Here is a 64,846-nt window from a genome sequence, read left to right as displayed (position 1 = left end):
ACTTTTTTAATGCAAAAACAATAATTTTGAATATATATATATTTTTTTTTCTGAATAAACCTGCAGTAAGTAAGCTGGTCTCTGCGATCTATATAAGAGTTGTAATTTCATGTATGTTCTACATTTTTATCATACTGGTGCTGATTCCTGTCCCATTGGAAAAGATTGTTGGGGAAAAAAATCCTGCTGTTTTCCATGTCTCTCCTACTCCAATTATTCCTTAAGGATAATTTTTATATATTAATTTTCTTAGATCAATATTTAGAAAATGCATTTACTACACCAATATCTTATCTAGGGATGAATGACTAAACAAGCTGGAGAATAAGGCTATAGATTTCTAGGTTTCAGCTGAACTGTTAACCCAGACCCCATAAGGGGAGAATAATTACAAAGCACCAGTTGTGGTGAAAGGAGTGGGAAATTGAGGCAGTGGCCTGGTCTGATATTGGTTTGAATAAGACCCAGCTTTGTGTGTGTCTCAGTATATTTCTGATTCTGAGCAGAGTACTCCACACCTTGCAGGAATAAGTTGTTGGCCAGGGCACCAAGCTGCCTGAAAAGATGACTATATCTTTGAGCAAAACTTTTTGTCAAAAAGCCCATCCTTACTTTAATTGCTTTGCATAGTTCTAATCCAAACCTCCACAGCCTGCACAATTTGACTGGAAATCTCAGACAAAACCAGGTTCAAATCCGTTCAAATTAAAAGGAATGTCAGGATTTGTCAAAAATGTGTCTAAATGCTTCCACCCACCACCACCCTGCTATTTGCCCTCTTCTAATGGGAACTAATTTCTAATGCTGTCAGACAGATGAGATTTGTCACTCCCTTGAATAGTTGCCCTACTAAAATGTTGTTGTTTATACGGTCTGTCTTATAGTGCAAACGCTGGATGGGAAGCCTCAGCAGTTACGTTAAAAAAAGAAATTGGTTTTAAAAAATTGATGTAAAACAAATTTTTCAACTAAGAGAGAACATAAATCATATACATAAATCAAAAGAATGACAGTCTAGACAGCTGATACAAGGCTCAGGTATACTTGATTAGAGTGGCGAGAACCATCTCTTTCGAGTAATAGGGTAAATTAGCTTCATAAATTGTATTCCATATTTGCAAACTCGCAATTTGCACATATTTTTGTTGGGGTTTAAGACTGAGAGTCATTCTATCAGTCTCAATAAGCATTGGTAATAGAACTTTCTGGAACTGAGCTAAATCATCCAGTGTGTTTATGCCCTACATCACTCCTACTGAAATTAGTAGCATAACTGACAGCAGAGTTTGGCCCTTCATGTGTACTTTGTGTATGATCCAGCTTCCTAAAGGATAATGATGACCTGAATCAAAACCACTGAGAGACAGCCCTCAGCATAATAAGTGGCATCGTGGCTAACAATGGAATGCACTGGTGAACAGAGAGTAATTTTGTTCACAGTGAAAGTCCTGAATAGTTTCAGCACTACTACAATGTGCGGATAGTAATTCTGCTTACAGTGTGCATCTCTTAGGCAGTGGTTCTCAGCCAGGGATACATGTACCCCTGGGGGTACACAGAGGTCTTCTGGGGTACATGAACTCATCTAGATATTTGCCTAGTTTTACAACAGGCTACAGAAAAAGCACTAGCGAAGTCAGTACAGACTACAATTTCATACAGACCATGACTTGTTTATATTGATCTATATACTGTACACTGAAATGCAAGTACAATATGTATATTCCAATTGATTTTTTGGTTATAATATGGTAAAAATGAGACTAAGCAATTTCTCAGTAACGTGCTTTATTTTACTCCTATATTTTTGTGTCTGATTTTATAAGCAAGTAGTTTTTAAGTGAGGTGAAACTTGGGGGTACACAAGGACAAATCAGACTCCTGAAAGGGGTACAGTAGTCTGGAAAGGTTGAGAGCCTCTATCTTAGGGCACACAGCAGCCGAGAAGGTGCTTGCCCAGCACAAGTGGGCAGAAATGCACTAGGTCTGCACCACTTAAGTCCCCCTCCAAAGGCTTGATTCTGTTTTCACAGCAATTTTACTCCAGTGTAATGTCAGTAGCATTACTCCTGACTTACACCACCGTGTAAACAGAAACAGGCCCATAAGCAGGACTTGGGGCTCAGATGTGTTGAGTAGTCTCTGTGCATTCAGACTGTGGCCAGCTTGGATTCCACTTCTGCAGGGCCATGCAGAGTCCCCCTCAAAAATGTGGGTGTATTTCAACTATAGTTGTCCTTTCCCAGCGCTCCAGAACAGATTCACTTCAAGGGTCTGGCTTCACAGCAGCTGGAGGCACGTGGACAGACATGCACTAGCTCTGCTTCAGCTAGCATGCCAATGCTGTCCTGGCCACAGGTGGCTAGATCCAGCTGCAACCAGAGTGCAAATCCTGCCTGACCCCTGTGTATGTAGCTGGGTGACTAGCCTGATTGCTGCTCATGCTGCCACAGCCACACTGCTATTTTTAGCCCACTCACTCGAGCAAATGATGGCTTTTATTACAACTTGTATCACAGATTTCCTGTGGGGAAACCACTACTTTTTTCCGATTTCTGCACAACCTTATTCTCAAGGACACTGACACTAAACTGAACCTGCAGAAAAACCTCTTATCTTTGTGGCAATCAGGGTCAAAATTTCCACTGAGAGAGAACACACTTTAATCTTGCAATATTTTGGGACTACATGCATGAGAAAGCTGAGTGGGTTTTGGACCCAAGTGGAATAGGCAAAGCCCGTTGTCCAGAACCCATTGAAGTCAATAGTAGTCTTTCCATTAATTTCAATGGGCTTTAGTTCAGGCTCAGAAGAGCTGCTACAGGGGGAGGGGAAGAGAGAGAGAAGTCATCCCTCTCTGTCAGTGGCTCTTTTGATAGCCACTGTAAAGAGGGACTTTTCCATTGGAGGAATGTTTTTATATATTCTACTTACGAGTAGATTTTTGATAGTCATAATTTCCCTTGACACTGTTAACTAAGCAACGTGTGTTTTTTTTTTTTTAAATAAGTTTTCCCTTTGTAAGTAGAAGCCTGATCCTGCTGCAGCCTCTAGTAACATGAGTTGCCCCACAGAACTCAGGGCATCTGGTTCTCCTCTTTTTTTGCTGGCTTTACCCCCTCCCAGCTCTGTGAACGCCTATTCTCTGATTTGCACCAAAGTGTGAGGTGAATTCATAACACTGTGGGTAAAACTTTCAAACTGTGATTCACTCCCATTTTTAAAAGTGACTTAGGAACCCATTAGAGAGACAAGGTGGGTGAGGGAATATCTTTTATTGGATCAACTTCTGTTGGTGCGAGAGAGACAAGCTTTCAAGCTCTTCTTCAGGTCTCTGTGTAGCTTTAAAGCTTGTCTCTCTCTCACCAACAGAAGTTGATCCAATAAAAGACCTTCTCACCCACCTTGTCTTTAATATCCTGGGATCAACATGGCTACAACACTGCATACAATTAGGAGCCCATTGACTATAAGTGAGAGAGAAGCTGCCAAGCAGCTGTCACTTTTGAAAATGGGACTTAGGCACTTAAGAAAATTTTACCCATTTTGTGTCTGAGACTCATGTATACACATGGTGGTGGTACTGTGTTAACCCTTCATTCTAATCCCCATTGCACTTACACAGTGCTTTTCAACAGATCTCAAAGTAGTAGTGTCATTATTATGTTGTTCCCTGCTTAGATCTTTGAGTACCAGTCATAGGTGCTGAGTTTCTAATCTGCTGGGGATGCTCCCCCACTAGCTCTGCCCGGCCCTGCCCCCACTCCATCCCTTCCCTCAAAGCCCCGCAGATAAGCGCCTCTCCCTCCCTCCCTGTGCATCCTGATGCTGTGAAACAGCTGACCTGCAGCGAGCGATAGGCACTGGGAGGGAAGGGGGAGATGCTAATCTGCAGGGCCCGCCGGCGGGCAGGAGGTGCATGGGGTGGGGAGGAGGGAGAGGTTCTGGTAGGGGGCTACTGGTGGGTGCTCAGCACCCACCATTTTTTTTCCCCATGGGTGCCCCAGCCCCGGAGCACCCACCGAGTCAGCACCTATGGTACCAGTGCTTTAGAAAGTAAAAGAAGTGGTGTACTATATTGCAGTAGCTAATAGGCTGAATAACCAAGCTGCTTTTTAGCTCAGACATGTTTTGCGGCTGGCTATTTAAAGAAATATCTGATAGGTGAAAATAGTGATGTCTCACCACATTCTCCACTGTACCGCTTTAGCATTGTTCTTGTGTTATTTCCTTTTCAACAGAATATGTGGGTTAAGAAAAACGTGCACCAACTTCTTTGTAATACAACAGTCGGTACGTGCCTACACGTGCAGTAGGGAAGAGCTCTGTTGCTAGTCCAGAAGACATGTGCAAATTAGTGAGACCCCTCTTTGTGATTATCCATTTTTTTTAATGCCTTTTGTGGTGTTTCCTATCTCAAACAGATTCTCCTTGCCTTCTACTTCCTATTTTACACATTTTTATTTGGAGGTTATTGGCATATTTGGGTCTAAAGAATAGCACTGCCATTCCTGTTGTACGCTAAAATCCTGTCTTATAAAGAGGATGGTGATCCATTGTTCTCCACTGAAGATAAGATAAGTAATGGGCTTAATCTGCAGCAAGGGAGATTTAGGTTAAATATCAGGAAAAACTTTCCCATTATAAGAGCAGTCAAGCATTGGAATAAAGCTTCTGAAGGAGGCTCTGGAACCCCCATCATTGGAGGCTTTTAAAAACAGGTTAGATGAGCAGCTGTCAGGGTAGGTCTAGGTTTATTTGGTCCTGGCTGAGCACACGGGGCTGGACTAGATGACCTCTCGAGGTCCCTTCCAGCCCTACGTTTCTATGATTCTATGAAAAGGCAGAGATGACAAGGAAATATTTTTAAGTCACTTGTGTCTGTTTCTTTTCCCCACCATTGTTAGTGAATTTAGCACTCAAAAAAACTAAAGGCCATCACAGAGTCAGGCCATATCATTAGTAGATGATGTGTGATCTGCACTGGGCCACTTTCTGTGATTTATTGTATTTTCTATATTGATCAGAGGGGTTCAGTGGTGGATTTCTTGTTCTTTCATAAAGCTAAGCAAATCCAGATAATGGCCTTTAAAAATAAGAGGTATCACTGTTGACATTAGCTGGCGGCTGCTGGGAGACTTCAGTTCAGAGCCTGATTTGACTGACAACTTAATGCCTGAGTCTGTACACATCACTGAAGTGTAGTATGGCACACTGCTGTATGGCTGTCAATACAAGACCAGCCAAGCATGTAATAATACTAAATAGACAGGCGCCACTGAGAGAAATGGAATGTCTGACTTTCCCGATGAGTCATTCTTCACATTGTTTTAGGAAGGCTCCTGAAGAAGCCAACCATGAGGCTTACAAAATAACTTGAAGCGCACACTTTAAAATAATGAATTAAAAGGGAGGCTCTTTAGCTAGTAGTCAGAAGCTGCCAGTTCCTTAATGCAGGGTAGGCAGTGAGAGCCCTAAGTGAAATGTTTGCTTTCATGTTAATTCACTTTCTCCATCAGTGACAAAGTGGAATACTAGTATTAATAATATTACAGTAGATTTAGAAGACTGGACCCATGAGGTTACTCTCTATAGACACAACATAAAGGATGACCCCTGCTCTGAAGTGGTTACAATTTAAATGAAAAATAAGTGAATTTAACATGCAATGGTCCCACTATTGGAGTCTGATCCACATGTATGGAGCCCTTTGCTGACTTCAAGGTACAGTTTAAAACACTCAGCTTTTGCTTCCAGGTGAAACTATGATGGAAAATGCATTCATGTTCACTGTCACCAAAGTGACTTCTCCATACATGTAGTGAAATGTCCCTGTAAGAGTAGGGAAGAACCTGTGCTGTAGCTTTGTTTAAAAAATAAATGGAGAGCTTTTAACACTGTTTTGTATATAATCCTCAGAAGGTGAGTGCTCAGTACTCAAACAACACAGGTGTTACAGCCTTTGTAAAAAGCCATGTGGTCAAGGCTGACCACGTTGGTTTGTGGGTTTTTTCCCTTTTTTACAAGCCCTTTTGTTCTTCCTTTTTAAATGTCTGTTCTGTGACTTTTACAGATGTCCTGGCAGGCGTCACCAGCTCACTTTCTTAAGATGCTCACTGTAGAAAATGTAGCCAGACACTAATCATTTATAAGAAAATAAAGAATCAAAGACTTTGCGGTTTAATTCATAGTCAGGGACCAAGCAAAGCAAAGTTCGGTCATCGTTCTTGAGACTATGCAACTGATAACTTTTTTTTTCATCGTGTAATTCTGCATTTTTAATATTAGTAGACCCAGAAGCCCAAGTTCTGCCTTCCATTACATGAGTGAAACCTTCTTGGAGTCAAGTACTACAACGCACCAGAATTAATTAGGATTGAATGGCTGTAAATGAGAACTGAATTTGGGGGAGTTTTGGTTAATTCCCTGTATATAGGTGGTGATGGGGCTGATAAATGAATACACAACTGTGCAATACTTCATTTGTAAACACAAGCCCCAGAATCCCTTTCTCTCTCTCTCTCTCTGCAGTTAGAGTGAGTGTACTTTTTTAAAGTACATATTCTAGGAAATGATAGTATCTAGGAAAGGACCTACCACCTCTTCTCTTTCCCCCCCCCCCCCCGCCCTCTCTAAAGATCTTTCTTTAAAGCAGTTTCCTAATCTCTTATTTATGGTAAGAGAGAAGAAACATCTGAGGGATTTTTAGCACAACAGATTGTATGTTTAACAACATTTTCTCTGATGCTTGTGTCTGTCAAGTATGTATAATCAGATGCAAGATTCATATGTTAAAATAGTGAGTTGACAAGACAGGCACTATTTCCCTATGCTTTGGAATTCAGTATTTCAATATGCCATTTTCTATCAGCGTGGGTAAAACTAATCCCAAAATCTAATCCATACTGGCATGCAGGAATGAAAGTCTGATTTGAAGATTTGTTATAAAGGACTTGCATGGAGATCATGTTTTGCATGCTTGAAACATCTCAAATGTTTTACAAATTGAACTCAATAAATGATACATATTATTAACCAGGATCATTTCATTCAGCATTGAATTGCAGCCAGTTTTGATGTAAAACATAGCAACCATTCAGCAGTAACTCTACACAAGAGGTTTTTAAGGCAGGACTGGAAGAATGCTGCCTAATGAAAAATACAGGGAGAATTCTACCAAGCAGAATGTAATTAGGCAACTTGGAATTTGGCCAGGATGCTGGAGTTAATTTCTCTATTCTTCTAAAGGGTGGCATGGGATCTTTAATTACTGTTCCGAAAGTGCCCCGAATCATCTTTATATTCATCTGAAAGACCACACGGTCAGCAGCACAGTGCCACTAGCAACATACTTGGAATCTGGTTTACTACTAATTGAGGCCCTGATCATACAAACTCTTTTGCACATGCTTTATTTAAATATGAGTAGTCCAACTGTTATCAGTTGATCTGTTCACAAGGCTAAAGCTAAGAGCACAAATGTGGAGGAGTGGGGCCTACTGCAGCATTTTCTGTTTATCCACTTCCAGGGGTACAGATAGAATGAAAACTAAGGAGAACAGAAGCCTTTCTTTCCTTCTTCCTTCTTTTTCTTTTTCTGTTAGCCTCTAGCAGTTGGGTCACATTAGGAAGTCTGTCTCTATGACCCTGAGTATCACAGATGCAGTAATGTTTCCCTGAGTTTGCAGAGAGCCTGACACAATAGCTCTGAAGTATGTATTGTCCTATTCATTTCAGTGGTGCTAACTGTGATGCCAATGATGATTCTTTAAATGTCAGCTTCAACTATTTTACTGCTCTTCACAACATATTAAAAAAGAGAGGGAGGAGTAATGGCAAGATCCTCATAGTGTATGTGTGGTGTTTTCTACCACAAAAGATTAGGTGTGGTAGAAAACAGAGGCGGTATATACTGACGTATAGGCCTTTGATAACATGTTGCAGGATTTCTTTTTCCATGGGGCAGGGCTCAGCTTTTAAAAGTTGGGAAATCGCTGGCCTAACACAAGACTGCTGCCTACTCAGTCCCCATTTCGTGTTCAAATTGCAATCTGGCTCAGCTCGGCATAATTTGTGAAGTGTGATAGGATCCCAGGATAAGGTGGGAGGGGCACACACCAGACACATTCCCCACCAGCCATATTGCCCAGGCAGTTTCGTAATGGAGGCTGCCCTGCTGTAACTCTGATGTAAAAATGTTGATGCCATGGAACGGTTATACTTACCTAGGTCTGGTACAATGATCCACAGGTCACACAATTGCAAGGCTAGCTGTCCTTCTGTCCCCTTCCTGCTCTGAGCGTACCCCCTCAGGTCTGTGTCAAGCCTACTGCCTTTATCTCTCCTGGGCTGGAATTCCATGACTCTCCTACTCTGGGACTGGCCCCTGGCATCCAGCACCCTGCATTATCAACTGTGTTTACTCAGCAGGTTCGACTGGATTTGGCACCTGCAGCCCATACATTCAGGAGTTTGTGACCAATGCTGAATATAGTGACCAGACAGCCTTCTTACACCAGAATACTATTGAATTTTAACAAAGGATTTAGAGACAAAGGATTTTTAAAACTATCTGCCCTCATGTCTGACTTACTGGGAGGCTTACTGCCCTGTGGTGACAACTTAAACTGCCCTAACTTTTTGATAGATGCCCAGTGGGGCCTGTATCAGCTTGAACAGCTCTCCAACAGCTCCCTCCCTTCTGGGAAGGGAGAGGTCCTCTAACCCAGCCAGCGTCCCTTTTGTTCTTGTCCGTGCCTGAACTGCATAAAAACATTCTGGTGGGATCAGCAGAGGTCAAGTCTGAATACCTGGACAGTAAACTCTTTAGGGCAGGGACTGGGTGTTCTGTACATCACTGTGCCTAGCAAGACGTGGTCCTGGTCCATAATTGGGACTCCTAGGTGCTATGATTATACAAATTATGATGACTCTTTACTTCTCCCACCTTGATTCTCTTCACCTAACATTTTACCCCACTGATTGGTATTCACTTTCAGCATCCCTTCTCACAAGTATGCCTAGTGTGGAGAGCTGCATCTCCCAAGATTCAATCCTTTGCTTTATTTAATACAGAGGGATCCTAAACTTCAGTTGGAACTGGCCCATTTCATTCATCAGCCAATCATCAGATCAGAGCATCAAACTCATTCTGTAGAGAGGGAAAAATTCTATTTTCAAAAATGGCCCCTGGGCCAGGTTATAAAGACAGGATTCTCCATACTCCTCTTAATCCACACCAGATCTCCCATGATGTCAATGGGGCAGTGGCACAAAGAGCAAGGGTAGAATACCCTTCAGTTAGTTCATCTAGTAACTAAATCTTGGGTTATTTGTTCACTACATTTATCATCCTATTCAGCATCCTATTGTGAATTATACACTTTCCTACAGGAGCACAATATTTCTGCACTTCGATTTCTTTACCCATTTCCCTTTCTCAGTTTTCTCCCTCTTCTCAGCTTTGTGTGTCTCTTCCTCTCTTCCCTACTGCAACTCCCAGTTCCCAGTGTATATGGAATTAGTGGTGGGAAATCAGCCAGGGGCTCATGCTGCACTATTGGAAAGTGATCATGAACTCCTCTATGTGGGGAGGGAGGTGTTGACCTTTGACCCCCTAAGGTGATATTGGTGAGTCTGTGGTTTGGGGTAAGCTAGAATGCTAAGCATACATATAGAAATAATAATGGAAGTTACTGAAGCTGTAAAAGCAAATAGAAGAATCAAAATATATGTATTAAAAATAGACTTGGCTGTAGGGCTTCAGCATTAAGTGTGAAGGGCTTAGAGTAAGGCCTGATAAAAGCTGACCTTTGGTATAAACTAGCATGAGTATTAAGTGCTTGGCCAAAAGTTGTGAAGTGATACATACTTGACCTCAGGTTATAACATTTACCAATACATAACTTGTGATAGTTCAGTAACGCATCATGTGATAAATAGGTAAACCACAAACAAACATTATCAAATATGGTCCTGGGCATGTGCGGGTGGAATAGGAAAAGGTGTATAAAAGGTGTGGTTATCCATCCTATTGTTGGGACACTCAGGGAGGACCTGGGACATGTGGCTAGGAAGCCTGGCCCAGACCCATCTTTGTTTCTAATGGTCTCCATCACGTTGTAAGTATGAACAATGCAGGAAACCACTTTATTGTACCTATTTTTATATACTTATTTCAATTATATTTGTCTGTGACACATTCCCCTGGTGTTATCTGGAACAGTGATCTGCTAGGTCACTCCAATCCTCAACTCTGGGAGCCAGCCTTACCCTGCTCTGCTGTGAGAACCCCCACTCCCGGGCTGTTCACACACAGCCTCTGGCATGTAAGTCTGAGTCACCCTCCCATCTCTGGTACTATATAAATATCCCTGACTGCCTGGGGGGGGACAGGGGACTCCCACTGCTGTGGCGTGGGTGGGGGGAAGAGGGACATCACTGCTGCTGTGTCTCTTGGGTACAGGGTCCCCTGAGCAGTGGCTGGTGTGGCTGGCCCCCAGGGCCACCTCAGCTGCTCAGGCGTCCCTGGGGTCAGCCACACTGACCATTGCATAAGTCTGGGAAAGTCATGGAATTGGTGACCTCTGTGAAAGACTTGCAGCTTTACTCATCAGACTTGGAAAGAATGTCTCCATGATCAATGCCGTGCCAATCTAGTCTGCCACACCGCTTTTAGTTGTGACACTTTTGGGATGGCAACTGTCTGTCCATTTTTGCATTCCTCTGTAGCCTAATCAATTGTTTCATTCATAAAATTATTCCTTTGGCTGCAACCTGTCCCAAATAACAGGTTATTTTTCAGGCCACTACTTAGTTAATAATGAAGATAAATTTGGTAAGCACACACACAAACGTTGAGCTTTTTGTTTATTACAGACTGTGACACTCTGTATCTTGGGGGAACACCCTGTATTCCCATGTTCATCTTTATAACATGATTGTGTGGTATCCAATGCAAAATTTGTCATGTCAGGTGTCTTCAAAAGGCTCAGGATGCACTGAGCATTGTTATAGTAATGTTATAGGTTGTAATTTCATGTGTATATAGTATGAGGTTGAAAATGTATCCTCATGGCTTAAAACAAGCCCAGGAAAAACTCTCCAGGAACAGAGGGGAAGTTCACCCCTCATCACCAGCCCCGTCTCACAGGAACAAAAGATGCTGGCCTAGGCAGCAACAAAGGATCTGTTGGACTCTAAAATGGTTTTAATGTTGGACAGTGATAGGGTCATGTTAATGTTTTTGAGACTCTAGGCTAGGGTGACCAGATGTCCCAATTTTATAGGGACAGTCCCAATATTTGGGGATTTTTCTTATATAGGCGCCTATTATCCCCCACGCTCTATCCCGATTTTTCACACTTGCTGTCTGGTGACCCTACTCTAGGCTCATATATTTAATCTAAAATAATACACCACCCCTAAGGGTGGGTGAGTATTTCATTATTTGCATTCTTTCAGTGCTTTCCCAACTGGTAACAAGAATGCCAATAGCAGTGGTATGTTTTGTGAAGTGCACACTAAGGCCTTGGCTACACTTGAGAGCTACAGTACAATAAAGCTGCCCACAGCGCTGTAACTCACACCCCGTCCACGCTGGCAAGGCACATACAGCACTGTATCTCCGTGGCTACAGCGCTGCAGGTACTCCACCTCCCCAAGAGGATTAACAGCTGCTGCAGAGTGGCTGAGATGCTGGTGCTCCAGTGTAAATGGGGAGTAACCTTATTACGCAGTGATTGACCTCCGGAAACTCTCCATAATCCTTTTAAGTGAAGGTTCTGCTCTTTGTTTTGTTGTGAACTCCGGGCTCTGGGAGCTGCTTATCAAAAAAACAAACACAGCTCCTGTTTGCTGTGAATGAGTAGAGGCAGGCGGGGGGCTCCCTTTGGAATGCCCACATCTAATGTTTGCTTGAAGAGAGGTGCGCGGGGGGAGGGGAAGGGTCCAGCAGCGGCTGCTTATCTGGTCTGTGAGGGGGAATAAAACAGCTGCTGTTTGCTTTCAGTGAGTGAGAGAGGGGTGGGGGAGGGGGTCGGAACTTGCCAGGCAGGGAGCTGACACTGTGTTGGCTCCAAAAATCCACACTCTCTCTCTCTCCCCCACGCTCCCTGTCACATTCCACCCCCCCTTTTGAAAAGCACGTTGCAGCCACTTGAATGCTGGGATAGCTGCCCATAATGCATCACTCCCAGTGCTGCTGCAAATGTGGCCACGACAGTGCGCTGTTAGCTGTCAGTGTGGACAGACTGCAGCGCTTTCCCTACTCAGCTGTACGAAGACAGGTTTAACTCCCAGCGCTGTACAGCTGTGAGTGTAGCCATACCCTAAGTTATTGGAAACTGGACTAAGACTCATTTCACAGCAATTGCTGAACTTCAGGCACTATACATTTGGGATGATGCTGTCTTCGGGTCAGAATGCTTTCCCTTTTGCATACGGAGAAACATAACAGGTTTGAAAAGGTGACTTTGAAATGAATGGATCTTTATCTGTTTCCTGACTACCCTGTTCTGCCTCACCTCAGCCTGCCCCAAATGTAAACAAAACCTGCAAGAATTCTTAGCTTTGCAAGAAAATACCAGTTGAGAACAATGCTCCCTTGCATGTTTAAAGATGACATTTCAGATACAAGATTGAGACAGCACTAGCTATCGTTTTCTACAGGCAATTTATTTCCTCTCGTTTTGCAGGTGCTTGGCAGCTGCTGCTTTTGATCCAGTGACAAACTGATAATGCTTGTTTACTCATTTTAGCCAAAAAGAAAATCAAGTCCAGAGGACACAAATGCAAAGTACAGATAAAACTCTCCTGTGCTAAGTCGTGTGCTCGAGAAAGGCAAAGTGTAGTTTATATGGCAAACAAAAAAATGTTTGGACAGCCTATATGTAGTGTTGGTGTCTATCGTCAAAATCCTAATTGGTAGAGAACCTGTATGTGTCAGAGAAGAGTTGTTCTTCCGCACCACCCTGCAAATACTCCGAGCAACAAGAACAGGAGAGTTGATGGAGCCCAGTGAAAAATCTTGGGAGTCAGAGACGGGGCTTCTGGAGTAGAAGGGCTGTGGCTGTGAAGCTCCCTAGCACTGGAAATCAGGCTGGGTTTGTGTCTCACTTCCTTGACAGCACATTACAAGACACCTCTTAATGATTAACAAGTAGCCAAGAAGGAAAAAAGATGGTTCATCATTTGCCAGTGATAACTCTTTTTCTTGCTAATTCATTGCATTTGGTACCTTTCCACTGCAGTAATGGGCATATTAAAATTATGCAGGGAGGGGGAAGGGGGGAGAAAGGAATGGGAAGCCCACCTGCTTCATGACTTTGCAAGACAGCAAACTGTTTATCTCCAGAGTTGAGATTTACAAACCAGGGCCTTGATCCTGCAAACTTATGCATATGTTTAACTTTAAACACAGGAGTTGACCTGTGATTTCAGACTGCTCTCCAATGGTAGAGGGTTCCATAATCACAGACCTGGTACAGAATGAGCCCTGAGTTCAGTGGGATTTCCTGTGTAAAGTCAACAGTGCTCATAAATACTAGGATTGGGGCCTAAATATCTTACTGAAAAAATTCACACGCAAGTTCTTATAATTGAAACCTTTAAGGCCCCACCTCCTTTTGCTCCAAAGGAAATATAAGGATTTTCCAAGAAATACTCAAATACACTAATCTACTCTTACATTAAACATTCACTACAGAGCTACTTGTGACACTCCCATACTTCTTCAAACTGGTCTTTTATACTTTATCCTCAGGAGTAGGGGCGCTCAGGTGTGTTATGAGCGGAGATATGCCTGTAATGATGCATCAAATGCTGGGAAATCAACAGATGTTTTTCTCTAAAGATAGGGTTGCCTAGAGTTCTCTTTCAGGCTCCACCCACACAACACCAATGTAGTTTTCTCTCAGCCTGAGAAAGCGGTTGTGTTCTCATTTCAAGAAAGTAGAGGGCTTCTGGGTTGTGGTTTGCTGCTGACTTAAAAGCAGTATTCCTGCAATTTGACTGTATCCCCGTGCCAGTTAACCTGGTTATATTAGTTTTGTTTTCTAACATGGAAGAGCAATGATCTGTCAAGAGAAATCAACTGAAAAACTGCCCAAAATATCCTGTAGGTAAGAAAGGTTCAATGCTCTTTTAATGATTGCATCAAAACCTATTTCAGCTATAAAATGGTCTTTAGGTTCCTCAAAAACTCTTTCATTACTGATAGCGCGCGTTTACCTCTCTATCAATTTTCTGTTCAGGAATTTTTAACTCTGAGAGGAGTGACACACAATGAGGTTGCTCTCAAAAATTTTGTGTCATAATTTTTAAATATGTGGTGGGGATATGAAAGCATAACTATTTATCTTGCTGTTGACTAGGTTGCTCTCCTTTATACTCTGAGGTGGTCTTGCAGCCTCGATTCCACTTTCAATACAGGTAGTGCAGTAATGGTAGATCAGTGAGATTCTCTGTACTCTTGTGAGTGCTTTTTCTTTTCTTTTCTTTTCTTTGGGGGTGGGGATGGAACTATTGAGTGGTGAACGGTTGAACTATAGATGATGGCTAGCATTTCATGAAAGCGGGACCCCAAACACTTTTTATGCAACTGATGACTCATGATTGTGGTGACTGGCTGTATCTGAGCGTCTGATTTTTACGTTTCTGTTTTAAATTTGGGAACTTTGTTATTTCATTATGACTCAGTTGTACTTGAAATGAATCATTTTTGTGAGCTCATGGAGGAGACATGGGGAACATGCCTTTGTGGGAACTCTTGGATGTTACACTAATGGTGAGGCAATGCGTGCTTTCTTGGTTGTGGTGATTTAGTTTTTCCTGATTTTTTTTTTCCACCCCACCCCCAATCTCCCCTACCTTTTTGAACAGCTGTGAATGAGGAAGAACTTGCCTTCAGAGTAAAGCATGCCTCCATAACACCATACATAAATAAATAAATAAAGACCGAGTTGGTGCTGTAATCACTAACCTGCTGCTGTCTCCTCTAAAGTTTTGCTGGAGACTGGTTCCTTGCAGGCAGACCCTTGCACCAATTGATCTAAGTGGGACACTCAGAGAATTCATGGGAGCCAATAGCCAAATTAGCATTTGGCAGTCTTCTCCTTGCTCAAACTGCGGGTGGGGGTGGGGGTGGGGGTGGGGGTGAACTCTGGTGTCTGCGCTATGGTGTTCCCAAGTGCTGGTCTTCTACATGGCTCAAACCTCCACTCGGCAAGTCAACCTCATCTCAACCACCCAATCAGAAGCAATCTGCTCTGTAGCTTTATGCATTACAGTCTGCTTCCTGCTGTTGCTGCAGAGGACAAATTTGCACTCTGAATGGAATGAGTGGTTTGTATAATGCTATTCCATTTCTTTTGCTGATCCCCTACAGCCTGTGCAGTAGCAGCGTGTTGCCTCTCCATCATTGAGATGGAAACCTCCTGCTTCCTGTATCTGATTTAAAATTTTTAAAAAAGGGAAAGATCATTTGTAACTGCACATATTCTAATTCTGCTGAAGTACATTACATTGTTACTATCAGTAATGTTTCCATGTATAATCTTCCAAGCTGACTTTCTTGTGCTTATTTAAGAATCAGGAAGACAAGAGTAACACAAATAGGTGCAAAAAAAATTGATTATTTCTGTTTTTAAATAAACAACTATGTAAAAACCAATTTTCTTACACTGGTAGCAGCTGCTCTGCTTGTGTTCATAGCACAACCCTGGCTTAGTTTGTACTGAGATGTGCAGCGGACACAAGGTGAAACAACCAGAAACTCCATTAAGGTTGAGAGCAGATCATCTGCGGTGCTAATGTTGCTGTGGGCTAACCTCTTAATATTTTTGGAAGGATCATTTGAGGAAGGATGATCTTGTGGTTAAGACCCCAGAATGGGACTGAGATTAATGATCAATTCTGGGCTCTGCCACACGCTTCCCATGTGACCGTAGGCAAGTCACTTAGGCCCACAGGCTCAGAAATACTTACGCAACCATTTCCAATTAGGTGCCTAAATTCCTTTGAGGATCTGGGCCTTTAGTCCATGTACCTGCAGAATGGGGAAATATCCTTTTTTCTCTTTTGAAGAGCTTACAATGGGATTCTTGTGTCAGTTGGGACCTCTAGGTGGTACTGTAACAAAAATATGCTTTTTTGCAAGACCACCTGGAGAGAAGAAAAATAAAATCCCTTCCCTCCTTTTTTATAGCTATAAGCTTATTTTCTGGAGAATGAGTATGTAAAAGGGTGGAGGGATACAAGATAAAAGACTGAAGAGTAAGGGTAAGATGGCAAGGAAAACAGTAAGTGAAGATAATGGAAAATTGGAAAGAGATGGAGGAGGGGACAGTAATAGAGGGAGTAAAAGGAAATGCAATTGAATGGTCAAAACTGTAAGGACCGAGGAATTAAAAGATGAGATGCAGATAAAAGAGGACCTGAAGTGAACAAGGAGGTTGGGAGAAACAAGCAACTATGAAAGTTGGTTCTTAAAATAATAAACACTCTTGTTCCATGCCATGATCTCTAAGCATTGTACACAAGTAAAAGTTCACAACACTCCAGTAGCTACAATGGCATAAATATCATTGTTGTTGTTTTCCAGATATGTTAAGTGACTCCACCAGGATCATGCAGGGAATCAGTGGCAGAGCCAGCAATGAAATTCAGGGGTCCTGACTCTGCTAGCCAAGTTGCCTTCCTTGAAGTTTGCTAGATGGTAAACTCTCCATCCAGCATGAAGTGTTTCTGTTGATGAAGAATGTGATTGGAACAGCTAATTGGCTGATGAGGAAAGCCATGGGTGTTGGAGAATGAAGCACTGTTACCGCTGAGTACAACAGACAACTGCTTTAGAGGTTTTCATTTGGTGAAAATAATATTCCAAAAACTGAGTGAGGATTTGTAATGCTGGGTTTTGAGGCAACCTAGAGGATTAACATAATCATTAAGAAGATAAATGCAAAAGATATTAGCAAAGGTTATTCACCTTCATTGATATTAGTCCCTTATTAGCAACATCACAGAATGGTAGATCACCTAATTCTTAACCTCATGTGCCTGACCTGCTGCTAAGCCAATTTAAAGCTTTATTATTCTCTTAGTTGATGAGATTTACAGTAACCTCTACAAATCTGTTGCTCTTTAATCTTAATTTGACCTCCCATTTTTATAATGTATTTTGGAGCCATTAGCAATAAGTGAGACTGATGATTCTGTTTAACATTTTTCTGTACAAATTAGTTGTCCACCTAACTCTCTTCCATGTAACATGGCTGAACCATCCTTTAGATACTAAAAGCAGCATGTGGCTGGGGATATACTGTCCTGGGAATTTTGTATCCTCCCTGAGCATCTTGATATCTGTCTCCATGGGAACAGAATCCCAATTAATACTTGTGCATAAGCTTACTGGGTCCTTTTAAATCTTACTCTTGCTTCTTTTCAGAAAAGGGAGTAGTGAGAGAATAGCACAAGTGAATTAACCCGAGAGAGAAGTCTTCTTCCTGCCTCTCCTAGCTTGACCAATAACTGCGATAATGCTGAGAAAATTAAGTGATTCTCATGCTAGTTACATGGAGCTAGAATAACAGATTTAAGGAACTGCCTGACTGCATGTAGGCGAAGTATTAGAGAAGGAACTGGTGGCGTCTATCCAGAGAGGTTATTGGCTTGTGGTAACCAGATTAAAAGAAACATTGTAGAGGGCTTGGATGGCTCAGGGGAATTGGTAATGGGATACAAATAGTCTTTCACCTCACTGGTTTGAATGTGGCTTAGGCTGAGAGTAAATGAACACTGTCCTCTTTTTGAGGGCTGTTAGGTGCCTATGAAAAATGGAATTCAACTGAGATCGTCTACTGGATCAGGTATCCCTCCTCCCACACAAACAAACCCAACCACTAATGGCATTCTCATTTGCAGTTAACACAGACAACCTAAGCACTAAATGCTCTTAAAAACACTTCAGTAATTGCCCTACCAGGCAGTATCGTTGTTCTTAGCAGTAGCAATAGGATCATGACCAAAGTATTGTTCTATAAGAGTGGGCATGAAGAACCAAGTGCTGCTTACCCTTAAGTGATCCTGACAGGCAGCAATGAGTGACATCTGCAGGGCCCTGAGCAGAACCTTGTATTGCTGCTCTTTTTGTTAGCCTAGTGAAAGGCTATCAGTCTGAAACCTTTAACATGCACTTCAGATTTGGAGAAATAAATAGTGTCATTTAAAGAAAATTATGTCTATAACGAAGACAGGCCTGGGTAAACCCTGGACTAAAGTGCGGATGATCTATCCAACTACTGGCAGTGCCCTTTCTGGCAAGTGCTTGGATGTTCTCTGTGTGATTAAGGATGAAAGGAACGGTTGATTCACCTGATTCTCATTCCTTACTCTTTTGCAGGGGGAAAACTGCTCTATAGTTAGTTTGTTTAATTAATTAATTAATTAAGCAGGACAGTCCCCTTCATTTTTCTAATGATTCTCTTGGAAGAGAAATTTTGCTCCTGATGTCTGTTCTGTATGTGTCCTCTAGTAGGTTTGAATCATGGCCTTTTCTGCCTCATTAGATAGTCTGAACTGGAGCTGATTGGGAGTTTTCAGACTAAATGTCTTTTTGTCTGAAAATGCTGATTTGTCAAAATAAAGAGTGTTCACTAGAAAGGGTCTGTTTTGATGAATCTTCTGATATTTAAAAAAAATAGTTTCAAAATTAAGTGTCTTATTCTGACACTTTTTTGAAATGAAAAGTTTGAGTTTTGTGCAAAAATTCTTGGTTTCAAATTTTAGTGGGTTTTTTCCCTACAAAAAAAATGAATAGAAATTACTGATATGTTTTTGATGACTTTTGATTATTCATTCATGAAAACTTTTGAGAGTTTGTTTTTTACTTTGGTCCTGATTTGGGATGGAGTGTTTTGGGTGGTGTTTTTTGTTTTGTTTTGTTTTTTTTTAACCTTAAATTCTCCTGGAATGGGAAAACCACTTCTCACTTGGCTCCACTTCAGCCAGCTGTGTGAACCCTTTAAATGTGTGTGTTTAAAGGATTCATGTGGTTCAAGTCTCATCTCACTTTTCTTATTTCAAGACAACTTCGTTACTTGAAGCCTTTCCAGAGAGGGACAGGTAGCTAAGTACCACAAAGTAGGAGAAGAGATGAACTGTCCTCTTGTAGAGCTCTTCCCACCTCATCTCTCAACCAGATGTACCATATTTCATATGGCTCCAACATATGGCTCCTCTTGATACCTTCTCTTCTTCAGATGCTGGCTCTTTTTTTTTTTTTTAAGTTTGTGCATGTTTTTCTGCTGACACTGTTTTAAAAATACAAATTGTATTCAGAAGGGGAAGATAACTAAAACTTTATACAGACGATTAGTGTGTGAATGGAATATGAAATAGAATGGATGTAGTCAGTGGCGCTGGAACAATGTTAGTACTGGGAGTGCTGAAAGCCAGCTCCTTACCCTTGTCCACACCGCCCGCCCTGCCCCTCCCCCCCCGAGCTGATGCTGGAAGTGGGGGACCCGAACAGGGGTAAGGGAGGCCAAGGCTGTGGCCACAGCTGGGGGCGGGCATAGGGCCAAGAGCGGAGCCCTGGGCAGGGGCCGGCAGCTGGGACCCCACATGCAGGGCCAGGAACAGAGCCCTGTGACCAGGAGTGGATCTAGCAGCAGGGATAGCAGCTGGGGTCTCAGGAGCGGAGTCCTGGGTGCAGGAGCGGCGCCAGGGTTTTTGGTGCCCTAGGCTGGGGTCCTTCCACGCTCCCGGTCTTTGGGGCACTTCAGCGGTGGGTCCCGGAGCGAGTGAAGGACCCACCGCAGAATTGCCGCCAAAGACCCGGAGCGTGGAAGGACCCCCCGCCGCCGAATTGCTGCCAAGGGTGGCAAAATGCTGCCCCCCCCAAATCCTGGCACCCTAGGCAACCGCCTAGGTCGCCTAAATGGAAGCGCCGGACCTGCCTGGGTGTGGGGCTGTGTTTGAGGTCCTGGCCACGGGCACAGGGCCAGTGGCCAGGGAATGGGGCCAGCAGCCAGAACCCAAGCCCCAGGTGCAGGGTTGGGGATTGGAGCGCAGGGCGTGGGGCCAGCGGCTGGGTAGTAGGGCTGCTGGCCAGGACTCGAGGGCCAGGGAGGCGGAGGGCTGGAAGCAGGGCCCTTGGTGCAGAGCCAGACCCCCAGAACCCAAGCCGGGGAATGGAGCCAGGGGCCAGCAGCTCCGCATAAAACCTGGGGGTGCTGCAGCACCCCCCACACCCCTACTTCCCATGCCTATGGATTTAGTTCATCCAAACTTTCTACTTCCTGGTTACATTTGCATCTCTGGTTAATCTGACAGTAATAGGGATGTACTGTAGGAACTGGCTTTCATTTCTAATGCTCAGAGATTCTATGTGTTCTCCTAATGTGAAGGGGAAAAAATAGGATTTCATGGTTTTCTAATGACCCTTACATTTAAGAGTAGAAACTTTCCTAACTGAATTATTTTCATCCCCATACCCAGTCATTATTAGTCTCACCTCTGACATGCAGGTATCTTTGCGAGCAGTAGTGGTTTCACAGCTCAAAGCAACACTGGAAGCTAAGAAGGATATTGTCTCTATCTAGTTGAAAGTGAAAGGGATTGTAGGCATGCTGAAAACAAACAGTCAAACTAGAACTTGGCCAGAACACAGCTTAAAAAATTTTACTGTTGAGAAAAGTGACTCAGAATCACTAAGACATGCAACTGGTTCGGGCCTTGCTCTTCCATCAAGCTGAATGGCTCCTTTACCGTGTTCACTAGTTCATCAGACTGCTTCATAATGCAGGGGTTCATGGTGGTTGCTTTTGAAAACAAACCAAAAGAACTGTTGTCAAGTTGCTGCAATCCCTATTATTTAGGCAGCCACGAAAAGATTGGCTTCTTGTAAAGGCTAAAATACAACACAAGTGGTAAGAGAAACCATAAAAAATAATAAAGATATTGTGCAACTAACAATAGCTAATCATTGAGCTCCATGGGACATAAGCACTTGCTTAACCTCAAGTGATGCTTAAGTGCCTTGCTGATGAAGGGCCTGAACTACATGCTGCAATAACAAATTCTAGTTCTACAATGTTTAAAAAACAAACGAATCAAAATCCCAGCAAACTAATGCTATTCTTAAGCATATAGTGCTCTACACCCATCATGCTTTATGATAAAAAATCCAATCATTCTAGAATTTTTCAACAAAGGCAGATAGCCACTTTCCAACATTTCTAGCTCCATAGTTTTCATTCATCACCAGTGCTTTCTTTTGCAAAATTCATATCCACGTATATCAGAGAGTCTCTGCTTGGCAGTGGAGAACTTGTGCAGGTAGATTTTCTTCTAACCTGTAAAGAAAACATTAAGATGTGTTACATAAACAGTAAGCGTGTAATCTGTGAAAGCTACACAGGCACATCTTATACACACAAGAATTGACTTCTATTCTGACTTCTTAATTTGTCAGTGTTGCTTTATCACCATTGGGGTAAAGATAATGAGCTTCCTGTAACAAATCCATTGCACCCGATTCTGCTCTCACTCAAGTTCATAGCAAAAAATCTCCCACTGACATCAGGGTGGGCAGGACTGTAGTCAAAATTGTCCTCAGCCACGCTGCTTTGCTTAAAAACAATCTAAGTTCTTCAAATATAGCCTGTGAACAAACGTTCATGGAGATTTACCTATGTGAAAGTGTGAAGGAACAATAGCAACATGCAATTTTTGAGGAAGAGAGAAACATTAGACAACAGCTAAAACTTCAATCAGGGTCACTCTTAATAATTTGTAACTCAAATACAGTTGGATTTTCTTCAAATTTTTCAAATTTCTTCTCTGTTTTTAGGGTCAATATGGCAGTTTTCAGGTCAAGAACACATTTCAAGCCAAAGTTCTCAGAGTGCTAAAAGAGGTCTATAAAATGGAAGCTGGATGAAACTTTAATTATGGGGAAGCTGCTGCTGCTTTAAAACACAGACACAACTATAAGACCTAAATAAATAGATCAAATAAACAATAACACAGTGTGATCCTAATCATTGACACTGCTTGGATGACTTGAAATGGTTGGCTTATCAGATATTTAGGAAGCAACAGTGCAGGAGAGACTAGCAGCTCATAAGAAGAGGAGGGGTAAGTAGTGATGATTTAAATGTGGATTCTAGTGTAGTTAGTTATAACTTCACCAGTCACACACAATGTAGGATTTCTCTCCACCCACCCTCCCCCATCAATGCTAGTTTATTTTCTTCATGTCTTTCCATCTGCCAGGGAAAATGCACTTCAGGTCTTTAAAATATCGTATACTACGTGAAAGACCAAAGAAAAAGCAGCCATTTGTAATAATAGCTGATTCATTTTTTCAGTCCCTTATGAGACTGATCAGGCCCCATGCAAGACTCAACGTTTCTGATGTCAATAGTCTGACAAAAATAAACAATCAGATAATACCAAGTATTACTTTGAGCATAAAATAGAAGACACATGATCTTCCACCTGACAATTGCCCCCGATTGTGAGAGTTTTTCTTGTTTATGTGTTGACATAGACTGTGTGTGATCCTTTATAGGCCATGGCATGACGGTGAGTCACACAAGAAATTAAACTACATATGTTTTTACGTGACGAGCCATTGCTCAAATTTAATTAGGTAGGATTACAAATCGATAACAGGCTTCATTAGCATAATGTTATTCCCATGAAAGTATGTGGTGGGATTATGAATTTAAATCATTTCTCCAAAGAACACACAGATTTCATTCATCAAAGCAACAGCAATTTTCACTTCAAGAAACATTTCTGATTTACATAATGATTCTCAACTCATGATGCAAGATTTATAAATCACATTGTCAATCTCAAAGATGCCCTCTGTTCAAATTATGAAGCCTCTGTGACTAGAGACCCATTATTCTGAATGTAGAGGCCATAAAAACATCAGTACCTCTGACTTTAAATTGATCTATTAGGTAATAATGTTTCAAATGGAACTTGGCACTCCACTTATCAAAAATGTCTGTCTGTAGTTGGGTTTCACACTGGATATTAGTGAAAGCCTGTATATTTCAATCATGATGTAGATTTTACAACCAATATGGACATAAAATGAAGTGGCTGAGGCAGAGGCATCCAGGCTGTGAAGACTCTCTCCATCCAAATGTCAGAAAAGTCAGGGGTGCTTGGATCTGAGGCACAGGCCAATGTTGAGTAGTTTTCTTTTTTAATTCACTTCTGAGTGAAGTTAATTTTCTGTTTGACACCTCCAGTATAAGAGGGCAAAAACCCAGTCTCTTGTCCATCAGAATGTTCCGCTATTATAATTCAGCATTTCCGTTTTCATGGCAGCCTTGTGAAACGCCAACCTTTTCTTTCTCTTTAGTGGCTCCTCGGGACCATTAATCAGCTGCCTTACATTTTGGGTATGGATCAAAAGTAAAGGTTGAAAAATGAATTAATAAAATGCAGCCGCGTGGCTTCAGAGGAATAGTAAGAAGTATAGGGAAGCTTGAGTGGAAAATCTCTTGGAAGAGAAGGGAGGAGGCAAGCCCATGTTCCTTGGGGGCTCGGGGTGTGTGTGTGTGTGTGTTTTCTCTTCAGTTTGTAAAGGGTGGTATGGGGCACTGTACTGTGAGAGAAGCCGAACCCTGATTGGGGTGGGGTTTCCCTGATTATAGGTCCTATATAGGCAGTTAAACAATCAGCCAGTGGCACAGGAGTCAGCAAACAGAACTGTAAATGGGGGAGTTTGGAGAGGGGCGTGTTTGGAGTTTTGGTTTTTCATTTTCCTTGACAGGAGGTTAGGCAGAAAGGCCATGATAGTCAGCAGTGGTAGTGACCCAAGGAATGGAAGAAGCAATGAAGATGACTGGATGTGGAAGCTGTGGGTTGTTGTACATGAAAAAGCTTTGTATGGAGTACCACCAGATAGAGCTGATGAAGAAAAGATCCAAGGCTTGGAGATGCAGGTGGAAAGTATGGTTGAATTTTAAGGGGATTCAAGCAGATGATGAGGGAAGGTGAGAGGAGCTGAAGGGAAAAGTCAAGACTGGCGGATGCAAGCTGGGCTGAAGAACTCTGAGGGGAGACTGCTGGGTGAGGAAAGTGGCCAGTGGAAGCATGTGACTATGAGAACCAAGCAGAGGAAAAGACCAGCTAGTGAAGGAGAAATAGAGCTCAGGAATAGCTTTGCTGAGTTGGAAAATGAAGAAGGGGCCCAGTAGGCAGTAACAGAAGGTGGGAAGGCCAGGAAAAAGAGAAGCTAGTCCTGTAAGAAGAGGGGAAGAGCCAATGGAGATACCCAGAGTTCAGAGCCCCAGGAGGATGCAGAATGACTCTCAGAAGATTGCAAGGGAGTATTAAAAAACAAGACGACTTGAAGCCAAAAAGAACAGAAGGAAGGCTGGAGAATCATGCCATCACCAAGAAAAGGTAAGTCTACATTATTGGTGACTCACTACTAAGAATAGACAGGCCTGTCCCTAGAGCTGATCCAGAGAACAGAAGGGTGTGCTGTCTTCCAAGAGCTAAGATATGGGATGTGGACCTGAGGCTGAAGAGGATCCTAATAGGAGCAGGAAAGAATCCACTGATTTGCCCTTCATGTGGGAACAAATGATACAGCTAGATTCTCACTGGAACGTATCAAGGGAGACTGTCAGGCTGGGGAAGACACTTAAGGAAATGGAGGCTCAGGTGATCTTCAGGTCCCCATCCCTAGAGGAGAATGAAGGTATGATGATCAACAGATAGCTCAAGCAGTGGTGCTATAAGGAGGGATTTGTGATGTTTGACCACTAGGAGGCATTCATGGGGAGAGGACTGTTTGTATGGAATGGACTTCACCTACATAGGGAGGGAAATAGACTTCTGCAGTGGAGGTTGACATAATTGATTAAAAGAGCTTTTAAACCGGGAATTTGGGGGAGACAGTCAGGACACACTCAGTGATCTCCACACCTGATTCTGTCATTGAGTGGGAGGAAAATCAAGTAAGAAAGGATACAGCAATGGAGAAAGGAAGAGCAGTGGGTAGGAGAATGGACATTAAGAGGAAAGACAGCTTCCTTAGTATTGTCACTAACAGTCAGATAGGCGACACTGGCAGTAAAATGACTGTATCCAGTCAGGAAGAATGTGGGTGAAGCCAAGCAGCAACAACTAAGATGTTTGTATGCCAATGCATGGATCCTGGGTAACAAAATGGAAGCACTAGAACTACTGGTACAGGAAGTAAAACCAGATATTACAGGGATAACAAACATGGTGGAATAATAGTCATGACTGGAGTATAGCTATTGAAGTATATGTGCTGTTCAGGAAAGACAGAAATAAAGGCTAAGTGATGTAGTAGCATTGTATATTAATGATGAGGTAGACTGTAAAAACAATTACAAGTGATGGATGGATAAGAGTCTGGGCCAAAATCACTTTGGGGAAGAAAGCTACTAGAGGTTCCCTTGGGATAGTGCTTGGGGGTATTCTACAGACCACCAGAATCCGATTCAGATGTGGATAGAGATGTCTTTAATGTGTGTAATGAAATAAATAGTACTCAGAATTGTGTGATTATGGAAGACTTTAATTTCACAGCTATAGATTGGAGGACAAGAGCTACTAATAATGGTAGGGCCTAGATTTTCCTGAATGTGATAGCCATTATATTTCTTCACTCAATAATCACTGAACCAACAAAAGGTGATATCATTTTAGATTTGGTATTGGTGAGTAGTGAGGACCCCCTTGAACAGTGAGTCTCAAACTTTTTTACTGGCGACCCCTTTCCCATCACAAGCCTCTGAGCGCAGCACTCCCCTCATTATAAATTAAAAACACTTTTTTATATATTTAACACCATTATAAATGCTGGAGGCAAGTGGGGTTTGGGGTGGAGGTTGACAGCTCGTGACCTCCCATGTAATGACCTTGCAACCCCCTGAGGGGTCCCGACCCCCAGTTTGAGAACCCCTGTCCTAGAAGAAATGGTTGTAGGAGCTAATTCAGTTTAAACTAAATGGAAAGATAAATAAAAATAAATCTGCAACTAGGCTCCTTCATTTCAAAAAGGCAAACTTTTTTTTTTAAGGGAATTAGTTAGGGAAGTGGATTGGATTGAAGAACTCGAGCATCTGAATGTGGCGGAGGCTTGGCATTAGTTTTTGCAACTTTGACTTAAAGTATTTGAAGACTGCATCTCAAGCAAGGGGGAAAAAATTCATAGGGAAAGGTGGCAGACCAAGCTGAACAGTATCTCTCACTCTTTTATTAAGAGAAAGCAGAATGGAACGTGAGGAATGGAAGATGGGCTGGCTCAGCAAGAAAAGCTACCTCTTGGAGGTCAAAAAGTGTAGGGACAAAGTGAGATCTTCCAAAAGCCAAGCAGAGTTGGACCTTGCAAAGTACAGTAAAACCAATAGTAAAAGGTCTCTTAGCTATATAAATAAAAAGAAAACAAGGAAAGAAGAAGTGGGATGCTAAACACTGAGGATGGGGTGGAAATTAAAGATAATCTAGACAGTGCCCAACACCTAAACAAATACTTTACCTCAGTTTTTAGTAAAGCAAATGAAGAGCTGAGGGGGAGTGGCAGGGTGGCGAATGGGAACAAGGATATGGAAGTAGAAATTACTACATTCAAGATGGAACTAATGGGTCTAAATCGGGGGCCGAGAAAATCTCCATCCAAGAATATTCAAGGAGCCGGCACATGAAATTGCAAGCCCATTAGCAAGGATTTTTAATGAATCTGTAAATTCAGGGGTCACACCCTATGAATGGAGAATTGCTAATGTAGCTCCTATTTTTAAGAAGGGGGGGAAATGATCTAGGGCTGTAAGTTTGACCTCAATTGTATTCAAGGTCTTGGAACAAATTTTGAAAGAGAAAATAGTTAAGGACGTAGAGGTAAATGGTAATTGGGATAAAATACAACATGGCTTTAGAAAAGGTAGATCATGCCTGATCTCCTTCTTTGAGAAGCTAACTGATTTTTGGCAAAGGATGTGCAGTAAATCTAATCTACCTGGATTTCAGTAAGGCATTTCATACAGTTCCACATGGGAAATTATTAGTTAAATTGGAGAAGATGGGGATTAATATGAGAATTGAAAGGTGCATAAGAAACTGATTAAAGGGGAGACTACAATGTGTCATACTGAAAGGTGAACTGTCAGGCTGGAGGGAAATTACTAGTGGAGATTCTCATAGACCAGTCTTGGGACCAATTTTATTTAACATTCTTATTATTGACCCTGGCACAAAAAGTGGGCGTGTGCTAATAAAATTTTGTGGATGACACAAAGTTGGGAAGTATTGCCAATATGGAGGAGGACTGGAATATCCCACAAGAAGATCTGGATGACTTTGAAAACTGGAGTAATAGAATTGGGATGAAATTTAATAATGCTAAGTGCAAGGTCATGCACTTAAAGACTAATAATATCAATTTTTGCTATAAATTGGTGACTTATCAGTCAGCAGAGACTGAGGAGGAGAAAGACCTAGGTGTATTGATTGATCACAGGATGACTGAGCTGCCAATGTGATGTGGCTGTGAAAAAAACTAATGCAGTCGTAGGATGCATCAGGCAAGGTATTTCCAGTAGAAACGGAAGTGTTAGTGCTATTATATGAGGCACTGGTGAGACCGCATCTGGAATACTGTGTGCAATTCTGGTCTCCCGTGTTTAAGAAAGATTAATTCAAATTGCAACAGATGCAGAGAGAGGCTACTAACATGATCCAAGGAATGGAAAACCTACCTTATGAGAGGAGACTCAAAGAGTTTGGCTTGTTTAGCCTAACTAAAAGAAGGCTGAGGAGAGAGATGATTGCTCTATATAAATACATCAGAGGGATGAAAACTTAAATAACTCCTGTCCTTCCCTGGAAGTGCCAGCGTGGATACAAGAACAAATGGCTATAAACTGGCCATTGACAAGTTTAGGCTTGAAATTACATGAAGGTTTCTAACAATCGGAGAAGTGAATTTCTGAAACAGCCTTCCAAGGGGAGCAGTGAGGGCAAAAAAACTAACTGGCTTGAAGACTGAGCTTGATAGGTTTATGGAGGGGATGGTATGATGGGACTGCCTACAATGGCATATAGCCGATCTTTTACTGCTAGCAGTGAATATCATCAATGACCAGTGAAGGGACACTAGATAGGGAGGGCTCTGTGTTTCTACAAAGAATTATTTCCCAGGTGTCTGGCTGGTGGGCAGGGGCGGCTCTAGGCACCAGCAAAGCAAGCACCTGCTTGGGGCAGCCCATTTCCAGGGGCGGCAGGGAAGCTGAGAATCAACAGGGGGCTCTGGGAGCTGTAGTTCCTTGGTTAGCTCCCTGCCTATAGAGCCAGTCCTGGAGCAGGGAAAGAACTACATTTCCCAGCATTCCCTTGGCCACTACCAACTGGAAAGGAAGGGGGGACCTCATGCGGCAGAGTGCTGTGAATGGTAGGGAGACCGTATTTTAACATTCAAAAAACAGGACACTCCAGGGGGAGGGAAGCCACCATCCACTCCCTCCGACTGCCCCCCACAGAAACCCCAACCCATCCAGCCCCTCCCCCGCTCCCTGTACCCTGATCACCCCCTCCCGGGACCCCACCCCTTATCTAAGCCTCCTTTCTCCTTGTCCCCAACTGCCCCCTCCTGAGACCCCCCCCCAATTTCCCCCCAGGACCCCACCCCCTACCTGTCCCCTGACAAACCCCTGGGACTCCCATGCCTATCCTACTGCTGCCTGTCCCCTGACTGCCCCCCCGAACCTCCGCCCCATCCAACCCCGCTTCTCCCTGCCCCTGACTGCCCCCCCGAACCTCCGCCCCATCCAAACCCTCCTGCTCCCTGTCCCTTGACTGCCCCCGCTGGAACCTCCTACCCCTTCTCCAACCCCCCTGCCCCCTTACCGTGCCACTCAGACCAGCGTGTCTGGCTCCTCGCAGCTCCAGACACGCTGCTGCATACATGCTGCCGTGCTCCCCCGTGGAGCGCACAGCACCCCCCCCCAACACACACCCAGCACCTGCCTTCCAGATTTGAATACCCCAAAATTCAGGAGTGCTCAAGCTCAGATTGGGCAGCTGTTACTTCATTTCTCCCAAATCAAATATACTGATCCACTGTAACTTGCTGTAGAAAAAGTAGGAGAAAATTGAGCAAGAAATGCTTCCCAGTGGCTATTAGGACTGGAATTGCTATTTTCAACAGCCATTGCCTTTTTTTTGTTTGTTTAAAAGGAAAACACTAATATTGCCTTGGCAAATTCCCCATAGAAAGAAAGAGTAGAACAAAAGAATAATAAAGGCACCTCAACTTTTCCTCATTTATGGAGGACAGTCTTATAATATGCATCCAGATACCCTCCAATCACACAAGCTGAAAATTGTTCCACTTTACTGCAGCTCTGTAACCATATGGGAACCAATCCTGTCTGTGTTTTGTGCACATCCAAAATTCCGGCTGAATGACCCGCCCTGGGAGCGAGTTACCAGTGACCCAGGGCTGTGGCAGAAGGAGGGTGCAGGTGGGGGGGGGAGAGGCCAGAGCTGGGGCAGCAGGAGGTGGGGGGGGGCACTGGTGGGGGGAAGGGGAGAGCCCAGGGCTGGGGTGGCAGCGGGGTGGGGGAAGGGCACTGGTGGGGGGGGGAAAAGGGGGAAGCCCAGTGCTGGGGCGGCAGGGGGTGTGGGGGGGGGAGAGCCTAGGGCTGGGGCAGCAGGGAGGTGCGGGGGGGGGAGCCCAGGGCTGGGACAGGGGGCAGCCAAATTTTTTTTTGCTTGGGGTGGCAAAAAACCTAGAGCCGGCCCTGCTGGTGGGACTTGCCCACATGCTCGTGGTCTAACTGATCGCCATATTTGGGATCAGGAAGGAATCCCCCACTCCTCAGGTCAGATTGGCAAAGACCCTGTGGGGTTTTCACCTTCCTCTGCAGCCTGGGTCATGGGTCACTTGCAGATTTTAAACTAGTGTAAATGGTGAATTCTCTGTAACTTGAAGTCCTCAGATCATGATTTGAGAACTTCATTAACTCAGCCAGAGGTTATGGGTCTATTACAGGAATGGGTGGGTGAGAGTCTGTGGCCTGCAATGTGCAGGAAGTCAGAGTAGATAATCACGATGGTCCCATCTGGCCTTAAAGCCTATAAGTCTATGCATCTCAGAATGAAATATAAAACACTAGCAGAAAATATATAATATGCTTTTATTTATAACTCTTGAGTCTCACTGTCCTGGAAGCTCCTTTGAGTGAGTAAATTCTGTGCATTAGGTAGTGAACAAGAATTCTGCACCACAGACTGTACTTGGTTCATCTTGTTTGACACATATAGTTTAATTTCACTTATTTCTCATGTACTTAGTGCATGTAAAAATTTTTAGTAATAAGACTTCATCGTGGCAATGACTCTTAAATCTGTGAGGAGTGGAGTAAGATGGCTGGGTTGTTGTGAAACTTAGGGGTTGAAGGAGTCCTGCAATTAGACTGGTAAGTGTCTCCTGCATAATGCAATATAGAGAGGATCTACTTAGCTCCTACCCAACAACAAAGCCAATTTAAGGCTACACAGATTTGTAAATCATGTTCTGTACCCAAAAGCAGCTGAAACAAAACCCAAATACCCAGTGTCTAATGTAAAACACAAGCTGTACGGCAGTATTCCTGCCAGCATGCCTTTCTGAAGGCTTCCCTTGCACAAAGAGACTGCCTGATATTAGGGTGGGTCAGGGAAGAATGGCTTCCAAGGCAGAATTTGTCTATAGCAGTTTGTTCTTAGTATTATCTATTATCATTTAGATCACATTATGAGGAGTACATCTGTATATGTAAGCAAAAGGCTGATTGATTAGCTATGTATTAAAAGTCCATTGTTTCTGTTGCTTATCATCCATAACATCCTCTAGAAGCATTTAATGTGTTCTAGATGACTAGAAGCATATGACACTTTTGCCTGTAACATGCTTATAACCCATTAATTAAAGCTTTATAAACTATTTATTAAATTTACCCTTAGTATAAAGTGCAACTGTTACTTGGATTGCAGTAGCAGCCATAATGTGCTAGGCACTTTCCAAACACAGAGGAAGAGACAGTCCTTGACCAAAAGTGCCTTTGATTGGAGGCTTTACAATTGCTTTACACACTAGTTTTCTCTGATGGGGAAAGAGCAGAACTACCTTCTGTTGTTGCTATCTTGCCAGAGGCGAGAAACATAGTTTTTAATTTCTAGCGAGAGTTCAGAAGAGTGGACGACTACACTGTCTCCGTAATTCAGATCTGAGTTTGTTGTTAGTCCCTGTGCAGTTTAGACCAGAACTTTGATTTCTGGGATGATCATCAAAGCTGCAGCCTCTTCCCCTTCCTTCGTCTAGATCTTTTTGTTTTAGTAATTACAACTGTTCAAGCTGATATGCAACTCAGTAGACACAAGGAATGGGGAAAATATTTCCAGTGTAACCTGGTATAAAAGACTAAAAATGTTACTAAGTAAACATTTAATATCCCAAATGGTTGCAGGTGCAGGGTGGGGTTTTTTTTCTAATCATTTCTGGTAACTTTGGGAGTGACTGGAGGCACAGTAATAAACTTCAAAGAAAAAGTAATCTCCCAAAATGCTTTAAGATATAAACAAAGAAGAGTCAGACTGAAATAACGCAAGGAGGGCAATAGCAGACTGATCTAAAGAAGAAAGGACCTGGAACTACAAGGCTTGCAGCTTCTAATTCCTAATGGGAAACACTCCGATGTTGCAGTTCAAATAAATCCTCCAAAGTCTGGAAGGTTATTGCAATTTACTGGGGATGCTGGGATCTGGCTTTTTGACAACAAAATTTTCTTGTGGAATTTCTACTATTTCCTACTTCAACCTATTTGATATACCCCATAGGAGACGTTTTTGTTCTTATGCCCCAGACTTCCTGTGTGACCTTGGTCAAATCACTAAGGGTATCCCTAGGCTGCAGCTGGAGGAGTGATTGCAGCACATGTAGATGTCCCTGAGCTAGCTTTCATCTAGCTAGTTCAAGTTCTGAGAGCAGTGAGGCTGTGGCGGCATGGTCTACAGCATGAGCCCACCCAGGACCCTGGCTGTGTACTCTGGCAGTGGTGACTAGCCTGTGCTTTAGTGTATGTTGTCACAGCTTCACTGCTATTGGTATCCAAGCTAGCTAGATTAAAACTAGCTCTGGTACGGCTACAGATGCTGCAGTCACACCTCTGATTCAGTGACTTTAGCCTCTCTGTCACTCCATTCCCCACCTGTACAATGGGGATACTAGGACTTCCCTACCTCAAGCGGGGCTGTGAGGATAAATACATTGTGAGAGCCTCCATACTGCAGGACTGGGGGCCATATAAATGCATAAGATGGGTAGGTGGAACTTCATATTTAGTTCCCTGCTGTATTGCAGGTTTTTCTCCTGTTGTGTTTATTTTGAGTTCAGGTTTGTACAACCTGCAAAAACTCAGTGGCATTCACCCCAAATCCCTGCATTTCACCTTGGTTTTGGGCCCAAACCATGACAAGTCCCAGTGTGCTGCAGGGTAGTTTGACCTGAAATGATAACTTGGTCCCTAGTTCTTTGGAGAGCTAATCCAAACCCAGTGGTTTGCTGTGAATGTGTTGCACAATTTTAATGCTTTCAGGAAAGAAATTCTTTGGTAAACTAATAGTTCTTTCAGATCTCAAAAGGGGAAGATTCACGTGAAGAGTTGCCCATTCCCTGGTCCGGTCTGCACACCTAGATACCAGAATGGTGAGTGCATTAGACATGTCTGAATACATACTCCCTGGCCTTGGACAAGTCAGTTATTTTGTAGTCTTGTCAAAATTGAGTAGAAACAGGACCTCACTGTAAACAAAATGCTGCTATGTCACTCTGGGAAATCTACTCATTAAAATGGTGTGCTTACCAGTACATAAATTATGGTAGCCATGATGATCACAAATGTATAGGCTGCCAGGGTCCCCAAGCATATGACAAATTTAGTTTCTGATGACTTGCAGGAATCTTGCAATGTATCTTCTATTCCTAAGCATAAAATAGTACAATTTAAAATAAAACCTGGTTCTGAAGCATATATTCTCCCCTCAGGTTTCATTGAGCTTTGCACAAAAAGGTAGGCTTTTGCCTTGTAGTTTCTTTTACAAAAACAACAGCAAAAAAATCCCACACACTTCAAGAGAAATGTTTGTTGTTTTTGCAGAGTCAAAACACAGGGATTCCAAAAGGGCTTTTGGAAAACAAAATGTCAAGCCATTTGCAAGTTAGTATGCAAAAATGTTTCACTGTCTAAAAACAGGGCCGAGAAATTAGAAACCAGCTGGAAATATATAACTGTATTGGGACTCTTAAAAGTTTTAATCTTAAAAATCATGAACATTGTTTTAATATTTCATGTCTGACACAGAAAGCCAATAGTTCATAGGTTGTAGTTTTGCTAGTGTGACTTTAAGAGCATCTTGTTCTATAGTATATAATCTATATTTTACTGAAATGAATAACCATTTATAAATACACATTCAGCCCTGGATGGTATAAATAAACCTATGACTTTATGTATGAAAGCATCAGTTATCTGCTTCAGCACATGGGTGTGACATTTAAAAATGGGGTTATTTCCAAAACGCAAAGTTCGTGACTTAGGCTAAAGAAGAAACTTTTTAACTGGAATACTGAGGATGTGATATTTACATAACACCCAATTTGTGCTAGGTACTTTAGTAGCAGTAAGGCTCTTCTATTCTGTAGGCTAGTCACTAGAGGGCAGTACTGTACCAAAACAGCAGTAAAATGCATGGTAGAGTGGGGAAACTTGTGAATTGCTGATGTCCCTGGCATACTGGGTCTGTGGATAAACCTAGAACTGCAGTCTCCAGAGCTGTTGTTGATACAGCATTTTGCATTAGCATTAAAGTGTGTGTGTGGGGTGGCGGGGAGATTGGGGTTTTTTTGTTTTTTTTTCCAGACTATGGGAAAAAATGCCTGTATCTAAGGATAAAGACTGCTCATTAAATTTAGACTTAAGTATGGACAGTAGTTGCTATTTAAGAAGTCACCATTTGCCAACAAATATCATACGATGGTTTCTCATGCTACAGTTTCTCTCTGTAGAACATAACAGTCTGGTGTCCGTTAGCAATACTGGTATGTTAATAGCGACTGATGTACGGTATTGTACCTTTCAGACTAACACCATTTAGTTGAAGATCAAGGAAAAGTTTCAAAATGAGGCTTAGCAAAATCCTACCACAGATATAAGTTCCATTGCTACTTCCTTCTAGGTATGGCGGTGGTATCAGGCGTGCCACTTTGCAGGTATACAGACCAACGTCCCGTGGTTGAAGATTCTTCACTTCTAAGAAGACTACGCCTTTTAGAAGATTGCCTGTGAGCTTGTATTTTCCATCATCCCTTGACAACGAAGCACTTTGGTTTAAAGGCAACATCTTTGAAGACATGGTTATTTTCTTCATGGAATCATTAAAAAGCAGCAATTGAATATACCAGTCGACTTCAATTTCAGCCTCTGATAGAAACTGGAAATCAAATATACAATCAAGAAGTGCAGATGTGCCATATTTAATAGATGCTATGGTGGGATATTGCTGTACTGTGATATAGGCTGTGAAATAAAAGCACAAATCATCTATTAGTCCACATTCCTTTCTTATCTCCTAGATCTTCAGACACTGCTTCCAAATTAGTCCTAAATTTTCACACTTGCTTTAAGATTTATCTGCCTCCATATGTAATTAGGTACTAATCTGGCTGTTTGATGGATTAAAAATAGCCTTAATTAGAAAGCTGTGTGTTCTCTCATGGGGCTGTTACATCAGCATTCCTGATTATATCACAGCAGGAGCAAAGCTTTATCACTGTTTGCTTGCTTTAAGAAATCCCTCATTGGAAGGGGAGAGGATGTAAGAGGATAATTAGAGATTAGTACAGCTCCTCTGCTGGAGAGAGGGGTCTGGACTTTTCGTTCCCAATTCACACCTTTTTTTTTTTTCTATTAAAAAAAAATCTTCAGGTTTCCTGAAGCAAGTTTTTCATCTCTAAAAATTGTCTTGTTAGAGAGGTGGGAACATTCATGTTGTGTGAAAGCCCCATGGCAGTGCCCAGTTGCTGTACTTCATCCAACACAGTCTGTTTCTGCAGCCCCAAAGCTGAGCAGTGCTTGCACACAAGTAAAATACCTGTCTTTTATAGCGTGCTTTCCATCTAGAGATCTCAAAGCATTTACAGAGGAGCTCAGTATTCTTATCCCCATTTTATAGATGGGGAAATTAAGACAGGGAGGTGAAGTGACTGGTCCAAGGTCACCCAGCAGCAGAGCTGGGAATAGAACCTATGTCTCCTCAGTCCTAGTCTGGTGCTCTGTCTGTAAGGCCCCAATGTCTTCCCTATTGATGATGTTTGGGCAATACTGTTTATTGTGAGCAATCCTGCAAAGCTTGGCACTGATACTGTGGAGGCTCAATTCACATGTGCAGCTACCACTCATGTAACAAGGGGATTGTTAAATGCTGGATATTTTCTGGTTATACAGTTGAAATATTGGATCAGGTTGGACAACCAGGAGCCAAGGGAGCACTTTTGTGGAGAGAAGAGGATTGATGCCTTCCTTCAGACCGTAGAGTTCCTAAAATACTAGGGAAGCTGCTGTGATTCAAAACAATTCAGGGGCCTAGCTGTTTCCTCAAAAACTTGAGTTAGCTTCATGCCTAACTTAACACGTAGCAAAATTAATATGCATGTACCTACATAGATATTCAAATGTCCATAACTTGAGTTTCCAAAGCTTAACAATGTTGGCTTTTCAAAAAGGGGTAAGTGATTTAGTAGCATGTTCCACTGAAAGTCAATGGGACTTGTGCTGCTAAATTACTCATGCTTTTTCAAAGGTTCAGTTCAGATTCAGCTTTTTCACATGCTATTGCCACAACTACCTAAAGTGCATCCTTTTTTTTTCTTATTCATTGAGAAAGTTTTAACAAGTTTACAAATCCTTGCCATATAAATATGAGCAACAAAACAATCATTAGAACTGTTATCTTCTGTTTAAAGAGACATTATACAGGAATCTAGTCATCAGATCTTTCTATTTAACAGGGTGTTGCCATATTACAGAATGTGCATCATTACAACACCTATGTTGTTTCTAGTGATTTCATTAAATTTCGTGAAATGTCTCCTCTCTCTCATACTTACACACACTAATCTCTATATTTAACAGATCAGGAGTCTCTATCAAATGTTAATATTAAAAAAAAGGGGCAGGTATCCTGGAGTGGAGGTTAGATGAATGTACTTTGAGTACTGAATAAAAGGTAACCAAATATCTATCTTTCTTTTGCCTATTTTGCTGCATAGGTAATTGGTGTGTTAATTTTTTTCATAACCACAATTTATATTTTTTTGAACCATTGCTCAATGGTTGAGCTATTTTTATTTTTCCATTGAGACACTACCAGTTACCAAGCAGCTTCTAACAGATAAGAGAATAATTCTTCATTTCCTTTTGTGTGACCATTCCACTTGGAAGCCCCAGGAGGTTTACCAAAGGATCATTTGGTGATAAATATCCAACAATTTGGTTACAGATTGCATCCCAATACACTCTGACTGGACGTATCCATCTCCTATGCATAGAATCTCTTCTTCCACCATAATTTTGCCAACATTTATCCCCATTCAGTCTTTTTTTAAACCTGACTGGTGTGAGGTACCACTGAAATAGTATCTTAAAGGAATTTTCTTTTATTGTGCTTCAGACTGAGGTTGTGGTCCTCTTTTCCAGATCAAACCCTATTTCTCTGGGGTAATTTTTCTATACACATACTTTTCACAAAGTGTCATATAGGGATACTTTTCCTTAAAAATCTGTCTGCAAAGATTGATATAAACTTGTGGCTTGTCTGGTTTTGTTTCCTAATTGACCGGACGCCATCACTTCTATTAAAGTTAGCTTTCTGCATAAAACAGATTTTCTAGAAAGTTGAGAAGCACCATGCCTGAGTTGTAAGACTGGTACTGGGGAGAGTGGTTCAGTTAAAATTAGTTTTGATTGCTAAATAAGTTGGCCAGCTATTCAGCAAAAGTGCCTAACTGTGAGTATTCCACGGAGTGGTTTGACATTTAAATCATAAAGCTCTTTCAGGTTGTTTGAGATTTAAATTCTCACATCTCATAGAATTGGTAGCCTATTTATTTTCTGGAAGAGTGACTTTTAAGATTCTGACAAATTTATAGCTAGCATTTCAGATTTGACATAATTTACTTTAAATCCAGATGCTTTACCAAAATCTTAGATTTCTTTAGACACTAATTTTAGGGAAATATTTGGTTTAGATAAAAATATTACATCTGCATATAATGCTATTTTCTGATGTGTTCCTGCAATTTTTATTCCTGTGATGGATCCATTGTTCCTTGTCCTCTGTGCAAAAGACTCCATAGCCAGTGCAAAAAGTAAAGGAGATAGTGGACACCCCTGCCTAGTCCCTCTGTGTAATTCAAACAGAGGAGATTTAATCTCATTAACTTGAACAGCTGCTTTTGGGCTGGTGTAAAGAGCAGCTATCCATTTAAGGAAATTGGGGCCGAAGTCCATATGGGACAGGACTTGAAACAGAAAGTTCCACTCTACTCTATCAAAGGCTTTCTCTGGTATTATGGATGATTCCAAGCACTCCCCAGATATTGTCTGATGATTATCTATCCTTAATGAATCCAGTTAGATCTGGATTTATATAAACCGAGAGCATGCACTGCAGTTGGCTAGCTAATATTTTTGCTAAAATCTTCGTCACAATTCAACAGAGATATGGGCCTATAGGAACTGCATAAGGTAAGGTCTTTTTCCTGTTTAGAGAGAACAAACACAATAACTCTTTCTTTCACAAGTTGTAGAAGTTCCTCCCCTAACAGAATTGCATTGAAGATACCTCTCAAAGCACCCACTAATACTTCCTTACATGGCTTTCCAGCTGAACTTTATAAGCTATCAGGTCCTGGAGTTTTCCCACTTTTCATACTTGCTACTGCCTCTAGCATTTCTTCTGGAGAAGCAAGCAGTTCATTTTCCAGTATAGTGATCTTTGGGACCCAACCCAGCTATCACATATTACTTCCACTGATGCGTGATCTTGTAATGTTGCCAGTTTCTGCAAATCTTGTCTGCTTCATTAAGGATTTAGAGATTGTAAGGTGTAAATAACATGATTAATCTCTTTCCCCTTGGCATAATTCTCACCAGCAATCTGAAAGAGTGAATAGTTGGCACCAGGAAGTCAGTGCTGTACCTGCTTCCCTATCCAACATGGGGTATTTTTTTCCCCCAGATGTGTCCCAGTATGATTGAAGTCTCCTCCAAATATAATTTCCCCTTCCCCAAAGTTTTGTCAGGTTTTAAACTGTTATTAATAACCCAGCAATATAAATCTTCCCTTTTTATCCTTAAATTGATGTTTAATCTGAAAAGATACATGTTTAGCAAATATTATGCCCACTCGTCTTTTCTTAGGCTGAAGTAAGATATGTCTGTTGAAACCAGTCGCCTTTCATGCCTATAAATTTCACCTCCTGAAAATGAATTTCTTGAAGTAGAATAATCTGAGAGTGGGTTTTTAAGTTCCACCAGGGCTTTTTGTTCCTTTTAATGACCTTATTTAGCTCTTTGACTTTCAATGATGTTATTTTGAAAGGAAGAGACATTGACAGTAACTAGTTTAGCTTAAACCTGAAATTATGATTCTTTAGCTGTTTGATGACATGAACACTTGTGTTGCCAATTTTTCTTGTTTCTAATTATGCTGCATTTACTACTGTGTGCTGGAATATGGCATGGTTAATGTTTGTAAGCTTCCATGTCTATTTCTTGTATTAATTCCTCCCTGCCTCCCCAGTTACCTCCCCTCTTCTCTGTTCCCTTTACTCTAAATCCACAAACAAAATACCAACATAACATGTAAAACAGTCCCCAAATGACTGATTTGCTGACCCCTGAGTCCCTGTAATCTCCCCAAAAGAACTTAGACTTAGACTTCTATTGCAATCCAAAAGAAGGTACCTGTTCCACCTATAGGAACTTGGTCCTCAACCTTAGGGATAGATTACCATCTGGCCATTTGAGTTATGGGATGGGTTCACACAGACCCTCTAAAGGTTCCTTCCCTCCCCCTCTCTATTTTCTCCAATCTCCTCCAACCTTGAACTTATTGTCCTTCACTTACTCTATATTTTAAAATACAGAACAAACCTATTACTCTTCACCCCCAATTAAAGTGAACATCATACTATTATTTTTATAACATTAACATAGTTACTGTTCAGTTGTTCATTCCTGGTGATTCCCAAGAAGTCCTTTCTGATTAGTTTTTTTGGATTACTATTCACGTGTCTGAACTTCTGCCAGTGACAGTATGGTCTCTAGAGTCTCTTCTGTCGTCTTTTTCCTGGTTTTTAACCATTTGCCAAGAGTTTTTCAGCAGTTTATTGTATTTACTACCTCTGGAGAGTTGTCTTGTACGTCTGAGATTTGGATTTCTATCCCAAGTGACGGGAGTGTTGTTTTTCCCCCCTGTTTAGTCTCGTATTGTATAATACTGATTTTTGGAAGCTGAATGAGGGTTCAAATGGGAATCTCCATCTGCAGTGGATATCCGCCCTCCTCAGTGCTGCTGTAATCCCCCTCCCCAACCTCTTCTCCTCTTTTAAAAAGTTAGGGCAAAAGAGGTCATGGAAAACTTGCAGCTAGTGGTCTTTTGAGTACGAGTTCTGGCTTTTTTACAATTTTTTTTTCTGCTGATAATTGTGACATTTCAGTTGGGTCTCTGGGTTTTTTATGATTAGTATGAGGCCAGGTAATGAGATCAGCACTCTGTTTGCTCTCTCTGCTTTTACCTCTTTCAGAGAGCTCAGATGTAACAACTCCACAATTAAAGTTTTGGGTGTTCTTTATACATGCCAGATTGGATTTCCTCCCTCAGCGTATTGAGGCAGTCTCTTAATTCTGATGTTGTTCCACCTTGATCTGTTTTCTATATCATCCCATTTAAATTGAGCAAAGAGAGAGAGATGAAATTACTGTCGTGCAGCTCTGGTTCCCTCACTTGCTTCTCTTGGACCAGCCTCTAGCCCTGTGACTCTCTCAAATCAGCTACTTCCTTTACTGTGAAAAGCTTGGTCATCAGATCATCTCCCATGGCCTTAGATTCACAGATCCTCCCCAAATGGCTAGCAAAGCAGACCACTTGATTTTCTTCAACTCTGGCATTTCTGCCTGGTTTGGCTGCTATGTGTTCACTTGGAGTCTGCTCAGTTTCTTCATGCTGTGAGCCAGAAGCATTTTCTTAGTGAGGTAGCTTGAAATTTTCAGATTTTCTTGGAGAATCCATTCTCTGCAACTCTGTTCTAGTTTTGTTTTTGGGGTGTGTGTGGTGCATGGGGAGGGGGATTAGTAGGCTTGAGGATCAATGGAAGCAGATTGCTTTGCTGTCCTCTCAGAGCTCAGGCTTCAGGCAGCTATGTTATTCTGGCCCTCTGCTGGTCTCCGGTGCATACATGCATTTATTTATGTGTATAATAGGGAAAATTTGCCCCTTGCCCACTTTTAGTGAGAAACAGCTGAAAGGATTCTGGAAGTGTTTGGAAAAAAGTGAACAAACCATAAGGCAGAGACCAAGCATGCAGCTCCCAAAACATGAGTGTTGCTGCAGACTTAGGTGTACATGCAAATGGAGTGGGGACTGGATTTGGAATAGAAACTGTTTGCAACCTTAGCAAAGTATCCACTACCATGAATAAAAACTGGATTTAATTGTGGCTGTCATTAACAAGGGAGCAGGTATCATAACATCCATTTCGTGTTCTTACAAAAAGCAGCTAGGAGAATGTGAAACCCAATGGTTTGATTGTCCTCCTGCAGAATAGGTGTAACTCCCTTTGCTTATAAGTGTAAAATAATCTACAGTATGAGTTTTTTCCTGCATGAAAGGAATGACTCAGACCCCAGTAATGTTAGAGAGAAGAAGATAGAGTAGGAGGCACATTTCAGCTGATTTATGAAATGTAGCATCCAAGCATGTTGACTAAGGGCTTGGCTACACTTGCAGATGTGCAGCGCTGGGAGTTACAGCTGTCTTCGTACAGCTGTGTAGGGAAAGCGCTGGAGTGTGGCCACACTGACAGCTACCAGCGCTGCAGTGTGGCCACATTTGCAGCATTTGCAGCGCTGTTGGGAGTGGTGCATTATGGGCAGCTATCCCAGCGTTCAAGTGGCTGCAACACACTTTTCAAAAGAGGGGGGTGGGGTGGAGTGTGACAGGGAGCGTGGGGGAGACAGAGAGAGTGGATTTTTGGAGCTGACACTGTATGAGCTCCCTGCCTTGCAAGTTCTAAGGACTGGAAGATACACAGCACCAACCTTCAATCATTTTAAAAGTTTGGACCCCTTCCCCCACCCCTCTCTTATTCACTAAATGCAAATAGCCTTCAGACCAGATAAGCAGCTGCTCCTTTCCCCCTGCCGTGTTGCTTCTCTCCTCAAGCAAACACTAGCTGTAAACATTCCAAAAGAATCCCCCTGCCTGCCTCTGCTGGAGCAAACAGTAGCTGTGTTTGTTTTTTAGATAAGAAGCTCCGGGAGCCCGGAGTTCACAACAAAACAGCAGAGTGGCTGAACAGGCATTCTGGGATACCTCCGAATACCTTGGAGGCCAATTACAGCGCTTTTGGTGGCCACACTTGCGGAGCAGCGCTGCATCACCAGCGCTGCAATCCTTATACCCCAGGCAGAGCAGGAGTACAGCCAGCGCTGCAGCCAGGGAGATGCAGCGCTGTATGTGCCTTGCAAGTGTGGACGGTGACTAAGTTGCAGCACTGTAAACCCACCACCAGCGCTGCAACTCTCCAGTGTAGCCAAGCCCTAAGGGACCAGCAACATAGCAGGGAGGTGCCGTTCTGGGAGGTGCCGTTCTGAGCTTGGGTAGATGTATGCATGCTAGCTTTGTTTGAGCCATGGCATCATGGGCAGTGGCTCAGGTTACCTGGCCAAGTACAATCCCCCCGGCCCTTGAGTACCACTCTACTATTTTTAGGTGCTAGCTCAAGCAGAGCTAGTGTATGTATGTCTACCTGAGCTAGGAATGACACCTCTCAGCTGCTGTGCAGATGTACATTAAGGTTTAAAAGAAAACTCTCAAATCAAGACCAGGGGGATGTATCTTCTAAAGGAAAAGTAAGGTCTCTTTCTCACTCCTTTCTTGAAGTTGCCAATATTTTGGGCTAGTTAATTTACCCCAGGATTGTATATATACACTAGATCATATATGTGGGCAAATTGGAGAAAGTCCATGTTGTGTATTTGGTTGTCATGGGTTTTGTTACTATGGCAACTGAGTTAGACTATTAAGGGATAGCTCAGCCGGTTTCAACCGGCTGAGTGAGCTCTCTGTGTCTGTAAATAAAATGGAGGTTTTGGTAGCTGTCTGCTCTCTGGCCTCAAGTGATTGCTTCCTACACCGGCTGCCCCAAGGATATAACAGTCCAGAGGAGAGCAACAGATATGATAAATGATTTAGAAACCCTGACTGGCATGCAACATGGCTCCACTCCAGCCTTCTTCCCCCAGAAACAGCTCCTAATTCCATCCAGCTGGCCAGCCTAATTGTCTAATTACCCCCATCCGCTTTCTCAAGAGGAACTAATTAACATCTGAATATCAGAGTACAGGCTCGCCTCCCAGAATTCAATAGGTGCACTCTGTCATGCCGACCTATGAAGAAAGGTAAAACAAGCTGGGCATGTTTAGGCTTGAGAAAAGACTAAAGGGGGGACTTGATATGTTAAGGGTTGTTACAAAGAGGACAGTGACCAATTTTTTCCTCATGTCCACTGATGGTAGGATGAGAAGTAACTGGTTTAATCTTCATCAGAGGTTTATTAGGTTAGATATTAGGAAAAACTTTCTAACTACAAGGATAGTTAGGCTTCCAAAGGAGGTTCTGGGTTTTTAGCAATGGGTTAGACAAACATACCTGTCAGGGATGGTCTAGGTTTACTTGGTCTTGTCTCCATGCAGGGGGTTGGCCTTGATGACCTTCCAGCCCTACATTTCTCTGATTCTGTAACCATTGATGTTTAAGATGGAAGCTTTAGTGAGTCATAAATATGAGCTTATTTTACAATATTTAATTATAAATTGAGTAATTCACTTCACTTCTCACTTCCTCTCGCTTATTTATAAAGTTCTAAAGAGACCTTAATGGCCTCTGATTTATCTGTCAATTGTTGCTGGTTGGTACTCTCCTTATTGTAGAATATCTGCTAATTACTTCATAATGGCTGACTAGAGCAAAGTGCTGCAGAAGGTTCTTATTCCTATTTCCTTTACATTACATTTCATTGGCTTGTTTTTTCAGAATCAACCTTCAGGCATGAATTAAAAGCTCAAGGACTGCGTGAAATCTGGATTACAGTCTGTGACTCTTGCCTAGCTGCACTAATGGAACTGAATTAGTGGCTCAGAAATGAAGATTTTATTTGGGATGTTTGTGGTAAATAGAAATTGCCTGGCTGCCAGGGCTGTATTTAAGGCATAGACACCAAAGGCCAGTGCTTAGGACTCCATCTCCTGGAGTTGCATAATGAGATCAGGATATTGGCTTTCATTTTAAGAAGTTCCAGGCCCACATGGATGCAAAGAGAAGCTTGAAAATGTGAATGGAGTGAATGATGGTTGTCTGAGTCTGCATGTGGCCTGAAACAATAACTCAGAAAGGCCTCAGCTGAAATAGCTGCCACTCTATGGAAGGACGGGGCCATAGAGTTGAAGCAGAGACATGGTGTGTGGGGTCAGGACACGGGGGATCCATGTGGACTTTGCCTGTGGTGCCAGATAGCCTTAATTTATTCTTCTTACCATATCTAACAATGGTTTTGTTGCTGAAATGCCAGACAGGGCTATGTGGCTTCTGGTGTACCAGTATTAAATTCTGTGGGGTTTGCATTGTTGTGACCCCAAACTGGGTAAAATCTAGCAGTATTAGCTGAATTTATTTGCAATTTTTGGGATAATTCACAACAGAAATGCAAGAGGTACAAATTTCCAGAGCAAATTGTCACATGCAGGAGGATTAAAAATCCCCATGCAACTGGCTTCAATTATCCAATCCTCCCAAAGGCTGGTGGGAGGGGCCTGGGGCCTATCTAACCCAGACCCAGCTCTTTCTAGAGGGAAAAGACACTACTCAAAAAGTCTTGGGGGTGGAAGGAATGCTGAGGTGGGGAAACAGCTCTAGAAAGGAGCAGCAGGAGAGCCAATCCTCTTGGAGAGAAGGGTACTCAGTGTGGAGAGAGTTGGGCACCAACAGAGCTCTGCCTGCCTCTTTAGGAAGCTCTGGACTTGCCTGAGAGGTAGGAGAGCTTATGGGGAAATAGGACTAAAGACTTCTTATGTGTAGATAATGACAAACCAAATACTACTGATGCTCCCCTTTATAAATACTACTACATTCTCCCTGGCTTCCTGTCCACCACCCGCTTTCTGTGGTTGTTCTGGTGTGACCGATAATTGTGACCCCATGCAGTATCTTAGGGCATCACTGTATTAAATCTGTTAATGGTTTTGGTATGATTTGTGTTCTACTCCATGGGGGCGGGTAACCACAACCCCTACAGGAGCTCAAAACCGTGCGGGGGGGGAGGGGTGTGTGTGATTAAGGTGAGTTGCTCAGATTATAAACAACTCCAGAGAGGTACCACCTCCAGTGGTGGCTTGTATATGCTAGTCAAACTGAGTTTTTCAGAAATCAGGAGATAAAGGCTTTTGATATAAGAGGCTGAGTTTACACAGACTCAGGTGTTAGTACTTAGCCTGGGATAGAACTTTGGGTTTGACCTTTTGATACTTTTATATCTTATGCTAATGTGTGTGAACAAAGGACAAAGACACTGTGTGTGTGTGTGTGTGTGTTGCTTCTGCCTGGCCAGATGTTTGTTAGTATAATGGGAACAGATAAGAACAGTTAAAAGTGTTACAGGGTGTGGTGGGAGTGTAATATATGAGCATACACTTGTAGGCTGCCTGGCTCCTCTCTCAAGCAACCAGTTAGGAAGGGCAAGGGGGTTTGGGGTGGGAGGCATAAGACACTAAAAGCCAAAGAAAGTCCTGGTCTTGGCCAGAGCACAACCTCACTCCTTACCCCTCCCACGGGATACAAAAGAGGTGGGACAAGGACCCCAGACTCACAACCCTCCAAAATGGAACATGACCATAAGTTGTAAGGGGTGTGACTAGGCGCGTGCACTGCAGGTATATTTGGGCCTGCTAAGAAGGAGGAGGTGGGAATGGGGAACGAGGACACAGGCAAGGTTCTGCGGCATCAGAGCTGGCAATGGGGACATCGGGAAACAGACTCTGGCAGCGTGTAGAGCTATGGACATGTTTCCTTGGAACTAACTCCAATAAACATTGCATTGCTTATACTTTGGACTGCTGAACCAGGGGAGGGCGGCAGGGAAAACCCCTAACATCAGGGTTTTCCTTTTTGATTTGGAAAACAAGCAGGACCTTTTGGTTCTAAGGAGATCCTACCCTTGCTGAAGGACTGGAACGGGTGTTGGCCTCCCAGCTTCCCCAGATGGAAGATGGGTGATTTCTGGTATGTTTAGTAAGCGTGTAGGAAGAACTTTTTATTGTTTTTTGTATTTCCCTTCCCTCTTCCCCTGCTACCCCTGAGGCTTTTACCCTAAGGATAAATGTACTCTGCTGAGAAAGCTGTGTGGTAACTTATACTGTTCATAGCTCTGAGAGAGAAAGCAATGCACAGGCACTGTCCGCTAGGCAGATGGCGTGCTGAGGATATCACAGTGAAGAAGCCATGTAGCCTTGACACTGGTCCCTGCCCAGCAACAGGTGTAGCTGGAGCCTGAGACCTGACTGGGCACTCCTGGAGCAGATCATGAAGTGGAGATACAGGTGCAGTGACCCTGAAACTGTAACAATGGTCAAACTGTCTGAAATGGGTCATCTTGATTATCACTACAAAAGATTTTTTTTCCTGCTGATAATTGCTCATCTTAATTAATTAGCCTCTTAGAGTTGGTAGGGCTACTCCCACCTTTTCAAGTTCTGTGTGTGTGTATCTGTCTATATATATATCCTTATTATATGTTCCATTCTATGCGTCCTATGAAGTGGGCTGTAGCCCAGAAAAGCTTATGCTCAAATAAATTTATTAGTCTCTAAGGTGCCAGAAGTACTCCTGTTCTTTTTGTGACAGTCAGTTCATCTTGACCGTAGGCAATAGTTTGGTGACAGTAAAGCTGTGCAAATCTCTTGCCTAGCTTATGACAAGAGTTACCTGATCTCAGATTTTATTGTAAACTTGAACCTTTGGTCAAGTTCACAAGCATTTTAAGTAAAACAGGGTCACATTTTAGGTGCCAGACAGGGCTACGTGGCTTGGTACCAGTGGGAAATTCTTTGAGATTTTGAGTAAATTCAAAACTGAAACTCAAGAAAGTACAAACAAACTCTGAGCAAAAAACAAGAGAAGCTTTGCACAAACCCCTTGAGAACAAAAGCTGCCAAGTTTTATACTGCTTATCGAGGCTGTTATAATGCTTAGGGCTATCCTGTAATGTTGGTTATGAAGAAGTGCAGATAAAGCAGAAATATGTTGCATAAACCAAATAAGATTTCCTTGCCAATTTTTAGTCCATTAGCTAGAAAGAGAGCAAAAAAGGGTGGGAGCAAATTAAACATGTTTGATTCCAGACTAATATATTCCATATCATTCCTCTTCCCAGCAAAAGGATGCAGGCTTCTCTGAACTTGGAGCATCCCCTTCTGGTGGATGCCTGCAGCATGACGGAGAGCTTCTTGGAAGAAGACACAGGTGTTCCATGGTCTACAATACAGAGTTGTTGACTGTAGTGTCCGCTACTACAAAACTCCAGAACCATTAGGTCTGGATAGGTAGCTTCACTCCTGCTTTAAGGTTGAGCTTGCATTCCAGATATAGCTGTACAGTACTATAGGAATTTAGTAGCTGGTGGTCAGAGCAGGACTTGGCTACCTTCTCTGGTTTCTATTCCACCTGATATTACAGAATTGTTCTGTTAAAAGCTACCGTATATAAAATGCAGTGGGAATTGGCTGGTGCAGGTCTTAATCTGCTTGGACGTGACCCTTGAACAAGGTGCTTGGAAGTAATTGGGTGGGAGGGCAAGAGGTGTGTGCTGGGGAGTTTTTGCTTTTCTGTTTCCTGTGGTGGTGAAAGATCAAGCCATGATCAATTAAATTGACAGAGCCTGAGATAAATTGTCTGCTTGATCTTAGAATAAAGCACAAATTAACGGTCAACAAATTTGTACATGTTGACAAATAATCTCGGTAGTGTTAGACATAGATGTACGTATGTATGAACAGGAAAGAGAGGTCAGATTTTGCCAGCCTGCCTGCCTGCAGATAGCAACAGAATCTAAATCTGCAGATGGTTTTGCTTCACAAGTTTGCACACAGATTACGTGCTGTGGTTCTAAAAGTCACAGCACAGAACTTGCAGCTCCGGGGGAGGGGGCCAAGGTACCTTGAAGCTATCTTTGTGCCCTCATGATTCTGGATTGCTGGGGACTGGAGAGGCCTGAGGCATAATGTGACCATCCTTGGTGGGGGGGGGGGTCCAAGTTGGAAAAACCTCCTGGGGCTGCCCTTTGGGCCTCAGCACTGTGTTTTGTGGCCGTACTCCCAGCATGGCCTCTACGCCAGAGCTTGCAATGGGAGGAATAGTTTTTGGGAGGCGGATTTACTGCCGTCTGCCATGGTGCCTATACCAGCGGAATCCTAGTCTGCCCAGAACCAGGGCTTTCGGGGCTTCTTTATGCTGCTTTGACCCTTTCACCCAGTGTAAAGGGGCCAGAGCAGGTGTAAAGATCTCATCCCTGCAATCTTAAATGAAACGCAGAAGTTTCCATTGGTTACCATCATTCTCTCTTTTAGATGACCATAATTTTCCAGCGAGGTCTCCCAACCACCTTAGTTTCCTATTGGCAGCAGAGCTGGAAAATGTTGGCCTTGGTATCTAAATCCTGCTGAGGGCATAATACAGACCTCCAGCCCAACGTAACGCCAAGACATTGGGTCAATAGTGGAAGCTGTATAATGCATGATTTATCGAGGATTATGTTGTATAGCAGGTTGCTGAATATGTTCAAGCCTGCATCTGATCTTTTAATCTTCTATGTTTAAGAGCAATAGACACCAAGAGCAAGTAATGTGTCAAACAGATGTTGTGGTTTTAGAGAATAGAGAAATACTAAGGGCTAGTCTATGTTTGAAACTAAAGTGGCATGGTGCAGCTGTGCCGCTGTAGTGTCTCAGGTGTAGCCACTCACTGCAGTGATGGAAGGGGGGTCTCCCGTTGGCGTAGTTAGTTTAGATTGATGAAAGAATTCTTCCAGCAACCTAGTGCTGTCTACAGTGGGGGTTAGGTCGGCTTTAATATGTCGCTCAGGGGCGTAGATTGTTCACACCCCTGAGCGAGGTAGGTGGGTTGACATCACTTTTGACTGTAGACCTGGTCTTAGTGTCCATCTGTTCTATGCCTACTCCAGGAAAACTGAAGCCCATTCAGATTAAAAATACCTCTCTCAAACACCTACTCAGCAAATTCCTATTTCATTATAGGTCAAGGTCACTCGCTTAGCTTCACAGTACCACCTACTTTTTAGCTCAGGTGTTCATGCTTACTTATTAAGAGGCTTTAATTTTCAGTAACAAGACTTTTTTGTAAATGTCCACCCATCATTATTAAGACTTGCACGTTCGTCCTGGTGATGAAGTATATACACTTAGGCAATGTTTTCTTGAGGAAGAGGGATCTATTTTCAGTACGTGGTCATAATTTATTGTGAATAATTTATCATATAAACTCAGGCAAGGAACAAAATCTGCAAGATCTCCTAATATGCTAGTGATTTATCTAGGCCAATATCCTGTCTCTAACAGTGGCCAGTACCATATGCTTCAGAAAAAGGTTTAGGAAACATTGGTAAGGACACTACATTGCTGACTACCACTGGGTACGTTTCTTCCTAACTCCGGCAATTAGGGGTTGCCTTATGGCATGAGGGTTTATATTCTTCATACTTGATAATGTTTGGCCTCTATAACTGTGCTGGGTGGTGCAATGGAAGAGGATGAGCCAGGGGTTAGGGTACTAACCTAGGCTTTGAAAGATGAGAGTTCAAATCCCTGCTCTACACCAAATTTCCTATATGACTGTAGGTAAGTCCCTTAGCCTCTCTGTGCCCCAGCTCCCCCTCTGTAAAAAGGGAATAATAGCACTTCCCTACCTCTCAGTTGTTATGAGAGTAAGGCCATGTCTACACTCTCACTTATGCCAGCAAAATTTATGTCGCTCAGGGATGTGAAAAAAACAAACTCCTAAGCGACATAAGTTTTACTGGCATAAGTGGTAGTGTGCACAGCACTATGCCGGTGGCATCATTTTTCCCTCTGACCTAGCTGCCGCCATTTGTTGAGGTGGTTTTATTATGTCGATGGGAGAGCTCTCTCCTGCCAGCATAGAGCGGCTACATGGGAGATCTTACAGCGACCCAGCTTAGACATGGCCTAAGTACATTAAAGATGGTGAGGTGCATAGATGCTATAAGAACGGCCATACTGGGTCAGACCAAAGGTCCATCTAGCCCAGTATCCTGTCTACCGATAGTGGCCAATGCCAGGTGCCCCAGAGGGAGTGAACCTAGCAGGTAATGATCAAGTGATATCTCTCCTGCCATCCATCTCCACCCTCTGACAAACAGAGGCTAGGGACACCATTCCTTACCCATCCTGGCTAATAGCCATTAATGGACTTAACCTCCATGAATTTTATCCAGTTCTCTTTTAAACACTGTTATAGTCCTAGCCTTCACAACCTCCTCAGGCAAGGAGTTCCACAAGTTGACTGTGCACTGTGTGAAGAACTTCCTTTTATTTATTTTAAACCTGCTGCCTATTAATTTCATTTGGTGACCCCTAGTTCTTGTATTATGGGAATAAGTAAATAACTTTTTTCCTTATCCACTTTCTCCACATCACTCATGATTTTATATACCTCTATCATATCCCCCTTTAGTCTCCTCTTTTCCAAGCTGAAAAGTCCTAGCCTCTTTAATCTCTCTCTTCATATGGGACCCGTTCCAAACCCCTAATCATTTTAGTTGCCCTTCTCTGAACCTTTTCTAGTGCCAGTATATCTTTTTTGAGATGAGGAGACCACATCTGTACACAGTATTCAAGATGTGGGCGTACCATCTATTTATATAAGGGCAATAATATGTTCTCCTTCTTATTCCGTATCCCCTTTTTAATGATTCCTAACATCCTGTTTGCTTTTTTGACTGCCTCTGCACACTGCATGGACATCTTCAGAGAACTATCCAAAATGACTCCGAGATCTTTTTCCTGATTTGTTGTAGTTAAATTAGCCCCCATCATATTGTGTATGTATAGTTGGGGTTATTTTTTCCAATGTGCATTACTTTACATTTATCCACATTAAATTTCATTTGCCATTTTGTTGCCCAATCACTTAGTTTTGTGAGATCTTTTTGAAGTTCTTCACAATCTGCTTTGGTCTTAACTATCTTGAGCAGTTTAGTATCATCTGCAAACTTTGCCACCTCACTTTTTACCCCTTTCTCCAGATTATTTATGAATAAATTGAATAGGATTGGTCCTAGGACTGACCCTTAGGGAACACCACTAGTTACCCCTCTCCATTCTGAGAATTTACCATTAATTCCTACCCTTTTGTTCCCTGTCTTTTAACCAGTTCTCAATCCATGAAAGGACCTTTCCTCTTATCCCATGACAGCTTAATTTATGTAAGAGCCTTTGGTGAGGGACCTTGCCAAAGGCTTTCTGGAAATCTAAGTACACTATGTCCACTGGATCCCCCTTGTCCACATGTTTGTTGACCCCTTCAAAGAACTCTAATAGATTAGTAAGACACAATTTCCCTTTACAGAAACCATGTTGACTTTTGCCCAACAATTTATGTTCTTCTATGTGTCTGACAATTTTATTCTTTACTATTGTTTCGACTAATTTGCCCGGTACCGACGTTAGACTTACCGGTCTGTAATTGCCAGGATCACCTCTAGAGCCCTTTTTTAAATATTGGCATTACTTTAGCTAACTTCCAGTCATTGGGTACAGAGGCCGATTTAAAGGACAGGTTACAAACCCTAATTAATAGTTCCACAACTTCACATTTGAGTTCTTTCAGAATTCTTGGGTGAATGCCATCCGATCCCGGTGATTTGTTAATGTTGAGTTTATCAATTAATTCCAAAACATCCTCTAGTGACACTTCAATCTGTGACAGTTCCTCAGATTTGTCACCTACAAAAGCCGGCTCAGGTTTGGGAATCTCCCTAACATCCTCAGCCGTGAAGACTGAAGCAAAGAATCCATTTAGTTTCTCCGCAATGACTTTATTGTCTTTAAGCGCTCCTTTTGTATCTCGATCATAGAAGGGCCCCACTGGTTGTTTAGCAGACTTCCTGCTTCTGATGTACTTAAATATTTTGTTATTACCTTTTGAGTTTTTGGCTAGCCCATTCTTCAAACTCCTCTTTGGCTTTTCTTATTACATTTGTACACTTAATTTGGCAGTATTTATGCTCCTTTCTATTTACCTCACTAGGATTTGACTTCCACTTTTTAAAGGAAGTCTTTTTATTTCTCTTCTTTTACATACTTGTTAAACCACAGTGGCTCTTTTTTAGTTCTTTTACTGTTTCTTAATTTGGGGTATACATTTAAGTTGGGCCTCTATTATGGTGTTTTTAAAAAGCGTCCATGCAGCTTGCAGGGATTTCACTTTAGTCACTGTATCTTTTGATTTTTGTTTAACTAACCCCTTCATTTTTGCATAATTCCCCTTTTTGAAAGTAAATGCCACAGTGTTGGGCTGTTGAGATGTTCTTCCCACCACAGGGATGTTAAATGTTATTATATTATGGTCACTATTTCCAAGCAGTCCTGTTATAGTTACCTCTTGGACCAGCTCCTGCACTCCACGCAGGACTAAATCTAGAGTTGCCTCTCCCCTTGTGGGTTCCTGTACCAGCTGCTCCAAGAAGCAGTCATTTAAAGTATCGAGAAATTTTTTCTCTGCATTTCATCCTGAGGTGACATTTTCCCAGTCAATATGGGGATAATTGAAATCCCCCACTATTATTGAATTCTTAATTTTGGTAGTCTCTCTAATTTCCCTTAGCATTTAATCATCACTATCACTGTCCTGGTCAGGTGGTCGATAATAGATCCCTAATGTTAGAGCATGAAATTACTATCCATAGAGATTCTATGGAACATGTGGATTCACTTAAGATTTTTACTTCGATTCTACATTTTCTTTCACATACAGTGCCACTCCTCCCCTCCTCGCCCCCTTGCCCCCCCCCCGCACTCCATGGTGATGGAGGTCATATTACAGTGGATTGCCAGGTCTACTATCGTTAAGGTTTAGTCTAGCTGTCTCTTCAAATCTGTTATTCTAAGTACTCTAAAATGTGCATGGTTACTTGGATTGCTTTGACAAGTGCCTTAGTTAGTGACTTGTACAGTTAAATTAGGCATTGGGTACAGTTTATTTCTATCAATTTTCAACTCATTGCCTTTCAATAACATTGCTTAATATTAATCTTCTCTCTAAAATTAAATAATCACAATCTCATTTCTTTTTTCTCCTAGAAGTCTTTCTGCACCTCTAGCTTGTCTGTCTATGGACTCTGTTTTGCTTCTGTAAAATCTTCAAATTGAGTGACCAGAACTGAACACGGTATGTCAGGTTGAGTTGTCTCACACCTTACAAATTGGAAATTAACAGGTGAACTCTTAAGTCTCAAACTGGGTTTAGACCAGAAAACTGCTCTAGTTGTCATAACTAATTATAAGGGATGCTCCAAACTGTCACCTTTTTAAAAACACGTTCCAAAAACAGAAGACTCGTATCTGTATTCTTAGTTTTCAGGGTACTTTTGAGGTGGATGAAATAACCACTTAGAGCCAGGTTATGCACATCCTGTTGTGGCATACTGATCTCATCTGAACCATTGGTGGTTTTTCTCCTCTTCCCACTCCAGCCCACCCCACCCCCAAAGATCTTTAGCTTGTTCACCATGTGGTTTTTTTAATTCTCACCTTTTCAATGTCTGGAAACATTAACAAAAAATTAAAGCTAAAGTGAGAGGGCAACCATACTTAAAGCAGTATCAGTCTGAACATGTTGTTGCACACATGGGGTTGGGGAATTCACCAGATGTATGCAGGCCAGCCCTGCAGCTCAACCTTAGTGAGGTTTGGTGTGAAATACTGACACTGCCTTTGGAATAGTAAAAGCAAGAAAAGGGTTTAGCTGAAACTCCATTGCAAATGATCAGAGGAGTGGTGTGACCGTTCCCATGTTAAGTTTGTTATGTACTTGAGTTTCTTGTTCTCACAGAAGATTCTTGCTATAAGCTCAGATCAGCTCCTTGTGTGGAAAAACCAATAAGCAGAGGCTCAAGGAGAAGACACTCAGGTGAAGTTTCACCTTGCAGAAATTGCCCTGCCCACTTTGTTTTGTTGAGAGGAGAAATTTGCCCCAAATCCAATATATCCCCTGGGTTCCTTGGAAGGCCAGAACCATTAGCACAGAGAGACTGTGCCTCTGTGTCAACTGAGCCCCCCTTCTTCCCCAATGGGGCCCCTCTGGCTCACTAACAGTGCAGTTCAGGGAGGTTAATGCTGGCCACAGGTGGGTGGGGGTGGGAGATAGAATGTACACAGAAAATATACTCTGGGAAAAATACGTAACCTGGGCTATCTCTGCAGGGGTGGTGAGGGAACTGATGTGCATTCCCCCAGCTCCACCCCTCCTCTTGAGCCCAATCTGTCCACTAAGCCAATGGCAGAGCTGGGAAAGGACTTCTAAGTCAAGTACCATGCTTCAACCCCTAAACCCTCCCATTCATTTCAGTGGAAAAGCAGTTGAGCCAATGCTGGGTACCTCTGAAAAACCTAGCCTGTATCTCCAGTTGGCATGGAGCCTGCTGGTGAACAAGGCCATGCCTGTGTATTTTAAGGGGATAGCCCTCCCTCAGAGGACACAGCCATTTGAGGTCCGTTGAGCAAAATGGCATGGATCCGAAGGATCATCCCACATACTGTGTAAAGCAGATTCTCTGTAAGGATGGTGGGTAACAGGACAGATTTCCATGGAAAACTCCTGTCATCTCTTAATCATTATTTTTAGGGTGATTTCCAGTTGTAACCAAACCTGAGGGACTATGTAGAGTAGCCAAAACACTAGGCCTGATCTTCCACTGGAACTAAAACAGGTTCTCTGCTTGCCATCAAGGAATAAGAGCTTTTAATTTTTTGGCAATGCTAGTCAGTTAGCCCAGATCCTCAAAGGTGTTTAGGTGCTTAATTCCTATTTAAATCCACAGGGGTTAGATGCCTGAATATCCTTAGTGACTCTAGCCTAGTGCTCAATATGTTACGTTTTGAGTAGTGTCTAATTTGGCAGGGCCTTGTAATAAGAGCCTGTTCATTATTTTTTATTTCCTTAGGCATCACCTGCTAATGATCCTGCTGTCATATTAGGGATGTCATTTGTGGTGGAAGTGATGGAAATGATGTGCATTCCCCCAGCTTTCCCCCTCCCCCCATACACACACACACACACACACACACTTGTGCCCAATCTGTCCAGTCTCCTACCCACTTCCCATGGAGAGGTCCCTGTGAGGTTTAGAGGAGCGGGGAGATTGTACTAGGGAGACATCCTCAATCCCTCACTGTGAGGGAGACATCGATACCTGGAATTTGGCAGGACAATCCAGGCCAAAGTAACAACTACCAAAGACTGTTCCTGGGCTAACTGGAAAATCATTGGGGTCAAGCTCCTGCTCAGCTAGTATTGCAGTAATGGCCATTACTGCGTCAGCCTGCAGAGTTCCTCACTAGGTACCTCACTAGGTATTGTAGCACCCAGAATAGGCTATTTCCTGTCCAAACCTAAAAGGTACAGTCCCTGCCCCAAAGAGTTTGCAATGATCCTAATCCAGCACAGTTACACATTGTGATAATGATCAATGGCAGAGGGTTTGGAGAAGAGCCACAAGAATGATTAAAGGATTAGATAACAGTCCTTATAGTGATAGTCAAGGAGCTTCATCTGTTTATCTTAACAAAGACCAAGGTTAAGTGGTAACTTGATTACAGTCTATAAATACCTACATGGAGAACAAATATATTTACTAAATGGGTTTTTCAGTCTAGCAGAGAAAGGTGTAACATGATCCAATGGCTGGAAGTTTAAGCCAGACAAATTCTGACTTGAAATAAGGTGTAAATGCTTAATAGTGAAAGTAATTAACCATTGGCACAATTTATCAAGGGTTGTGGCTCCATCACAAACCATTTTTAAATCAAGCTTGGATTTCTTTATATAAAATCTAAAAATTATTTTGGGGAAGTTCTCTGGCCTATGTTGTATGGAAGGTCAGATTAGATGATTCTAATGATCCCTTCTGGCCTTGGAATCTCTGAATCATGTGAGGTGTAAGTGGCTTCTGGATAAGGCTGAGTGAACAAGGAATGTAAGAACCTCATGATTAGATGGGTCCAATTCAACTTCCAGTAACACTAGTGTAGATGGGAGAAACTCCAGTGCAATAAACACAATAAATAACGCTCTGCTAGAGTAAAATTGAGAGATCAGAAACAGATCCATTGTGGGGTTTCACACTAACCTGTGAATTATCCAGCATTGTCATTGTAGGAGAGAAGCTACAGGACTAAATCACAAAAGCAGCAGATATGGGAAAGACTTGTTGGATTAGTTTGTCCAATACCAGGATTTTCCCCCTGCAGTGTAATAGATGAGCCATTGAGGTTGGGATGGAATCTGTCAATTATTTTTCTTTGCTCTTTACAGAACACATGTGAGGCAGGTAATTATGCATGTCTGAAAACTCAGGAGGGTCTTCAAGACAGTGTCTTCATCTCCTAGCACCTAGACTGCAGCCCTGGAACTTGCTGCTATAGATGGAGCTCCAGGCAGGGCATTCTTTGTAGTGGGGCCATGTGCCTAGTGAAACTACTGTGAAGCATAAGCTTGGCCACCTCTACAGTGTCAAGGTTTATCTTGAGGCCCGGGCTTTTTCAACTGACCAAACTCTGAAGTCCTAGGGTCTAAGTGGCATTTAAACATCAAAGCAATAATCTTAACTAGCCCTAAGAAAGTTGGACAGTAGCTGATTGGCCAGGTTCATCACCTTTGTTTTTAAAGCTGCTGGGAAGGATGGTTTATTTCTTTCTGGATTCACAATGACCTAGTTTCAGCCATGTCAGTTGTACCCAGATATCACAGTGGTGAGTGCCTTTATAAGTCTGTCACAGCTGTAACCTTCCAGATGGGTGCTCTTCCCAAACACTGCTATCAGTTGTCTAATCTGTCCAATACAGGAAGATATCTGGTTATGTTAGCTCTCCAAAGATCAGCAAAAAATACAGTAGAAATTCAAGTGAAAAGGACAACTTTAGCTACTGGTCAAAACTATTTTCTGTCTGGAATCCTTGCTCTAAAATTTGAGTCTTTTTTTTTAAGCGCACCTCTAGAATTTTAACCAGCTTCTCTTAGAATGTATCATTTTTAACTTGTTGATGCAATTTCCATAGAAAAAGGTTTATACTTCAAAGGCTTGGTCTCTAGTGTCCGTAGATACTTAAAATTACCATAAACTGCAATGGAAGGGCTGTAGAATCAGACTTTGTATGAATTAACACATAAGACTTCATTCTGCAAGGTGCTGAGCCCACTGCCCCTGACCCCACGAAGCACTTAAGTACATGTTTAAAGTTAAATACATGTTCAGCCCCACTGAGCTCAAAAGGCTACTTACATGCTTAAAGTTAGGAATTTCATAGAATCATAGAATCTCAGGGTTGGAAGGGACCTCAGGAGGTCATCTAGTCCAACCCCCTGCTCAAAGCAGGACCAAACCCAACTAAATCATCCCAGCCAGGGCTTTGTCAAGCCTGACCTTAAAAACCTCTAAGGAAGGAGATTCCACCACCTCCCTAGGTAACCCATTCCAGTTCTTCACCACCCTACTAGTGAAAAAGTTTTTCCTAATGTCCAACCTAAACCTCCCCCTCTGCAACTTGAGACCATTACTCCTTGTTCTGTCATCTTCTACCACTGAGAACAGTCTAGATCCATCCTCTTTGGAACCCCCTTTCAGGTAGTTGAAAGCAGCTATCAAATCCCCCCCTCATTCTTCTCTTCTGCAGGCTAAACAATCTCAGTTCCCTCAGCCTCTCCTCATAAGTCATGTGCTCCAGCCCCCTAAGGGCCAGGTGCTCAGGAATTAGCCTACGGTGAGTAGCCATGACCTAAACATTTTGGCTCTACAAAATAATATTTGGAAGATGGGTTGTTTATTCTTGCTTTCTGATTTAGAAACTTCATATGTTTATATATTGGGTTTATCCATGCCAGTTCAATATCAACCATGGGAACAGCTATGGGTACTGGATGGCTCTCCAATATGCCAACCTCTTCAAGGACCATCTTGAGGAATTTCTGGACCAATGCACCACAAAACCAATTATATATGTTGCTATTTTCATCCTTGGGATGGACCACCTAAACTCCCGCATAGTCTTCCACCACAACTTCAACCACCAGCATCCATCCATCAAACTCTCTCTAGTATACGCCCACACCAGAATCAACTTCCTGGACAACATGATCGGCTTAATAATAGAACCCTCCAGACAACTATATACGAGACACCCACGGATCACCACACCTACCTTCACAGATCCAGTAACCTCCCCAAAGACTCCAAGAAATCTTATCTACAGCCAGTGCTCCAAGGAGAAACTCTGGGATCCATTTCTTAACACTTAAAACCACCTTCACCAAACAAGGACGTTCCCCCCCAGAGAAGTAGATCGCATCATGGAACAGGACACCTAAATACCACCAGCACACCTGTATCAATACAGGAAAAAACTCTGACTGAACACCCCTGGTTGTCACCTTCCACCCCACACTGGAACCTATACAAGGTATCATCAAACAATTACAACCCATACTAGGTAGGGCCCACATCCTGAAAGAAATCTTTCCTAAACCCTCTCTTCTGGCCTTAAAACACTGCCAACCTTGCCAACATAGCAGCAGCAACACACTCCCCAGAGACCAGCAGCCATCAACTCAAAGCAGCACCAGACCCTGCCAGAACCACTGATACAAAATCTGCAGATTTTATATCTTCCCTGCTATGCTGATCAATATCCCCCACAACACACCTTGAGTCCTGTGGCACATTATAGACTAACAGACGAATTGGAGCATGAGCTTTCATGGGTGAATACCCACTTCATCGGATGCATGAGATCCAGACTGACACGGCTACCCCTCTAATACTTAACAACCTTGAAAGATCCATGCCATGCCTATCACAACATGTGATGTACCTCATCTAGTGCACTCTAAATGCCCCAATAAAAACCATGACTGAACATAGTGATTGTCTGGTTTCTTTAATGAGTTCACAGAGAAACGTGATAGAAGAAGAAAACACCATGTCGCCTGCATGCAGATGCTTTTCACAAAACAATCTGACCTCTCAATCCTCATCCTTAAAGAAAACCTGCACACTACCTTCAGTAGATGAGCCTGGGAGCTTAAATTCATAATTTTGCTAGACACTAAAAATCATGGTCTTCATAAACACTGGATTTATGGCTTATTATAACAATCTGTAACCCACCAACTCTTCTTTTTTTTTTGTCCTATGACTGCAGGGGTGTGAATGATCCCTTAGAGTATGTGTCAACTACTTATGATAAACCTTGTATTTAGCTGTGATGCTCTGAGTACCTTTTCCAGACCTGAAGAAGAGCTCTGTGGAGCTTGAAAGCTTGTCTCTATCACCAAGAGAAGTTGGTTCAATAAAAGATATTACCTCACCCACCTTGTCTCTCTGTTACCAGTACAGTGCTGTTCATGGTAACCATTTTTCCTAGACCTTGTATTCATGTGTTATTCTTAACAGACAGAACAGGGTATATGTACAGAATAGAACAATACCATCTAAAATTAATTAATTCTTGCTCTCAAATATTGCAATCATAAAGAAATTACAAAGCAAAGATTTACATTTCTTTGTTTGAATTTTATCTGCTATTGTGGACTTAATTTTTTTTCATAGCAAAGCACAGGAGAAACATTCTAAATCAATGTATACAAAATAAAGTTCTGACCTACGTCTCAAACATTTCATTCCTCACCCTTCTAAAAATGGCTAATTGAATTTAAATGGATATTTCAATGGCAAAACCACAGACCTCCCTGATTCTTGGTTGCTATGCTACTGTAAACATACAGCTGCTATAGTCACGTCATCTTTTATGGAGAAAGTATTCCAAAATAAACCACCTTTTCTGCCTTAGTGAAAGAGAAGGGTAATCCAAACATATGGCTCTGAAGCAGGATATTTGAGATTTTATTCCTAATTCTTCCAGAGCCTTGCTGTGTGATTTGAAGCAAATCACACGTCCTCTGTGCTAATTTTTCCCCAGCCGTAAAAAGCAGATAAGAGGATTGCTCCATTTAATGTTTGTCAAATATTGTGACTGCAAAGAAGTTGTTAAAAAAAAATTCACAATAACAAAACATTACTATGCCTCCTTTTTAGAAATGTCATTGAGTTTGGCTATTATTTTGAAACATAAGTGAATTCTGTCATCCGCAAATGTATCCAAGCCAGTCTAATATTACTACTTGGCTACCAACAAAACTTTTACCTAATATATTAACTATAAAATTAAGTTTAAAAGAGATTGTTCTATAAAATGACAAAAGCAAAGGATCCTGAAGCTGTGCCTTTTGATTTTAGTGAAGTACCTTTCGTTTCATGACTATACATTTCAATAGGAGAAAAACACTTGACATGAACTCCGCACTGACGTGCCCATTGACTTCAATGGGACCAGGATTTCAGCCTTATTTAAGATCAATATAGTGATGGTGAAATAAACTAAACTTCCCCTCCAAAAATAGAACAGTATTAGTAGATAAAGAAATAGATCTGTAATATATTATGACCATACCTTCACATTGGACAGTTAAGCTCTTCCAAGCCTTAATTAGGAGAAAGTAAAATAAACCAACTATGACTGGAGAATGCATTGCTTTTCTGTTCCGAGTTCCCAATTTAAGCAAACTGAAGGCTCACTTTAAACTATGGCTTAAATAAAACTGACTTTGTTTTTCTCTTTGACTCTGCTAGAAATACAATAACACAAATAAAATTTACAATCATTCATGTTGGGCTCTTTGGAGGGGGGGAATGTGTTAACCACAACAGGAAATTTAAAACTAGACTGTGTTCTTATTGGGGGAAAGGACTGTAATGAACACCTACAAAAAGAGCAGAAATGAGACAAGCCTGTTTCTGCAATTACTGTAAGAGCAAAACAGTTTTAAAACCATCCTGCAATTTTGTGGAGACTAAGTATTTCCTTTAGACATTGATTTAGCTAGTTGCACCTGCAAATCAGACTTGTTGTTTTGTCCCCACAAAATTGAACTCCTATTTGGTTGTGGGCACAGAACTGGAAACCAGAATTCAATCTTTGTCTTAACCATTTTTGAACTACCAGACAATATGTTAAGTACAGTTAATCAATAAACAGGAAGGTAAATGATAAGCGTGGAACTAATTTATCTCAGAAAACCATACATTTTGTTCTGTTTGTTCATAAATCCTATCAGAATTGGTAAATACCTATTACGTAATTTTCTCCATCCCTCTGTTGATATAGCTTTGTGTTGTATGGTACATGCCCAAGTACTCTGTTCTATTTAACTTTATATGAGATGGGGTTTCTTCCACTTCTTTCAAGACTATTCCACAGTCTAACAGATCTCACTTGTTAATGCAGCTATTTTTTAAACTGTGATAGAGAACACTGGATGTTCCAAAAAGAGTAACATTGATAAATTAACTTGAATAAGAGGAGGATGATCATATGTGCAGGGTTTTACTTAACCAAACTTTATTTTAGAGATTTGTTATTTCTTGAAAGTAACCTCCTCTAATTAAAATTCAGATGTAAGGAAGTACCCTAGTCTAGAGGGATTGGCACTAGAAAATAAAGTACCCAAAGATGGTACGATATGTATGTCCATGGAATTGGAGACAATGTGATGTACAAATGTAACCTGACTCTCTTTTTCTTTGCCATACTGTTTCTCTTAAAATAATACCTAGTTTTTATACAGTGCTCTTCATCAGTAGATTTCAGTGTTTTACAAATGGAAGCAAGTATCAATATCCCCACTTTACAGATGGGGGAAACTGAGGGGTAGGGAGGACCATAGCTTTCAGAATCTGAGTCAGGGTGTGAAAGTAAACATTTATAGACAGGTTTCCGCCTGGAAATGGTTACTGGAGTGTATTATTGATGGTGAGGTTGTTTGACTTTTTAAACTACACTTTGGGATTGATGAACTATTGTCCCTCTGACAGATTCTTGAGAATTCCATCCTTTATGCTGTGGCCACACTTGTTTACGTGTCATGCCAATTAAGTGCTGAGTCAAGTGCTGAAACAGCAAGTGAGACGAGTCTGTCTGTTTACTGTACAATAAATGTTCTAGTAGTCATTCCACACCTCTGGTGGTCCCTTCTGGCCTTAATCTCTGACTTTATGACCCAGGAGCTCTAACTGATCTTGGTCCACCTCAAAACAGTACACAGGGCCGGCTCCAGGGGTTTGGCCGCCCCAAGCAGCCCAAAAAAAAAAAAAAAGCCGCGATCGCAATCGCGATCTGCGGCAATTCAGCAGGATGTCCTTTGCTCCGAGCAGGAGTGAGGGACCCTCCACCGAATTGCCGCCGAATCCCTGAAAGTGCCGCCCCACTCCCGAGTTGCCGCCCCAAGCACCTGCTTGATAAGCTGGTGCCTGGAGCCGGCCCTGACAGTACACAAAGTTGCTTAGTAGCTATAGAGCAGGGGGGATAGATGTGCATTAATATAAAGGTATGTTGAGTAGCTACTCACCATGTATTCACCCCAGATTAGAGGGGCCCATGCCCACTGTGACGTTGCACTCTATATGATTTTATGAAAATATGCTAATGAGTTTGAATTTAATAGAACTGTAATATGCTTCATGCAAAAGGTCTCTTGTAAGGTATCATTACAAAGCTTACAATCTGAGTGTGGTCATCTTATTTTGTATAAATATATCCCTTTTGTATCTGAAACTGGAAATATGAAATATACCTGAGGGCCTAATTGTAATTATGCAAAGTGTGGGCCATTAATGGTGGTTTGGATCTTGATGGGTAATGAAGTCTTACAGTGACATGATCATGTCACCTGAATTGGAATCTGTAGCAGGGTGCTGCTGCAGAAGCACCTAACCAGCCCCTGCTCAGCCAGCCTCAATCAGAGGAAATGGATTGGGGCTGGGGAGAAGGCTGGTGCCTGGCCCCAGAAACTGGCTGCACCAGTGGGCCTGCTCAGGAAGGAGCTATAAGCCTGGCTGGCAGCCAGTACAGAGGGGGAATGGCCAGGGAAGGGCTAGTATCCAGACAGAAGGGAGAAACCCTGTAAAGAGGAGAAAAGCCTGTAAAGTTTGTATATAGTATTGCTGGTGGTGGGAACTATTCTGTGAATAAACCACGGGTGCTGCAAAGGAGAAGCCTGACGGAGCTTTATTAAAGGAGCCCAGAGCACCAGGGCTGCAGGCCAGGAAAGGACCCGGTTACACGTGGGGGCTTGTCCGGGATCCTTGTTATACAAGCCATAGACACAGTGTGGCAGCCTGAGTATGGAAGGCACCCTGCAATGGCTCGCAGAGCAGCAGTCCGAACTGGGGAAGACACTGCAGTCTTTCAAGGAGTCCCACCAGGTGGAGCGGCAGGCCCTCCTCGCCTGGCAAGCTGAGCAACAAAAAGCCCTCCAGGACTTCATCAAGGAGCAGTCGGCGGTGCAGCAGCAGCTCCTGCAGCGTCTGGTGAGTCCTGCTGTGGTGGGGGATGGGGCCCGGACTCCAGGCTTTGGCCTGTGTAAGATGGCCCCTGCCGACGACCCCGATGCCTTTTTGGGCACCTTTGAGCGGGTGGCCCTGGGAGCCGGTTGGGAATGGACCACCTGGGCCCTCCGGCTCGGCCCTTATCTCACCGGGGAGGCGCAGGCTGTGTATATGGCCCTGCCTGAGACCCAAGCCCAGGATTATGAAGCAGTGAAGGCGGCAATCTTAGACCGCCTCGGGCTGTCCGCAGAGAAGTACCGGCAGAAGCTTCGGGCAGCTTGATGGACAGGGCGTGTGCGACCCTGGGCCTATGCCCAAAAGCTAATGGACTGGGCAACCCGGTGGTTGAGGCCCGATGCCCACACCGTGGGCCAGATAGTGGACCAGGTGGTCCTGGAACAGTTCCTGCAGGGCCTTCCTGACAGCGTGCGGGTGTGGGTGCGGCGACATCAGCCAGCCACTCTGGAAGCGGCGGTACAAAGAACCGAGGAGTACGCTGAGGCTGATTTCCCCGTAAGGGAGCACCGAGGCTTGAGAGGCCCAGAGGGGAGCAGAGGACCCCGGGAGCACAGCGGGGCGAAGCCACCGGACCGGCGACGGGAGGAGCCCAAGGGGACCCCTAGCCGCCTGGGGCAGTTCGTATGCTGGCGATGTGGTCAGCCAGGACACAAAAGTCGGGACTGCCCGGTGATGGAGTGCGGAGCAGCAGACTTTTGCGGATGGACTAGTACTGGGGCAGGGGAAAAGAGGCATGGGTTGGCCACCATCCCGGTGCGGGTAGGAAAAAGGACCCAGAGAGCTCTGGTGGACACGGCCTCCGCCCGCTCCTTTGTACAGCGGCGAGTAGTAAAACCGCACTGGCTTATCCCTGGGGGACGGATGTGGGTGGACTGCATCCATGGGGATAGGAAGTGTTGTCCCGTGGCCCAGGTACCCCTGGAAGTCAATGGGTGGTTTACCTGGAAGCGGGTGGGGGTAATCGAAGGCTTAGCATACTCCGTGGTCCTAGGACAGGACTGGCACTTTCCCCCGAAGGGAAAGGCGGCCGGGGGGAAGCAACCAAGAAACAGGCGGAGAAAAGGGACCCTGGAAAGGGAGAGCAAGGCCCCGGTGGAGGTGAATCGGGAGCGAGAAAAGGCCCCACAACCTCCCGGGGTAAATCTAGAACAGCCTAGACAACCAAGCCAGGAGGATAAACAAGAGGGTATGTCTGAGGAGCCCAGGGAGCTCCGCGGGCAAGACCACCTGGGGGAGGAAGCCCTCGGGGGGATAGAAGGCGCCCAGCAGGGAGAGGCCCAACACTACAGGGACAGAGAACCTGAACCAGAGGCAGGGGGCCGACTCGGGGCAGTAGGCTCTGAGCTAGCAACCCCGCTGGAAAAGAAAGGGGAGCCTCTGGCGCGGCCAGCCCAGCCATGCGACTGGTGTGAGGACCTCTGGGTCAGCGTGGACCGGTGGGGTGCCTCACCCCCGACTGAATGTGCCTTTTGTGGCTGGGGAGTACAAACAACCCAAGGGGTTGGTACAGGGAACCCCCCGACTGGGCAGGGGGTGCAACAGCCAGATAAGGTCCCGGGCCGTGGAAGGCGAGGCCGAGGGAGGCCAGGCCTGGCACCAGCTTAAGGGGGGAGGTATGTAGCAGGGTGCTGCTGCAGAAGCAACTAACCAGCCCCTGCTCAGCCAGCCTCAATCAGAGGAAATGGATTGGGGCTGGGGAGA

At 42.9% G+C, this 64,846-nt stretch overlaps 1 protein-coding gene across 1 annotated transcript; it reads right to left on the bottom strand.

Moving 5' to 3' along the window:
* Positions 1-20,679: 20,679 nt before the first annotated feature.
* Positions 20,680-43,293, bottom strand: LOC123352718 (sodium channel subunit beta-2-like). The gene is made up of 5 exons (XM_044993241.1): positions 43,036-43,293; positions 34,245-34,619; positions 32,907-33,025; positions 21,263-21,353; positions 20,680-20,819 (listed from the first exon to the last, which is right to left on the bottom strand). The coding sequence occupies exons 1-5, from the start codon at positions 43,130-43,132 to the stop codon at positions 20,680-20,682; spliced, it is 822 nt and encodes a 273-aa protein (XP_044849176.1). The 5' UTR covers positions 43,133-43,293.
* Between the last annotated feature and the right edge of the window lie 21,553 nt (positions 43,294-64,846).

This window comes from Mauremys mutica, chromosome 1, assembly GCF_020497125.1.
Source record: "Mauremys mutica isolate MM-2020 ecotype Southern chromosome 1, ASM2049712v1, whole genome shotgun sequence".
In the NCBI taxonomy this organism is placed as follows: Eukaryota; Metazoa; Chordata; order Testudines; family Geoemydidae; genus Mauremys; species Mauremys mutica.
The sequence above is the reverse complement of the archived record's forward strand: the minus strand, read 5'-3'. Positions and strand labels throughout refer to the sequence as shown.

Coding starts and splice junctions, on each gene's coding strand:
- LOC123352718 (XM_044993241.1), bottom strand. CDS start 43,132: ATGGTTACAGAATCAGAGAAATGTAGGGCTGGAAGGTCATCAAGGCCA. Junction 34,620..43,035: donor ACCTAGACCATCCCTGACAG/GTATGTTTGTCT, acceptor TTTATTTCACAG/CCTATATCACAGTACAGCAA. Junction 20,820..21,262: donor TTTTGCAAAAGAAAGCACTG/GTGATGAATGAA, acceptor TGTTTTCAAAAG/CAACCACCATGAACCCCTGC.